The sequence below is a fragment of the Neoarius graeffei genome, chromosome 15 (genome assembly GCF_027579695.1).
Source record: "Neoarius graeffei isolate fNeoGra1 chromosome 15, fNeoGra1.pri, whole genome shotgun sequence".
NCBI classification, from domain to species: Eukaryota; Metazoa; Chordata; class Actinopteri; order Siluriformes; family Ariidae; genus Neoarius; species Neoarius graeffei.
The window spans coordinates 76156316-76228404 of record NC_083583.1 but is presented as its reverse complement, the minus strand read 5'-3'; the positions used below and the strand labels follow the sequence as shown (position 1 = coordinate 76228404).

Genomic DNA, 72089 nt, shown 5'->3' with positions numbered 1-72089 from the left:
AAACGCCTTGTCGATAAGAGAGGTCAGAAGAAAATTGCTAGATCAGTTCGAGCTGCCAGGAAGGATATATTAACTCATCTCATCTCATTACCTCAAGCCGCTTTATCCTGTTCTGCAGGGTCACAGGGAAGCTGGAGCCTATCCCAGCTGACTACGGGTGAAAGGCGGGGTACACCCTGAACAAGTCTCCAGGTCATCACACAGCTGACACATAGACACAGACAACCATTCACACTCACATTCACACCTATGGTCAATTTAGAGTCACCAGTTAACCTAACCTGCATGTCTTTGGACTGTGGGGGAAACTGGAGCACCTGGAGGAAACCCACGCGAACACAGGGAGAATATGCAAACTTCGCACAGAAAGGCCCTCGCCAGCCACGGGGCTCGAACCCAGATCTTCTTGCTGTGAGGTGACAGCGCTAACCACTATGCCACCATGCCGCCCATATTAACTCATATAATCATTCTTTTCAACCATGGTGAGCAGAAAAATATCTAACCATGCAACAGCAGAAGACAACTTTGGGTTCCACTCCTGCAGCCAAGAACAGGAATCTTAGAATCAAGAACAAGTCCCTATTAAAGTGGCCAATGAGTGTACAATGTGCCATGCATTTCTCTTGAAGGAAACACTAAACTATCATATTCTAATTTCTTGGACTGCATACTGTCTTGAAAATAGCTTTCACAGGCACCATATATGCTGAACTCCTCTGAAAAAGAAATAAAATTAGTGGGAGACATTTTTGATGTCCTGCCCACTTTGAGTGAAGCATCACTGCAAACCCAGTCAAAGTTATTCTCTCCTTTATCCCATGATGAAACATTTCAATACTGATTGGAGTGGTTTCATCCAAAATGGCAAAACCCCTATCCACAGGGTATGAGGGCATACTGAATTATTTGATGAGTAGAAAAATGATGTAAATTTTATGCTGTGGCTTTCACATGCACCAGAACTCAACACCACTGGACACTAATGAGAGATTTTTGAAAGATGTGTTCGACAGCACCACCATAATCAAAACATCAACTGAGGGAATGATAATTTGGAAAGAATGTTGTTCATCCATCCAGGAGAGTTCCAGACACTTGTATAATGTCTACAAAGGTGCATTGAAGCTTTTATAGTGATCCAACATCAGCTAAACACTTTCTGTTCGTCTTTCCCTTTGTCATTTGTCATTCCCTTGTCATTATTTTTGTAATGTAATATGGGCAGTGGTGATTCAGTGGCTCATTGTAAAGATTATGACCTTTCAATTTTTCGGGCCTTAAACCCTCAGCTGTACTATTCTGTGCTTGTGCTGGATCTTGGTTAAATCACTCTGGAATAATGAATCCTTGCAATTTATTTTAATGATTCTGTAAATCAACTTGTATTACAAATAAGTAAGTAAATAAATAAAAGGCAGATGTTGAATGTGATTTTTAAAAAAAAGCAGTATAATCACACCAAAGTAGAATGCATATCAGAAGTTTAACTGTAAGTGATGCTGCTAATGTCACTGACAGAACTCTTGTTGTTATCATTTGTTGGTGGAGTCGTCAAATTGAAAGCTTGTATATTATGCCAGTGACAGAATGCTGATAAGAAACATACTTTGTGACAGAGCAATGTTGCTTTTAGTTCACTTTCCATTTGTGTAGTTTTGCTTGTTATAGATAAGATAGATAAGGAACACAAAAGCGTGATTGGGAGGTGAAGGAGCATGATCGATATTTAATCTTTGGTACACTGGTCCACGCCTGCAGAGGCATGGGTGTGTGGCATATGAGTCAAGGTATATTAGTCAAATACAGCAAAATTGTCATGGAAACCAATGAATATGTGAATGTGAATATTTAAATATTCATAGAATTCAGTAGAAGAATATAAGAAATGCAAAATGATGTTGGGTGGCATGGTGGTGTAGTGGTTAGCGCTGTTGACTCACAGCAAGAAGGTCCGGGTTCGAGCCCCGTGGCCGACGAGGGCCTTTCTGTGCGGAGTTTGCATGTTCTCCCCGTGTCTGCGTGGGTTTCCTCCGGGTGCTCCGGTTTCCCCCACAGTCCAAAGACATGCAGGTTAGGTTAACTGGTGACTATAAATTGACAATAGGTGTGAGTGGTTGTCTGTGTCTATGTGTCAGCCCTGCGATGACCTGGCGACTTGTCCAGGGTGTACCTCGCCTTTCGCCCGTAGTCAGCTGGGATAGGCTCCAGCTTGCCTGCGACCCCGTAGAACAGGATAAAGCGGCTAGAGATAATGAGATGAGATGAAAATGATGATGATGATGTCAGAGACACAATCAAATCAAAAACATGTTGAAGGATTGACTTTTATGCATGCATGAATGCTTTAGAAAGGTGTTATATTAATTAAAGCATTGCTTCTTTTTTTTTTATAAGTAAATGAATATATGCATACTTGGGTAAAAAGCAACCATAAATCATAAGCCTGAATGCCACTGAAATTATTATTAAATAAAAGCCTGGCTAAACAGAATAATGTTGATAAAGGACCAGGCCTTGGCCCCTCCTTGGCTGACATACAGTAGCAGGTAGTATAAAAGCTAATGGTAAGGTAAAAACTTCTCTCACAAACATCTGTGGGCCATCACGGTTTCCACAGTACAGCCATGGGGAAGTACAAAGACAATCCAAAATACTGGACTCTCAGCTGGATCATCCTTATAATTGGAATAAGCTCCACTCAATCAGGTACAACACACACACACACACACACACACACACACACACACACACACAAAGGAATCCTTAAGCATCGGAATGAGGTTTGAGCATTGGAAACTTTTCATTGACGTGACATCATAAAGGTTTTCTGTGACTGTATTTAAAGTTAATAAATTGTGCATAACGACATCTATATTTAATTGTGCAACAAATATATTTAGGTTGTCAGACTCATATACTGTATTTCAATGCAAATTCAGGCACACTATGAATATATGGCATATACACACACACACCAGACAATTTAATAGGAACTTGTACTTGATTCTAAGATTCCTGTTCTTGGCTGCAGGAGTGGAACCCAATGTGGTCTACTGATGTTACAGGCTGAGATGCTTTTCTGCTCACCACGGTTGTAAAGAGTTGCTATATCTTGCTATATCCTTCCTGCAGCTTATCTGTGATGAATCTCAGTCATCCAGGTACATAGTAATCTGTGGTTGGTTGAAGAGAGCAACTGGACTTGCTTGAAGTTTCTTGAAAATGTTTCGCCTCTCATCCTAAAGGCATCCTCAGTTCTGTCATCCTCAGTTTTAGTCAGACAGAACTGAGGATGCCTTTAGGATGAGAGGCGAAACGTTTTCAAGAATCTTCAAGCAAGTCCAGTAGCTCTCTTCACCCAACCACAGATTTCCTGCAGCTTGAACCAGTGGCGGCTGGTAGTCTTTCAAACAGGGGAGGCTGGTCAGTTACGATATTTCCAGATTTTAAAAGAAAAAAGAAAAAACACATCAATTTTGCCCATACTCTTGCCTCTGATCTGGCTGATTGTTGGCAGGGTCACAAACTGTGAAATAACAGGTTATTTTGGCCCATTAGCCTACTGTCCAATATACATGATGGTGGTGTTGGGGGGGGGGGGTATATTTTAACATTTTATATTTTAAAATTGTGGCATGTTGTTTAAAAATTGATCATTATTGAAAGCAGCTCTTTGTCAGGAACCTCAGCAGTAACAGCAGTGTGTTCTGGAATAGGCACAAGCACTGACCTTGGGGAGCCAAACATTTCATTCAATGACACTTTCCCTATATTTTACTTATTTTGACTGAGAAATGTTTTATTGACAATTTTGATAACCCTTCACTTTTAATCCAGGTCTGTAGTGTGAAATGTTCTTGGCTGTGTTTTTGTTTAAAAATGTTTTCCAAATTGTAGCGGTGTTTAATTCATATCCAGAGAAATATATATTCCAATATAATATACTCAGCATAAATATTTTAAATAGATTCTATATTTTTGGTCCATCCATGACATATTACTAAAGTAGCCTATTTACTGTTGTTGATGTGGGTCACTTGCTGTTAGCCAATTCACTTTCTCGTACCAGGAGAGCTGAAAGGAACGAGTATTATTCCCTACCTTTTTCACCAAGTCAATTTGAGGCGTTGGTCTACCCTGCTCTTTAATTTTAATTTTTTCCTTGAAAGGAAGACTGGCAAATGGCTTCACCAAAATTAAATCAGCAATGCTTGGCATCCGTGCGCAGCTTTCTTGCTAGCTGACTAGCCCCCTCAAGTTCAAGTTCAGTCACTCAAATAAACGAAATTTCTGGAACTAAGATAGCAAACTTGACAACACTATATTTACACTTTATTTACAATGAAAATATATACAAACTAAAAAAGCTGGTAGAAACCGTATGTAATGAATGAAATCGAAATGTAAGCTGATCTCTTACAATACACCACAGCACTTGGGAATCCGCATGGGACTGAACTGAGATTCACCGCTGCCTGTCTATATTTGAAACGAGCTGTCAATCAAAGAAAATATCTGGCTGCTTTCACCAATCACCAGTCTCCTCGCGGAAACTGCCATGTCCCTCCCACTGTGAGGCTCGGAGTCCGTGGGCGGGCATTTTTGCAATATTTGTCCAATAACCGTCTTGCATTTTGAGATTGACAAGCGCATAACTCCCAAATGCCATTGAAGTCCACTGAGGCTGGGAGTCCGTGAGACTCCGTGGGCGGGCATTTTCGCAGTATTTGTCCAATAACCGTCTTGCATTTTGAGATTGACAAGCGCATAGCTCCCAAATGCCATTGAAGTCCACTGAGGCTGGGCTGCATCGCGCTGTCACGAGGGGGAAAAACTCACGCACACATTAGGCAAACTGGGGAAAGTTATAACAGAATGATTTCGCACTGTAGTTGGGTTGAGCACATATATTTCTATGATTCTGGATCTGAAATAGCAATGTTATATGGTCGGCTATAACATAAGCCTAGCGCAATTCATCCTATATGATGTTCGTCATTTTTAGAGGAGGCTGAGCCTCCCTCGTTGTCTTAGAGCAATCGCCCGTGGCTTGAACCAATCTGGCCATTTTCCTCTGACTTCTCTTATCAACAAGGCATTTGTTTCCAACCACAGAACTGTCGCTCACTCAATGTTTTTTGTTTTTCACACCATTCTGTGTAAATTCTAGAGACTGTCGTGTGTGAAAACCCCAGGAGATCAGCAGTTTCTGAAATACTCGAACCAGTCCATCTAGCACCAACACCCATGCCACAGTGAAAGTCACGCTTTGAGATCACAGTTTTTCTCATTTTGATGCTTGAAGTGAACATTAACTGAAGCTCTTGATTTGTATCTGCATGATTTTATGCATTGTGCTGCTGTCAAATGATTGGCTGATTGGACAACTGCATAAAACAGCAGGTGTATGGGTGTACCCAATAAAGTGGCCAAATGTAGTTTTAAATATTTTGATTTATTTGTCACTCGTGTTGTTTCAAATGTATGAATAAAAATTACAATTAGTGCAGAATTGTGCTTTTTTGGCTGGGGGAATTGGAGTGGATAGACACAATGTTTGTTTGTTGTGTGTGTGTGTGTGTGTGTGAAGAGGGTGCTGGGGCAGCACTGAAGGGAGGGGTTCACCCAGAATGCCTTACAAGCTAGAATGAACACTGTTTCCATCAACATTAATTATCATTCATGATTTTCATCAGATGAAGATATTTTACTTTATTTGGGATTTTTAAAAATAAAAGTTCATTAATGTTGTTCTAAAACCTGAAGCGGCATCCCTCACTGTGACACAATGTGGCTATGGAAAGCCATTTCTGCTGCTTTTATAGCAAACATCTGAAGCAGAATATAATTAAAACATATTTAGGGCCTGAGACCCCGTAAAGAATCCATAAGGTTTTTTTTTTTTTAATTCAAGGCTTGATAATTTTTAAGGTGGTTCCCATGGGCAAAAACTCATAAAATTTGTCACACATATCATTGCTTGTTGCAGTTACTAAGGGACAAATCTTTGGCCCTGAGAGTGGCCCAGTAACTCTATCGTGTTACCATTTGTAATTGAGTCTTGTGTCTGGCATATAGTTTCACATACAGTACACACACCAAATTTGGTACATATGCGAGTCTCCCTAAGACAAACACATTTGTAATATACATTGCTTTAGCCACGCCCAACAGGAAGTTAGTTGGATTTTGTGCATTTTGACACTTGTTACATTTTGAAAAAGTCCTCCTGGGTAGTTCACTGGATTCATGTCAGATTTGCTATACATGATGTCAAGAGCTTGCTGATGTTAAATTCTGAAGAGATTTCTGATATCTTGCAAGGTGTTGAAATGTCAACACAATGAATTTATATGTTTTACCAGGCAAACAGGAAGTGCCTTATAAATTTTCCATGATTCTCCATTTGAGCTTGATATGACTCAGACTTCACAGGTTATTGATTCTGATGGTTATGATGATATCCACACCCCAGAGTGACACCCTGGTATAGCGCCACCATTGTGACAACAGAAAGAGTGGCTTTTTCACCCAACTCTATAAGTGTACACCCCTAGACGGGTCTCCTGATTTTATATTGTGAAGGGACCTTTGATATGTTGAACAGCGTCGTGCATCTGTAACAGTTTATATATGAAATCAGCAATATTCTTAACAAGTAGGATAGTCGTGCATCACAAGTCAGCTCATGAAGTTTAAGCTGCCCAAAATATTTAGACAGGGAGCATTATGGCTTACATACCAAAACTGAGTTCTGCCTATATAACACTGTCCTCTAGACACAAAAACTGATACTTTTAATGTTTAAAAACTCATTACTTTTACCACACTCATCTAAAGTAACCATCCATGCAAAACTAAATAATTTATCACATGCATACAGAATTTAATCTGCATGATGGGAGTATGGTTGAGAATCTAAGTCTTTGTTAGGCAAAATAATGTAATTAATGTAATATTATGTTTCAGAAAGAGGGGTGTAAGTTCATTACACATTCATGAATGTTAAATTGCACAAAATGTTTAGAATTTGAACAACATGATTGACATTACTTTAATGACATTTAGCAGATGCTCTTATCCAGAGCGATGGGGAGCATACCCAACATACCCAGTGTGGGGAGCAGTTGGGGGTTAGTTGCCTTGCTCAAGGGCACTTCAGCCATTCTTGCTGGCCCAGGGAATTGAACCGGCAACCTTCAGGCCATGGCTTCCCACTTAACTTTCCACCTTTTTATACTTAAACTGTGTCCTTGTAGTTGATAAACAAAAGATGATACTTCCACTGTTTTAAACTCTTGACTTTTTTGCACACACACATAAAGGTCGCCATGTTGGGTTATGTGGGTAGAACACGTTAGCGGTGTTATTAATTCACTGATGTCAGGAGGCAACATCAGAACTCTTTTATTTAATCTGGTGAGAGCACTGGAGGTGAGAGGACCCTTAATTGTCACTTGTGGTTATATTTTAAATGAAGGTTAATTAAAAGTATGTACCTGAGACCAACACACTGACTCTCCCTTCTCATCAACAGCAGATGGACCAGTCAACATCCCACCACTGACCAAGACCATCTCTGGTGAGTTGCACGTCTACATCCAGTGGTAAATTATGGGATTTAAGCAGATGTGTAACTAACAAATGCATGTTCAGAGAAATAAAAATAAGTGTTAGCTGTAGATATTGTTTAAAATGGTATGTATTGTTGAAACATACCCTTAAGGATATGTGCTCAGCGCCTTTAGCATAGATCTTTTACTTGAGAAAATTAAGTAGTTTTCCTTTTAAAATGATCTGAAAATAAAGGTTCTGATCCAACTCAGGAAGAGAGAAAATGTGAAAAGTCTTCTAGCCAGTGCTTTCCCCAAATTCGAGCCAGGAAACCCATAATTTCAAGTAAAATAGGTTTCTAATCTGTAATTATGCACTTCTAATAGGTTTTATGGATACACTACATTTCCTTTCCTTGGGTAAAGGTGCATACACAGGATGAAAAATACAGGCCTCTTTACACATACAACCCCGATTCCAAAAAAGTTGGGACAAAGTACAAATTGTAAATAAAAACGGAATGCAATGATGTGGAAGTTTCAAAATTCCATATTTTATTCAGAATAGAACATAGATGACATATCAAATGTTTAAACTGAGAAAATGTATCATTTAAAGAGAAAAATTAGGTGATTTTAAATTTCATGACAACAACACATCTCAAAAAAGTTGGGACAAGGCCATGTTTCCCACTGTGAGACATCCCCTTTTCTCTTTACAACAGTCTGTAAACATCTGGGGACTGAGGAGACAAGTTGCTCAAGTTTAGGGATAGGAATGTTAACCCATTCTTGTCTAATGTAGGATTCTAGTTGCTCAACTGTCTTAGGTCTTTTTTGTCGTATCTTCCATTTTATGATGCGCCAAATGTTTTCTATGGGTGAAAGATCTGGACTGCAGGCTGGCCAGTTAAGTACCCAGACCCTTCTTCTACGCAGCCATGATGCTGTAATTGATGCAGTATGTGGTTTGGCATTGTCATGTTGGAAAATGCGAGGTCTTCCCTGAAAGAGACTGTAGGTATCATGCCGCCATCTTGTGTCAGAACTACAATTCCCAGTCCACTTCCGTGTGACCTACGTCACGCGTGGGCGGGATCATCTACGTCATCATACAAGGAAACATAAAACAATGGGACAACGCTTCCATCTTGGTCTCTCACGGCTGGCTTCCGATGGATCTGGACGTATAAAGAGGCGCGCTCTCCACCCCAAAAAGACGTCTTCTTTCTTGCAAGATCCATCACTCAGCGCGATTTTCCTTCTTACCCTTGGCAAAGGTAAACTCTAGAGTCGCGCGATCTTTAAACTCAACCTGAGTTACAACCGGTTTACGTGCATTAGAAGTGACGTCACGACTGCAGCCCAGGCAGTTAAAAGTTAAGAAGCGATTGAATCCTTTTTAACTCAAAAGCACTGTGCATCTGATTCTGATCAGAGACTTTTCCTCACGAACGCTGAGGTTCGGACCAAGAATCCTCTGCTTTCCACGGGAACCACCCAAGTGCTCCGCTGGACCCGAAAGTTTTCTACACCTCCATCCCGAGCAGCTCACGTGCTCCCACGGCGAGGCCTGAAACTACACCGGCGAATAGTTCTTCATATCTTGCTAAAGGCAGGATTAAGTAAGATTTTGGCATTTGGGCATAATTAGGATAGTCTTAGGAATTTGCTTTTATTTGAAATAGTGTGAATTTAAACCCAGGTTTATCTGTTACACTGTTAGACACGCAGCGTGTTGATTTATTTTGGTTCTATGTTCTCTCAATTGTTTAATAGATAGGCTGCGCATGCTTCTCTCTTTTATTCTTACTAACAATATAATTTCATTATTATACATCTTGATCTCATTAAGATTTCAGTGGATTCAGTATGGTTATGAGCTAGTGGGTTAGCTACAGCTTCCCTTTTGTCTGCTTAGCAACACAAAGCTAATCAAGGCCTACCATGTGCTCAGCAGGCCATCAGGCCTGATAAACCACACCTCAGCTAGAAATCCACAAGTTAGCTTTTAGTTAGCTACGGCTAACACCCTTGTCTTTAGCAACACGTGCTCAGTAGGCCTCACCAGGCCTAACAAACACACTTTAGCTAGGCCATAGGGCCTTTAGCAAACTCACACTAGCAACACAAGGCTAAACACAGAGCTAATCCTTTGTTCTGTTTAGATAACATTCTTTTGTTTAGCTACCAACAAGCTAGGCCTCCACCACGTGTAGTTAGCTACACGAGGCTAAACACATGGTCAAGTCCTACACACACACACACACACACACACACACCTCACTGCTTGTGTATATATTGATTTATTTTATCTTTTTATCTTTGTATAATAAATTCATTTATTAAACAAGCTGTGTTTATTTGTGTGAACAATATGAAGTCCCCAGTCTCCCTCGAATTCAAAAGGGTGCATATACAAGTTATGTAATATGGTAAGTGATCGTAATAATTTGGAAATATACCATAATTTAGCTGTTTGGTAATTTATTATTAAGCACCAGGGTTAATGGTATGATTCCCTAAATGATTCATTGAACGATTCCCTAAATGATTCACTGAACGATTCACTAAACGATTCATTGAATGATTCACTAAACGATTCATTGAACGATTCACTTCAAATGAGTGATTCTATGGTATGATTCAATTCAAATGAGTCAAAGTAAACGATTCAATGGGATTGATTCATTTTAATTATTAACCTTCAAAATTTAATGAGACTGATTTAACGAGATTGATCACTTAATATCAATAATTAACTGGATGGGAGCATATGTTGCTCTAGAACCTCGATATACCTTTCAGCATTGATGGTGTCTTTCCAGATGTGTAAGCTGCCCATGCCACACGCACTAATGCAACCCCATACCATCAGAGATGCAGGCTTCTGAACTGAGCACTGATAACAACTTGGGTCGTCCTTCTCCTCTTTAGTCCGAATGACACGGCGTCCCTGATTTCCATAAAGAACTTCAAATTTTGATTCGTCTGACCACAGAACAGTTTTCCACTTTGCCACCGTCCATTTTAAATGAGCCTTGGCCCAGAGAAGACATCTGCGCTTCTGGATCATGTTTAGATATGGCTTCTTCTTTGAACCATAGAGTTTTAGCTGGTAACGGCGGATGGCACGGTGAATTGTGTTCACAGATAATGTTCTCTGGAAATATTCCTGAGCCCATTTTGTGGTTTCCAATACAGAAGCATGCCTGTATGTGATGCAGTGCCGTCTAAGGGCCCGAAGATCACGGGCACCCAGTATGGTTTTCCGGTCTTGACCCTTACGCGCAGAGATTCTTCCAGATTCTCTGAATCTTTTGATGATATTATGTACTGTAGATGATGATATGTTCAAACTCTTTGCAATTTTACACTGTTGAACTCCTTTCTGATATTGCTCCACTATTTGTCGGTGCAGAATTAGGGGAATTGGTGATCCTCTTCCCATCTTTACTTCTGAGAGCCGCTGCCACTCCAAGATGCTCTTTTTATACCCAGTCATGTTAATGACCTATTGCCAATTGACCTAATGAGTTGCAATTTGGTCCTCCAGCTGTTCCTTTTTTGTACCTTTAACTTTTCCAGCCTCTTATTGCCCCTGTCCCAACTTTTTTGAGATGTGTTGCTGTCATGAAATTTCAAATGAGCCAATATTTGGCATGCAATTTCAAAATGTCTCACTTTCGACATTTGATATGTTGTCTATGTTCTATTGTGAATACAATAACAGTTTTTGAGATTTGTAAATTATTGCATTCTGTTTTTATTTACAATTTGTACTTTGTCCCAACTTTTTTGGAATTGGGGTTGTACAATTCAAACACATATGGGGCATGGCACTACAAAATTAGTCCAGTGTCGCAAAAGATCATTTTGAAAATGTAGTGATGTAAAACAAGAGTTCGTTTGGCATCCTTTCATCTCGAGAGACAATGGTGTAGCACTAGTGGGATGATGTGCATTTCCTAGCGTGGCTATAGAGTCCCACTCTGGAATGGCAGTCCTTTGCACACTTGTCACACACAAAATAGGTTGGCACAGTGTTTTCCTTTCTCCAAACATAACATTTAAACCAAAAAGTTCTATTTTGGTCTCATCTGTCCACAAAACATTTTTCCAATAGCTTTCTGGTTTGTCCATGCAATGTTTAGCAAACTTCAGACGAGCAGCAGTGTTCTTTTTGGAGAGCAGTGGCTTTCTCCATGCAACCCTGCCATGCACACCATTGTTGTTCAGTGTTCTCCTGATGGTGGACTCATGAACATTAACATTAGCCAATGTGAGAGAAGCCTTCAGTTGCATTGAAGTAGGTCCTTTGTGACCTCGCCGACTATTACACGCCTTGCTCTTGGAGTGATCTTTGTTGGTCGACCACTCCTGGGGAGGGTAACAATGGTCTTGAATTTCCTCCATTTGTACACAGTCTGTCTGACTGTGGATTGGTGGAGTCCACACTCTTTTGAGATGGTTTTGTAACCTTTTCCAGCCTGATGAGCATCAACAATGCTTTTTCTGAAGTTCCCAGAAATCTCCTTTGTTCGTGCCATTATACACTTCCACAAACATGTGTTGTGAAGGTCAGACTTTGATAGATCCCTGTTCTTTAAATACAACCCCGATTCCAAAAAAGTTGGGACAAAGTACACATTGTAAATAAAAATGCAATGCAATGATGTGGAAGTTTCAAAATTCCATATTTTATTCAGAACAGAACATAGATGACATATCACATGTTTAAACTGAGAAAATGTATCATTTAAAGAGAAAAATTAGGTGATTTTATATTTCATGACAACAACACATCTCAAAAAAGTTGGGACAAGGCCATGTTTACCACTGTGAGACATCCCCTTTTCTCTTTACAACAGTCTGTAAACGTCTGGGGACTGAGGAGACAAGTTGCTCAAGCTTAGGGATAGGAATGTTAACCCATTCTTGTCTAATGTAGGATTCTAGTTGCTCAACTGTCTTAGGTCTTTTTTGTCGTATCTTCTGTTTTATGATGCGCCAAATGTTTTCTATGGGTGAAAGATCTGGACTGCAGGCTGGCCAGTTCAGTACCCAGACCCTTCTTCTACGCAGCCATGATGCTGTAATTGATGCAGTATGTGGTTTGGCATTGTCATGTTGGAAAATGCAAGGACTTCCCTGAAAGAGACGTCGTCTGGATGGGAGCATATGTTGCTCTAGAACCTGGATATAGACCCTTTTCAGTCACGTGACCTTCGTAAACGCGACCGCCATTTTGGACATGTAATGGACTTCGGCTCGAATCAGTTTGAATGCGAGGAAGGCGACAAACGAAAAACATAAAAGAAAAAGGAGCGAGATGCAGAAAACACCTTCACTGTCCAGCGACGTAGGGCATTTACAGGGCGAGCAGAGGGAGAGATATTTGCAAAAATTGAGGTTAGCAGGCTTAGAGAACGACGTTTACCTGCTTCCACCAGGATTGTTCACTGACGTACGGAAGTACACGAAGCCCTCGTCTTTACCTGACTTCGGCCCACATGATCTGTATACCCTATGTTGTTAAAAACCCATCGCCATACACATACACGCCAACGTCCGAGGTTCCGGAGCGCGCTCCGGCTTGCTCCAGGAGTGCTCCGGCCGAGGTTATGGAGCGTGCTGCTTAATTTGAGGGCAACCTCGGCCGGAGCACTCCGGGAGCAAGCCGGCGCGCGCTGCTTAATTTGAGGGAGAGCAAGCCGGAGCGCGCTCCGGAACCTCGGACGTTGGCTCCGGCAGCTATTTATACTGGATCCGGTGTAAATAGCTGCCGGATCATAATTACAGTAAACTAGTAAATACAGTAAAGGAAAAACTTGAGACTGAAAGGTTTTAACAGTCATCCAAATGACTGAACGTAAACATTGCTACAGTAACATACCAGCTACTTGTTGACATTAGCTAGTCAACAATAGCTACTACAGAAGAACAAAGAGGTTACAATGGGTTATTTTAGCCTATTTGGTTACACACTCGCTGCCACAGAATGTTAACAGCAATGTAATGCCTTTTCTGGCTAATTTTATTCGTCTTACCTCCAACAAAGTGGTCACTACACAAGCGTTGGTATGCCGAGGGCTGCCAATCTGTTAATGGCCGCTATCCATCTTCTCCGTTAGGATACGATAAAATGATAAACCTTGCCTTGTTTGTTGATGGTTACTACATCCAGGTGCACAACAATATAGTGGCATGATGGAAGTCTTGCTGAAAGTAAAAACTTTCTTTGCTGCCGTTCCTCAATGTTGGCTGTGGTAAACTACTGGTAGTACATGTCCAAAATGGCGGCCGCGTTTGTCGTGACGTCACGTGAAAAGGGTCCATACCTTTCAGCATTGATGGTGTCTTTCCAGATGTGTAAGCTGCCCATGCCACACGCACTAATGCAACCCCATACCTGAATTGTGTTCACAAATAATGTTCTCTGGAAATATTCCGGAGCCCATTTTGTGATTTCCAATACAGAAGCATGCCTGTATGTGATGCAGTGCCGTCTAAGGGCCCGAAGATCACGGGCACCCAGTATGGTTTTCCGGCCTTGACCCTTACGCACAGAGATTCTTCCAGATTCTCTGAATCTTTTGATGATATTATGCACTGTAGATGATGATATGTTCAAACTCTTTGCAATTTTACACTGTCGAACTCCTTTCTGATATTGCTCCACTATTTGTCAGTGCAGAATTAGGGGGATTGGTGATCCTCTTCCCATCTTTACTTCTGAGAGCTGCTGCCACTCCAAGATGCTCTTTTTATACCCAGTCATGTTAATGACCTATTGCCAATTGACCTAATGAGTTGCAACTTGGTCATCCAGCTGTTCCTTTTTTTGTACTTTTAACTTTTCCAGCCTCTTATTGCCCCTGTCCCAACTTTTTTGAGATGTGTTGCTGTCATGAAATTTCAAATGAGCCAATATTTGGCATGAAATTTAAAAGTGTCTCACTTTCGACATTTGATATGTTGTCTATGTTCTATTGTGAATACAATATCAGTTTTTGAGATTTGTAAATTATTGCATTCAATTTTTATTTACAATTTGTACTTTGTCCCAACTTTTTGGGAATTGGGGTTGTAAAACAGGGTGCCCACTCACACCTGATTGTCATCCCATTGATTGAAAACACCTGACTCTAATTTCACCTTCAAATTAACTGCTAATCCTCGAGGGTCACATACTTTTGACACTCACAGATATATAATATTGGATCATTTTCCTCAATAAATAAATGACCAAGTATAATATTTTTGTCTCATTTGTTTAACTGTGCTCTCTTTATGTACTTTTAGGACTTGTGTGAAAATCTGATGATGTTTTAGGTCATATTTATGCAGAAATATAGAAAATTCTAAAGGGTTCACAAACTTTTAAGCACCACTGTAGCGTCAATGTCACTATCACTGGTGATAGAGGCCTCTATTTTTTCTCTGAAGGACTCTGCAAACACCTGAGATCTAACAGGGTCATTTGCACAGTAGGTGCTGATGCTTGGGAGGCCTTTGGTTTTGGCGTGATGGATCTTCTTTGGCATCAGCCTCACTTTGTTGCCAACAAGGGAGTGGTCTGTGTTGTTGTCGGCACTGTGGTAACTTTGAGTGTGGAGGACACTACTCAGGTCTGCAAGCCTGGTGATGACTAGGTCTAGTTGGTTCCCATGGTGAGACCAGGGGTTTCTCCAGGAGACTTTGTGGAGTTCCTTGCACTTGAAGTATGTGTTGGTGACATACAGACCATGATGGCGACACAGTTCTAGCAGCCTCTGTCCATTTTCATTCAACCTCTGATGCCATGGTTTCCTAGGCAGGAGGGCCAGGCTTTGAAATCAGCTCCAACTCTAGCATTGAAGTCTCCCAAAAGGTACAGACCTTCATTGCTGGGAACCTGTATATTACCTCATCCAGTGCCTCATAGAACTGATCTTTCACTTCTGGAGTGGAGCAAAGGGTTGGCACATAGACACTAAGAATGTTGATGATGCTAAATGATGTTGACATTCAGAGGGTGAGGATTCTCTCTGTCCCACCTCTTAGTGTTTTAATCGCTCCAATGACTGAGTTCTTCACAGCAAAGCCAACACCATACTGCCTTAGATCGTCCTGTGACAGACCCTGCCAAAAGAAGGTGTAGTCGGACTCTCTGATGGAGCTGCTATCAGCCAGGCAGGTCTTCTGTAGACAAGTGATGGCAATATTCAGTCTAGCCAGCTCCTTCTTGATAACTGCTGTCTTGGGTGCATCGTTGATATGGTGAAGATCGTCATTGAGTCCAGGGCACATGGTCCGGATGTTCCAGCTTGCTAACCGAAGAGCTGGAGTCTTCATATTCTTTTTGTTACTTCTGCCAGGTGCAGGATGTGCAGCTTCTTGTCAAGACCGGGATGACTTTTTAAGTCCCACACACCCAGTGGGGCAGGCAAGCCATGGCAGGACAGCACCTAACTGGCTGGGGGCTGCCCAGCTTGAGGCGGATGGTAGCTGTCCAGTGAGATGCAATGATCTCTCCTACCATCAGAAGTGACCCCAGGTGCTCCTTCCTATGCCAGCTGGATGGAGCTTTTCACTAGTAACCACCACTTCCCGTGTTGTGTTGATGTCTTACGACAACGCTGGAGTGACCTCTCCAGGGCACTATGAGCCTGGGCTGGGTATCTGGAGACCTTGAGCAGCCCAAACATCAGGATCCCCCTCTCAGCATAGCTGGTAGAATCCAGAGGAATGGTTAGACCAATACGGTTTGGTGCCAGCGCAGCTGCAGGAGTTGCCAGAAGGTGATGCTGTGCATCATCCTACCACCTATGGGGCTCCACTCCATATTTGTCCTCAGGTTTTACTCCTGAAGCCTTTCCCGTGACCAGGTATGCCGCAAGACAGCAGAGGTTTGAAATCGGAGTTTACCTTCTCCTAGGTGAACTGCCTTCCTGGGCTGATGAGTTCTACCTACCCAAAAAAACGAGACTACATCCAAAAAAATAGACCTATATATATCGTTTTTCTAATTTTGCTGTAAATACTTTCCTTAATCTAGGTGTCTGTCACCAAGATATTATATTGTAAAACAACTTATATGACTTTGTAGGCCAAAGAAATATGTGCTATGTCTTCATTTCAATTTACACATTGCAAAGTTTACAGCTGATTTTCTCCAAACTTGATTTTCTATTAAGATGATGAGACTGTCAACATTTTCACTAATTACTCTGGATTGACTGCACCAAATTTAACAAATGACCAACAACCTATAAAAGAACTATAACCCTTATTTTAATGATAATTAACTGTAGATTTAGAATATCCAATCAAACAACTTTTAGTCTTTGACCACCTGGACTCATTTTGTGGTGACACACCCCACATGGAAAAAACAGTAGTAATGAAAAATTGCTGAGACTAATTAAGTACCATAGCAACAGGTTAATGAGAACAGGAAATATTGACCATATAAGGAAAGGGGTAGGGGCCAAGCAAATGGAGCACAGAGTATAAAGGATCAAGGGGCTTACAATTTGGCCATATATGACAGAATATATAGAAGGGAATTGGTACAATGTAGGCTTTGATAAGAGCAGAATGCATGCAGTAATAACAGAAACACCATGGCACTGGCAAAGAACACTGCAAAAAAAATTACATCTTAGCAAGTGAAAATATATTGAACTGACTAATTTATCTAGCATTTCCTATTATATGATTACAATATACCAAATATAAGATTATTAGACCTATTTCGAGATTTTTTTTTTTTTTGCTAATTTCAGCTTCAAATTTCAATTATTCTATCAGCAGATAATTTTGCTTCTTTACAGAAATAAATACTTAAAATTAGCAAAATTATCTGCCAGCAGAAGACTATTACGTGTGCAGTTAGTAAACATGTCTAGATATATTATAGGTTTAATAATATGTGGTTATCTTTGATTTATTGTAATCTTATAATAAGAAATATTAAATAAATGGAACTATATTCAAGATATTTTCACTTGATAAGATGCTATTTTTTCACAGTGAATGAACAGAAGTCACTATAACCCATCAGAGCAAGCCTGTCTGTGTACGTTACTAAAGCTGAATTAGATTTTAACTACACTTTATTATAATTATATATACTATATATTTTCATTGTGTCCATTTTAAATAAAATTTGATGTTATTTCATTATGTTTATGTGAGATGAACGAACTTGATCATTCAAGACCAAACATTCAGTTAATTATCAAAGTGCTGAACTTAAACCTAACAAAGCTGAATGAATGTAATATATTTTCTCTCTGTCATGCCTTGTTTGTTTATTATTAATCAGATTTAGGTTGTCCTTATGTAATTTGGTTAAGTAAAACATTCATTTCTTTGGTAACTTCCACCTAACCAATAATAACTTAGTATTATGTATACCGTACATTAATAGAGTGTCTGATTGGATCAGTATTAAATACTTAAGTACATCAAGATCAGAATTCCTTTATTTGTCAAATGTAAAATACACAAGAATTTAACTAGACAAAGGAGATGGTTATATTTTATATAGGTCAGCTCATACAATGGTCATTTTGTATTATGTTTCTTTTGCCTCTAATCAACAGAACTGAGTCCAGCTCATAACGAACGAGTCTGCAGCACATGGGGCAATTTCAACTTCAAAACCTATGATGGAGACTTTTTCCAGCTCCTGTCTACATGTAACTACATCCTGACGTCACAGTGTTCAAACAGCTATGAGGACTTCAATATTCAGCTGAGGCGGCAGGTCGTCAGTGGCGAGCCCCTGATCAGCAAAATCACCATGAAGCTGGAAGGCACAGTGGTGGAACTTTCCAAAAGCTCCATCAGTGTGGATGGAAACAAGTGAGTGACCTTTAGCCCTGAAAGAAATAGACTGGGTGCTTTAAAAGGAATTTGACGATTGTATTGTTATGAAATCCAAGCAGATGGGATAAAATCCTGGGATAAAACATTGCTAAATAGTGAATTTTTGTTTCCCATAGCGTCACTCTGCCTTTCAGCCATTCTGGTGTCCTCATTGAGAAAAAACCCACTTACATCAAAGTCGTCGCTAAGCTGGGACTCGTGGCCATGTGGAATGGAAAGGATGCTTTCATGGTGAATCCATATTAAATATACAGTTCCTCAAAATTTAAAAGGGCTTATTAAGTTTGTTTCCCTTTTAATTTAGGTGAATGTACAGGTAACAGGTAAGACAAGCCTGATAACTTGTATGCCTATATTAATACATAATACCTCATATAGTACAGTATAGTATAGTAGTGCAAGCAGTAACAATTAAAAAAGCAAATGATGTTAATAGCTCACACACAGGAACCTCATATTAGTTGATCAAATAGGTAATGATCTTTAGTGTCAATTGTGAATCAGACGTGGATCTTTATCAAGTCTTAATTCTTTTAACTGAGTAATAGCTGTATTTGCTGACAAGAGGCAGCACAAAGCACTGACCCGTTCAAGGATGCCTTCAAATATTATCACATCCACCACAGTTTTATTCATTTTGCCTTAATTTCTGTTAGCATTTGATAAAAACAGGATCTGATTATTTGTTTGGGATTAAATATTGCCTCACCTCTATTTATAAATTAATGCTTAATTAAATCTGATTTCAATTAATGAAATTAATATTATAACAATTTGAGACCTATTTGGGGGGGAAGCCTGGCCATAAAAAGAGTTTGTGTAACTACATGCAGGAGACCGGAAAATGGTTTTCTCCCTGATTTTGACCTTAAACCGGAAAAGAAAAGCACACTTTCATAATAGTCTACATCAGCCTATATAACAATATTACCTTCAGTAAAAACAAACAATTGCAAAAGACAAACCATTCTTCTTCTCATTGTAATTGTATTAACAGTTGATGTTCATTTTATTTCAAGTTTTATTTGAGTTCCAAAAATATATATATTTTTTTATTTGCAAGCCTTGGACACAAGCATTGCTATCTCATCACCATTGAAATAATTTTTCCTCCAAATTACCCCTTTCCTCAGATCTTGGATAACCATAGTCCACTGAATTATTTTGTTTTATTGGCTCACTACCAAAGCACCTTCATAATTTAGGGCATGTTTCATGTTAGTTAGATGCATATGTATATATCTAGAAGTTCTCTACCAACCTGTTCCTCACGTTAAAACTAACAATATTGCACCAATCCTGGGGGACAATCAGGAGTTGGTCCATTGCACGTAATTTACTTATCTGGGTAGCATAATTAGCAGCAATGGGAGATTGGATGAGGAGCTCAGTCGAAGAGTGTTGAAAGCAAGTTCGGCATTCAGAAGACTTCGAGACAGGCTATAGAATAATTACCATGTATCAATATATGTCAAGTGTCAAGTATATCGGGCTGTTGTGCTCAGCACATTGCTGTATGGCTCAGAATACTGGACACTATATCGTAACCAAGTCAAGAAATGATCTGCCTTCATGATGCAACACCTCCGAATGATTATGAAGCTCTCTTGGAGGGACAAAATTACAAATGAGGAGGTCCTAGACAGAGCCGGCCTTCCCACTATGGAAAAAAAAAACCCTCATTCACAGAATCCTCCAATGGCTTGGTCATGTCCACCGCATGGACCAAGAGCGTCTGCCCAGACAACTCCTCTACTCCCAGCTCTTACTGGGAAGCCAAGGCAAGGGTAGACCAATACTATGGTATAAAGATGCTGTAAAACAGAACCTCAAGCATCTACAAATAAATCTTGACTCCTGGTCCTACTAAGCGGCTGACCGTTCATCATGGAGACATTGTACTTCAGACTTCTTCCACACAGATTAGGCAGTCTTCATTGGTCACCAATGGACAGCATTATTTAGATGTATAGGAGGGTAAATTAGGGTGTGTTGTATACATATGACATGTCAATAAGAGATGAGTGAGCAGAGGCTTGCATCCAAGCAGCTGAAGCTGCTTCATCATTGCATGTTTAGTTGTCATTCCAATGTTTCATGAATCAGATTCATATTTATTTATACAATATTTCAGGTGACCAAATCTGTCCATATTTCTATGTAATTTCCATGAAGGAGGTTCATTTTATGCTGCATTTTATATATGCAGGACATTTCATTCATGATCTTTTTTTCCAAAAATCATAACTCTTTTTTTCTGCTTGGTTCAATTTGGTCTACAGGTGGAATTGGACAACAAGTATAAAAATCAGACTTGTGGACTGTGTGGTGACTTTAATGGAGTCCAGCTTTACAATGAGTTCATCAAAAATGGTTTGTTTTTATGGCTTTATAATGGATCACTATGTTTTTACGTCTTTGGATGATAAGAAGCATCTATTTGTTTGTTTCTTTGTTTATTACAGAATGTGCATACATTATTTGACATTTAGCACACAAACCTATATTCCCCTATGCAACACTATGGGCACTTATCTCATCTCATTATCTCTAGCCGCTTTATCCTGTTCTACAGGGTCGCAGGCAAGCTGGAGCCTATCCCAGCTGACTACGGGCGAAAGGCGGGGTACACCCTGGACAAGTCACCAGGTCATCACAGGGCTGACACATAGACACAGACAACCATTCACACTCACATTCACACCTACGCTCAATTTAGAGTCACCAGTTAACCTAACCTGCATGTCTTTGGACTGTGGGGGAAACCGGAGCACCCGGAGGAAACCCACGCGGACACGGGGAGAACATGCAAACTCCGCACAGAAAGGCCCTCGTCGGCCACGGGGCTCGAACCCGGACCTTCTTGCTGTGAGACAACAGCGCTAACCACTACACCACCGTGCCGCCATGGGCACTTATATAACATCTAAAACATTATGAATACTTTCTGTAGGAACTTCAGTGCTAATAATCATCAATGATCAAATATTACAATGTACAAATACTGCCTGGACTATAACCATGAGCAGAATCAGGTTTACTGCCAAAAACTTATATGAAATTTGTCTTGGCATTTACTCACAACAGCACAAGCAAAAATGAAGAGGAGTATGATGTTAAATTATGCATGTATAACATATTAGGCAAGGAAAGAAACATGATGGAGCATGAAACATAATTACTAGTTGATTAATGATAAATTTTGGATGGAAGATTTCAAAGTTTTGCAGTCATTGATTTACAGTCAAATAACTGTGTTGTGTTTTTCCTCCATAAATAAAAGGGGCTGAGATTTCTCCATCAGACTACAGCCAGTTTGCAAAGATGGACGATCCAACTGAGAGCTGCAGTGAATCACCTCCTCCAACAGATGACACCTGCATGAAACTGGTTAGACCTGTAATAATAATAATAATAATAATAATAATAATAATATTATTGCCTGTAGCCCTGTGATGACCTGACGGCTTATCCAGGGTGTACCCCGCCTTTCGCCCGTAGTCAGCTGGGATAGGCTCCAGCTTGCCTGCGACCCTGTAGAAGGATAAAGCGGCTAGAGATAATGAGATGAGATGAGATAATATTATTATTATTATTATTATTATTGCCTGTAGCCCTGTGATGACCTGACGGCTTATCCAGGGTGTACCCTGCCTTTCGCCCGTAGTCATCTGGGATAGGCTCCAGCTTGCCTGCGACCCTGTAGAACAGGATAAAGCGGCTAGAGATAATGAGATGAGATTATTGCCTGTCTAATTATGAGCACATATTTTGTTTCCTCCACAGACGTCAGTGTGTGAGCAATTGCTCTCAGGTCCAGCTTTCAGTGACTGTAAAAACCTCGTCTCTCTCAACTACTTTGTCAAAGCCTGTGAGTTGGACATGTGCCAGTGCAACAGCAACTCCACCAACCTCTGCCTGTGTAGCACCATCTCTGAGTATTCCCGCCAGTGCGTGCACGCTGGAGGAAAGCCGAGCCAGTGGAGGACAGAGCAGTTTTGCCGTACGTCAAAACAATTAAATTAAACAATTGTGCTACATGCAGAATACCCCCAAATAATATATTGCTCGAGAATTTAAAGTGGAACCGAGGGGACACAATTTTAAAGTTAATGATAATGATTTATCATGTCATTTTTATGCTTTTGTTTTACAGCCAAAACATGCCCTTATCCAAACATGGTGTATCAGGAGTGTGGGAACCCGTGCATTAATACCTGCTCGAATCCTGACCGAGAACAAGTGTGTGAGCAACACTGCATCGATGGCTGTTTCTGCCCTCCAGGTCTCAAATTATGTCAGCTTCTCAATTTCAACTAGAATGAAAATTTTCCACATAAACTAACAAACAAATGTGCTGCAGGTTTGGTCCTGGATGATTTGACAGACCGAGGATGCATTGCTCAGGATCAGTGCTCCTGCGTTTACAACGGCAAAATCTATCACGCTGGTCAGAATTTCACCAGCAACTGTAAACAATGGTGAGGAAAACTCAGAGTCTTTGACTGTGGAATCTTATGAAATCGTGTGTTTTTACATGAAACATGAATCCTATTTCTTTTCTCGAGTGGTGCAAGTGTTTGCACGATTATCAGGATATCATGAGTTAACATCTCGATGATTCCAAGGAAGCAAACTTGGTCATGTTGTCTGGGTTGAAAGAGTGGCATAGTGTTAGGAAGCTAGATACCCACCTAAGCCCCCTAACCTAAATGTGTGCGATAACGTGATAGTCAGCGTGTACGATACTAAGTGGATTGTCCAAAAGGGGCACAGACTTACCGGTACCTGCGCCAGGCCGCCAGCCCAAACATTGCCTCACGTGGATGGAGAGTTCGCGCTTGGAGTCACTCCTCTCCAACTCCCCTCCACGTTCATTTGGGGAAAAACCCTGAAAAATAAAATAAACAAAAGAAAACGTGCAGTCCAAAAATAATACGAAATTCCAGAGGCAGGGCGTTAATCCACAATTCATGCAAAGACAACAGGTAGCTGCTTCAGTAGCCTCTCACCGAGAGGCCTACCCAGTCCAAACAAAATCCTTCTCTCTTAACACCTGTTCACAGGCTTATCTAGGCCTAGCCAGCCGAAACCCGCAGTCACGACAAGCCAGTGCCCCCTAGTGGATAGGATGTATTCATGAAAGTGTAGTGTCTAAAGTGCAACTACTACTAACATCCTAACATCCCTCCCCCCTTAAACAAAAAAAAACATTTTTTTTTCTTTTCATCTTTTATATATTTTCTCTTTTTTCTTCTTTCTTCACACACATCTTAAAAATCAGCATTATGCTGACAACCTAGGCCTAATAGCCCAACCCTTGTAACCAAAACTGCAACTCTGCTTTACCCTTCAGGTCTCATCCATTGGTTGCAATTGCAATAGTGCATCAGCAACTACATTATTTCTGCCAGCAATATGCTTGACCACCAAGTTATACGGTTGGAGCACCAGGCCCCACCTGAACACCCTCTGATTTGAAGTCCTGAACTTGGCCAAGAAAGTGAGAGGGTTGTGGTCAGTGAAAACCTCAACGTCACCATTGGACCCAGACAAATAGATTTCAAAATGTTGGACAGCTAACACCAGAGCCAGTGCTTCTTTCTCAATGGTAGAATATGTTTTTTGGTGCCTACTTAACTTCTTTGAATAATAAGCTACCGGCTTATCCAGGCCTGCTGCGTCTGCCTGTATCAGCACTGCCCCTATGCCAACATCACATGCATCCACTGCTAGCTTGAATGGTTTACCGAAATCTGGGGCTACCAACACGGGTTCACAAGAGAGGATGGCCTTAATCTGATTAAACGCCCTGTCACACCCACTGTTCCAAAGAAACTTCACCCCTTTCCTCAGGAGATTGGTCAGAGGTTCAGCCACTGTCGCAAAATTGGGAACGAAACGCCTATAAAAGCCACACATTCCCAAAACCTGCATGACCTCACGTCGTGTCTTAGGTACGGGCAGATCTAGGATGACCTGAATCTTAGCCTGCCTTGGCAGAACCTTCCCCCGTCCCACCAAATGGCCCAGATAGGTCGCCTGACCCTTCCCAATCTCACATTTCACAAGGTTGGCTACCAGCCCTGCCTGTTGTAAGTGTTGCAATAGCTGTCGTAAATGCTTCAGATGTTTGGCCCATGTATTGCTATGTACCACCGCATCATCTATGTACACAACTACATTACTCAGGCCAGCTGTCACCTTACCCATCAACCTTTGGAAGGTTGCGGGCATGTTCTTCATCCCAAAAGGGAGGACATTACAGACATACAACCCATCAGGCGTGGCAAAGGCAGAGATCTCTTTTGCTCGGGCAGACAATGGGACCTGCCAGTATCCCTTAAGTAAATCTAGTTTAGATACAAACTGTGCTTGGCCTATACGGTCAATGCAATCCTCAAGTCGAGGGATTGGAAAGGCATCAGTTCTTGTCACCTGATTCACTTTCCGATAGTCTATACACAGTCGCCATGACTTATCCGGTTTTGGCACTAACACCACTGGCGAACTCCAATCGCTCTGCCCTGGTTCCACTGCCCCAATCTCTTCCATATAAGCCAGTTCTTCCTTAACATGAGACAGTTTCAAAGGAGACAACCTATAAGGATGTTGCTTTATTGGGTCTGCCTCACTGACCTCAACATCATGCACAGCCAATGTGGTAAGACCAGGATGATCCCTAAAAACTGCACCAAATTCACTAAACAGTTTACACACATCTGCCCTCTGCTCAGAAGACAAATGACCAAGATTTTCTTCTAACTCACTCAATGCCGCCACATTACATAGGTGAGCAGTCACAGGCTCCACACCTGCCATATCATCCTCCCCCTCCCCCTCAAGACTAGAGACACGTTATCATAACCGGAGCTGCCCGGCCATGATACGGCTTCAAGAGGTTAACATGACAGAGCCTCGTCTTCCTCCTACCCTCAGGAGTGTTACTCACATAGTTGTGATCTCCTACCTTCTTTGCAACCCTGTATGGCCCAGCAAATGCTGCACTCAAGCTGCCTCGCATTGGCTTCAATACCAAGACCATATCTCCCACTGAAAAAGATCGAGCCGCTGCTTTCTTGTCATATTGACGCTTCATCTGATCACGAGCAACCTCTAAATTGTCCCGTGATGCCTCACACGCAGCCACTAAGCGCTCCTTGAAATGAGAAACATACTGCAATAAACTGCCCTCCTCCTGGCTGTTTAGAAACTGTTCCTTCACCATCTTCAAGGGACCCCGGACCTCATGGCCATAGACCAATTCAAAGGGAGTAAACCCTGTTGAGTCATTTACAGAATCTCGAATGGCAAAGAGTAAAAATGGCATTGCACAATCCCAATCACTGGGGAACTGAACACAGTAAGCACGCATCATAGATTTTAAGGTCTGATGATGTCGTTCAATAGCACCCTGTGACTGAGGGTGGTAGACAGAAGACAACACCTGTTTTATCCCCAACTCAACCATTGCTTGCTGAAAAACACCAGATGTAAAATTGGTGCCACGATCTGACTGAACCTCTCTGGGCAACCCAAAGTGAGAAAAGAACTGAAGTAAAGCGTCCACTGCAGGCCGAGTTTTAATATCACGCAGAGGCACTGCCTCTGGAAAGCGAGTGGTCACATCCATAATGGTAAACAAATACTCATGGCCCTTCTTGGTCTTAGGTAATGGACCTACACAATCAATTAGGACACGAGAAAAAGGTTCAGTTACAATAGGTGGAAGACTCAAAGGCGCCAACGGAATTTTCTGGTTCGGTTTCCCAGAAACCTGACATGCATGACATGAGCGAACAAAATTAACCACATCTTTATGCAAGCATGGCCAATAAAAATGCCTCATTACTTTAGCTTGCGTTTTCCGAATTCCTAGGTGTCCAGCCATTGCTGCTTCATGAGCTAAACGCAACACTTCCTGCCGAAAACAGGGGGGAAGCACCACCTGCTCTACCACTGCCCAGTCCTCAGTGGCTGGTCGCTCTGGTGGCCTCCATTTGCGCATCAAGACATCATTTTGGAGATAAAATCCCTCAGCAATCATTTGGCTTTCCTCAAACTCAGCTGCAGATTCTCTAAGCTTTACAAGTTCACAATCCTGTTTCTGTGCATCAATAAGGGCAGCGGGACTGAATTCACCACTACAGGGCACCATTCCCAATGCTTCCAAAGATGGCATTGTTGACTTAACAGTGCGCCCACCAGAGGCCATGTCAGAGGATGTTTGCTTTGACATAGAGCGAGTAACCACACAAGCCGGAAAAGCTGCAGGAAACTGTGCCTCTAATGCCTCCAATTCAGGACTCACACAAGGAATGGTACTAACCACAGGTGATATGTGCACCTGATTTCCTGCCAGGTCATTACCCAATAAAAGGCTAACACCCTTAATAGGCAGCGATGACATCACCCCAATAGGAACATAGCCATTAACCACATTAGACTTCAAACACACATTGTAGAGTGGAACAGACCCATACTCCCCACCTACACCTTCAACCAGCACAGATCTCTTCAAAGAACAACTCTCTGGGAACTCTAACACCCCAGCTAACAGCAATGACTGAGCTGCCCCAGTGTCTCTCAAAATGGTAACAGTGACTTCAGGCCCACCTTCAGAAACTGACACAGAACCCTCAGAGACAAAACCCTTAAAAAGTGGGTCAGTTGTAGTTGGCGTCACTATGCTACTCCCACCCTGTTGCAACCCCTGCGTTGCACCAGGCAGGACAAATGCCACTTCTCTGACATCATCCTTCCCGTTACCAGACCATCCCTTCTTTTGCAGAACGGGACAACATGATTTAATATGTCCAAGTTTTTTGCAATAATGACACCTAATGTCATCAGAGGGCCTCCTAACAGTACTTACAGTAGATCGGCCAGCAATGGGCTGCCCAGCACTAGGCAGACCTCTAGCAGGTGCCTGGAAATCAAGTCTGCTGCGACTATCACTTCTCTTTTCCTCACCCTCATGACGTGAAGAAACAACCTGCCTTGTTTGGCCACACACTTCGATGTATCAACACATAGTTATCTGACAATTCAGCAGCTTTAGCTGCAGACTGCACCAGCTGCTCATTAAGGTGTACTTCAAGCTGGCGAGGAACACTGGACTTAAACTGTTCGAGAAGCATCAATTGTCTAAGCTCCTGAAAGGTGTAAACTTCACTAGCTCTGAGCCACTTATCAAAAAGCAACTCCTGTTGCCTAAACAAATCTCCGTAACTTTAAAGTCTCCGCCCAGACTTTAATTTCTCAGTTCGAAATTGCTGACGATATGCTTCTGGAACAAGCTCAAACGCTCTGAGTACAGACTTCTTCACAGCCTCATAATCTGTATCATACTCAGAACTGAGCGCGGCATAGGCATCCTGGGCCTTCCCAGTGAACTCCCTACGTACCAACGTCACCCATTCTTCTCTAGGCCACTGCCGTTCTCGCGCAATGTGCTCAAATGTATCAAAATATACATCCACTTGATCTGCAGAGAATTTCGGCATTAAAGCAAAACACTTACTCAGATCAAATCTAGCCTCGTGTGTACACTGACGCTGATTATCTTGCTGTCTGACTTTAACCCGTTCAAGCTCAAGTTGCGCTAACTCCTTAGCCTCCTCTCTGTTCTTTTTAAACAGTTCCATTTCCTTAACTTTCATTTCCAACTCCTTTTCACTAAGCCGTTCTTTTCTGGCGGATTCAGCCTCCACATCAGCGACACCCAAACATAACAACAACGCATTTATGATTTCATTTTTCTTAGCGTCATGAGAAACCTCTACTTCACAGAACTCAACCAACTTAAAAAGATTTGGCTTTGTAAGCCGAACTAAACGCACACGAGGTACCTCCTCTCCCATGAATTCCTCTGCATTAAAGTCAGACATCTTCGCAAATAACAAATCCAGTCAAACTGCGCCAACAAAACAACCAGACGCGATAATCGCGTTACAAAATGTTCCAAACAAATCAGGTGCTACACACCAGCAAACACTGCACAAAAGTTACCCAGCCTTGCTCACCGCCACAAAGTGCCAGCCTACCCACTGCAGCTTCCAAAACGCAACGGATTCGTTTCCACAAACGCTACCTTACTTTTCACGTTACGCTACACAAAACGAATGCAGCTAATGTTACAACACCACACAAAAGCTACCGAGTTCAACATCAACTAACCACAACACATTCAGCTCCCAGACAAGCCCCCACACTGTTAGGAAGCTAGATACCCACCTAAGCCCCCTAACCTAAATGTGTGCGATAACGTGATAGTCAGCGTGTACGATACTAAGTGGATTGTCCAAAAGGGGCACAGACTTACCGGTACCTGCGCCAGGCCGCCAGCCCAAACATTGCCTCACGTGGACGGAGAGTTCGCGCTCGGAGTCACTCCTCTCCAACTCCCCTCCACGTTCATTTGGGGAAAAACCCTGAAAAATAAAATAAACAAAAGAAAACGTGCAGTCCAAAAATAATACGAAATTCCAGAGGCAGGGCGTTAATCCACAATTCATGCAAAAATGACAGGTAGCTGCTTCAGTAGCCTCTCACCGAGAGGCCTACCCAGTCCAAACAAAATCCTTCTCTCTTAACACCTGTTCACAGGCTTATCTAGGCCTAGCCAGCCGAAACCCGCAGTCACGACAAGCCAGTGCCCCCTAGTGGATAGGATGTATTCATGAAAGTGTAGTGTCTAAAGTGCAACTACTACTAACATCCTAACACATAGTCTCTATCGATGAGTGACAATTACGCCAATTATGAGGCTCTGTATGTGAAAGAGGGCAGATAGAACTTTCCTCCAAGTGTGTTACACTGCCCTAGGGCAAAGCATGAACAGCAGTTCAAAAAGATGTGTTTGGCTGGCTTCACGTGTCTTGGAGGAAGCAAAACATGTGTTAGCCTTCATCCTTCCTATTTCTAAAAAAAATCCTAATTCTACTATGAGTTCAAAATAATAAATAACAGTGGAATAAGACCCCCAGTTATACTGATAAAATTGAGGATTTGAGAGGATTTGAAAATCACTGTTACTATTGCATATCTAGAAAATCTACATATGACCTTGAGTAATGGAACAGCATAAGTGTTTCCACATTTTGCTTGTTTCACACATTTTGATCATTTTACCTCATATTTTCTCTGTGTTTAGCACATGTACCGCTAACCAGTGGAGCTGCATAGAGAAAGATTGCCCTGGTACATGCTCTGTAGAGGGTGGATCTCACATCACCACATTTGATGGAACAACTTACAACTTCCATGGTGACTGTACATACATTCTGGCTGAGGTCAGTATGACAGCAAGATATTTATTATTTTAGATTATTTATTCCTTCCTAACTCTCAGGAAAGACTTTTGCTTTAAAGGGCTGATGACACGTTTTTGACATCTTTGGCGATGTTTTATAACATAAAAAGTAATTCCCGATGATCCATATATTAATTCACGAAGGCACCTATTTTACAAGTTATGATAAAAACACGGCTATTTGGGCAAATTTGACGGGGCTGCAGCACCCAGGAGACGAATGAGGAGGAGGGGCTATATGACGTCAGCGAAAGAATCCTCCTCCTAACTTACCAGTTTGTTGTTGATGCGGCAGGTGTTCAGTTTATCATTATTAGTATTATTATTATACATTATATATATATATATATATATATATATATATATATATATATATATATATATATATAGTTATTATGCCTTCGCGTTGTGTTGCCGGCTTTTGCTCCAAAACCCACAAGGATTGGGGCAAGTTTATTCAAGTTTCCCAGAGATCCCGAGCTGCATGCGAAGTGGGTGAAGCAAGTCAGGCGCACTCGTGACAAGTGGGAGCCCTCACCAACATCCGTCCTGTGCTCTGAACACTTCGATTTGGATTGTTTTGACACCCTTCCCAGCTTAAAAGAATCTTTTCGGTGTTCAGCACAAACGTGTGTTGCTACCATCAGCAGTGCCTACAGTATTCCGGAGGGGGTCTACTAGTAGCTATGCCGGATCCAGCAGTCACCTGGGACAAGGCGACTCCTCCAAAGACAGTCCTCCTGTCAGAACATGTGTTGAGAAACGACATAAGATAGAGGTACGTAGAGCTATAGAGTGCTCCGACATGATGCTAAAAATAGTAACCATGTGGTCTGCGCGGCCATCTTGGAAGCCACTCGCTCCAGAGTGCTCATAGAGTACACATCATAGAGTACACATTCATGATAATCATAAATGTAATCATAAAGTCGGCGTGATATCAGTCATGTATTTGCTTGTGAAAGCTTGCAGCTTTCATGTAACTGCCGCCTAGCAACGCGAGGCAAAGGGTAAAGAGGGTAGGCTATCATAGATTCTATTCAGAAGAGATCAACACATGATTGCTTAAAAAATTAGGTATTTTAACAATTTGCATCCGTTTTGTGATTATCGTGACACTTGTGTGTTATATAGAACTGTATGTCTTATTATGTTAGCCGTTTGCATGCTCCATTAGGAACTATGTATTCTGTGTAGCATACGGCTTACATGATATAAGCAGTGTTTACACATGCAAGACAACAATACACAATATTAAAATATTGATTCCGTAACATTTTGAACAAATATGGGTTGACCTACCAATCCTTGTTATCCAACCTTGTGGTGTTCGTCAATGCTGGGCTGTCTGCCTGTCCGCTGTCCATCTCGGGGTTGGAGTCGCTCTCAGATTGGTGCACAGTAACAGGTTCAAACCTGTACAGTTGGATGCACCTGTGTTCGTCATCACTTGATTCTTCCGATCTATCCCACTCACAACACAATTCTAGACTCCCAGAAGAGGAAGAGCTAGCACTAGAGAGTTCACCGGCATTTTCATGCTCCATTTCCATTGAGTAGAACCAGAGTAGAACAGCCAGTGAACCGCAGCGTGTTCTTCCGCTGACGTCACAGCATGGCCGCGAGCCACGGACCCAGTTTTCTTGCACTGTGCAATTAAAAGTTGGATATTCGCGTAACAACAGCTTCTTTTTACGTAATTATAACAGAAATCTAACATGTTTGCCATGTTGTATAGTTTATTTAAGAAATTGCATAGAGTCATGTTCGTGTCATCAGCCCTACCTTCCTGGTTGAAAATTTTCAAAATAATTTACACTGCTCTTTCTTTGATCCTAGAAACAGGACTGTTTCAAGATGATCAAAAATTAAGTTCATGTCAAAACCATGAAATTTTGACATGTAACACTGAATGTAATGTCACAGTGGTCGGCTGCATGAGTGGGCAAGTAATTGCCAACGCCTTCTGTCTCATGTAGTATGTAGTAGACTAGTTCCTGGCAATCCAGTCCATGCTGCAATGTTTTCAAACCAGCATATTGTTGGTCTACCACACCTTGTGTCTCCTTCCACAAGACCTGTCATCAAACTGCATTCAGTGGTGTTTTGTGGTTGTCTTACTACTTGACCAAAGTATCGTAACTTGCAGGATTGGATATGACTGAGCAGTTTGTCATCCAGCTTGTAGACTCACTCATTGGTCATAAGCTTTGTCCACGGTATTCTCATCAACTTTCCGAAGGACTTGCTTTCAAAAGTCTGGATGTGCTTACCTTCGTCTTTTTTCAATGTCCAGGCAATGTCTCCGTATTGCGCTATGGATTTTCGTCAGCCACAGTTTGGTGATGGTGGTAATTGACTTATTTTTTTCCACATATTGTTTAGCTTAATCCTTGACACCATGCTCATGGCCAGTCTCTATCCCATGCTTCTTTCTTCATTACACAAAAGTACTGTACATTCATATTTTCTTTCTCATAAAGCAATGACTAAATACTTTCTCCTGTTTTTTTCTTTAACTCAATTTTATCCTAATTGAGTCATTGCATTATTCAGGTCTTCTCACTTGCACATCAGCTACCAATTTGGAATGGTAATAAATTCAGAGCCAATTATTCTCCTTGGACTTTCCACAATCTCACAATCACAATCAATCTTCTCACAATCTTCTACGACATGACAGGGCAAAACCTTAAATAACTACACCACCGCTTTTCTTTTCTGAAATGGTCCTTCTTTTTCTCATCCATAATGTATTTTATATCAAAGATTTTTTTCAGTTTCTTTGACCTCTTGCAAATTCATTCTCACCTTCTTTTAACTGTTATGACTGTTTGCAAATTCTCCCAGATCATATCTAAAATGCTTTTAGCTCAGCAATACATAAATTGTTGTTCTTAATGAGCTTTGCCAGCATTGAAGACCCTTTTTGTGTTTTTTGGTGTTGGACCTATAAAAGAATTTCATCATCTTTTACTATTTCATGTACCATTTCCTGTTTCCTTAATTGCCTTTATTAAGTCTTTTTTTAAACCATTTGTAGTAAGTTGATTGGACGCTTACCTTCCTCTCTGTTTTGGATTCAGTTCGACACCATCCTTGTCATCCAGATTTTTTTTCTCGTCATTGACTTTTTGCTGTTCTTGGAAATTTGCATTAATGTCATTCACTTCCGTTTTCTTTACATATTTTACAATATCCTAAAAAGACCATTTACACCACAAACTCTTTCTTTAAGCTCTTGCTGTGAACTCATCCTCAGTTCTACCATCCTTATGAAAGTCGATAGTGTGTACAATTTTCACATTTTTTTAAACATAGAACAAGACCTTTTGCTTTTTTTTAATAGATATGTTCAGTGTCATATCTTGTGTTTTAAAAGTATCATATCTACATACACTCACTGGACACTTTAATAGGAACTGATTCTTCATTCTAAGATTCCTGTTCTTGGCTGCAGGAGTGGAACCCAATGTGTTCTTCTGCTGTTGCAGGCTGAGATGCTTTTCTGCTCACCACAGTTGTAAAGAGTTGCTATGAGGTGTTATAGCCTTCCTGGCAGCTTGAACCACTCTGGCCATTTTCCTCTGACCCTCTCTTATCAACAAGGCATTTGTTTCCACCCACAGAACTGTTGCTAACTCAATGGGTTTTTTTTTCTTTCGCACCATTCTGTGTAAACTCTAGAGACTGTTGTGTGTGAAAACCCCAGGAGATCATCAGTTTCTGAAATACTCAAACCAGTCCATTTGGCTCAAACCAAGACCCATACCACAGTGAAAGTCACACTTTGAGATCATAATTTCTCCCATTCTGATGTTTGAAATGAACATGAATCAACTGAAGTTCTTGATTTGTATCTGCATGATTTTATGCATTGTGCTGCTGTCAAGGGATTGGCTGATTAGATAACTGCATAAAACAGCAGGTGGATGGGTGTTCTTAATAAAGTGGCTGGTGAGTGTAGACGCGTTCATATCTCTGTTCCATCTTTTCTTTGACAATCCTGATGGTGTCTAGTGCTGTTGATGTACCAAACACCAGTATGCAGAATCCCACATCTCTCATAACATCCTCTAATTTGTGTTGACTTGGACTTCCACTAATCCATAACAACAATTTGTCTGAATTTGTGTAATGCTTGAGCTTTATACTGTCTGACATTCTTCATGCTAAAGGCTAAAAAATTGTGAGTATAATTTAAGGAATGCCACTACTGGGCCCTTCAGACATTATTATTGTTGTTGTTGTTGTTGTTAATGATGATGTTAAGGCCTTATTTAATTAAAAATTAACCAAAATTAAGCTTAATTACAATTTGCAATTAAAATAAGGAAATCAGTTACATCATCATTATGATTTTTTTTTTGTTTGTTTGTTTTTTCCTCAGCAAACCAACGGTGCTGAGTTTGTGGTTGTAGGCGATCTGGTGCTTTGTGGTTTGACGACCACTGAAACATGTCTGAAGGCCGTGACCCTGGCTCTGTTTGGCGGAAGCACCGTGAGCAACATTTACACATTTTAATTATTTACTTTTTAATGATCTTTGGTCCACTTCTACTGTGAGTAGCATGTTCACATTGGACAAAGTTGTGACTAGTGGTCTGCTATTAGTTCCTGAGTACTACCAAAATCCAAAGTGTATAATGTAAGAGTGTGGTGCATTTTGAGACTTTGGATTTAGCCACCAATGTACTTGTAATCCAGTTGCTTTGATTACTCACGAGCATACAAAAGATGCACAAACATATGCTAATGCATATTGTGTATATTTCCCTTCAGGTGTTTAACATCCAGCCTGATGGAAAGGTCTTCCTCAACCGAATCTATTCTCAGCTTCCTCTTTCTACAGGTGAGTAAATATGCATGAACTGTATAATTATTTGAGAAAAAGATGGATGCCTCCCATTTACAGTTAATACATGTTATGTCATGTTAATATTATGTTCAATCGCTTTACTCAATTGCAGCTGGTGTGAATATTTTTCGTCCCACCACATTTTACATCATTGTCCAGACATCTTTTGGGCTTCAGATGGAGATCCAGCTTGTACCCATCATGCAGGTTTATATCACCGTGGATGTGACTCACAAGCAAAATTTACTTGGTGTGTTAAACCCTTACTGTGCACACAACTGTTTATTAAACTGTTCTATGAACGTTTTATGACAGTAGTATTGTATGATGGTATACCATACATTATAAAAGTATTAGGCAGATGGTGAATACTTTAAACTGATTCATATTATTTTTTATATATAATTAAATACATTGATGTTAATCTACTAGTACGTGTGGAATGGAAAGTGGATAAAACCTGATTTTTTTTGGTCTCTCATGGTTAGGTCTGTGTGGAAACTTTAATGACATACAAAAAGATGATTTCATGACCATGAGTGGAGCTTGCGAAGGAACTGGTGTTGGTTTTGCAAACAGCTGGAAGACAAGAGCTAACTGTCCTGAAGTAAAGAACACTTTTGAGAACCCCTGCAGTCTCAGTGTGGAAAATGGTACTTCTTCATTTTAAACACAATCTGATTTAAAACTAAATTTAAAAAAGGAAAGGTGGGACTCTAAACTTAATTATTCAGAAGTTCATGCACCAACTTGAGAATGAGCTTTTCTACAATATACAATCAGAAGAGGGATTAGTGCTGGTTTTATATTAGAGGTGTGGGTTTATTTTTCTGCACACGTTAGTATTGTGTAATCAAACACACCTCGGAAAAAACACTTCCTTCATGAGATTAAACCGGATTTGTTAAAGTGTGTTCAACCCAATAGTATGCAAATACATTACTAGGGAAAAGTAATACTTTTCCTCAGTGTTATAAATGTACTCAATTACATTGCCATGAACAAACTCTTTTTTTTACTTCCACCATTTTCATTCCCACTTTCCAAGTACTCCTCACAAATCTGCATTTAATATCCAAAAAAATCCATACTAACTCAACTCAGGACAAGAAGAATTTATTTATCACACGTACACTTAAGCACAGTGAAATTCCTCCTCTGCATTTAACCAATCTGAAGCAGTGAACACACACACACACATGAGCAATGAGCACACACATATTCAGATCAGTGGGCAGCTATACTACAACATCCAGGGAGCAGTTGGGGGGCTGCCCCATGTTAACTTAACCTGCATGTCTTTGGACTGTGGGGGAAACCAGAGCACCTAGAGGAAACCCACACAGACACGGGGAAAACATTCAAACTCCACACAGAAAGGCCCCTATCGGCCACTGGGCTCGAACCCACAACCTTCCTGCTGTGTGGAGACAGTGCTAACCACTATACCACCGTGCCACCTATTAAGCACTGCCTATTAGTACTCTTTATAACTACAGTTACTTTATTGAAACAGAACCTGAAATGGACACAATCATTAATATTTAGTATACAGCATTGTGAACGGTTTTGCAGTTACAAATCTTTGACTGCTTTTTGTGACTGCTAACTAAGAGCCAGATTAAATGCATTTACCTTCCATAATTAACTGACAAAAGAAGGATCCTTTGTCTGAGCTTTTGATGCATAATCCATATTTGTTCTCACTTTGCTTTTTCTTGTTATTCCAGAAAAATATGCTCAGAAATGGTGCTCCCTGCTGTCAGACCCTAATGGCGTCTTTGCTCCATGTCACTCTGAGATCAACCCAGATATCTACCAAAAGGTACCAGTGGTTCATTGGTTAATTAACCACAACATTTTAATATTTAAACATTTAACTGTGTTGCTTTTCCCCCCTAAAGAACTGCATGTATGACACCTGCAACTGTGAGAACAGTGAGAACTGCATGTGTGCGGCTCTGTCATCGTACGTACACATGTGTGCTGCAAAAGGAATCCTTCTCACTGGCTGGAGGAGCGAAGTGTGCAGTGAGTAGGAATGACCAATGTTTCAATATTTTCCCACTTAATATAATAATGTGTTATAATGTCCCATAAATATGCTGTTGTGACCTGTTCACAGTGAAATACGCCACCAGCTGCCCCAGAACCATGGTTTATACCTATGGCATCCGCACAAGCATGCAGTCATGCCGCTGTCACAGTGACCCAGATTTCACCTGTGCTGTGACCTTTGACCCAGTGGATGGGTGCGTTTGTGCTGAAGGAACGTATCTCAATGATAACGGCGAATGTGTTCTGCTGGATAAATGTTCCTGCTACTACAAAGGGTCTGTGATTCCTCCTGCAGAAGTCATCAGCAAGGATGGTGCCATGTGGTACGCCTTATTCACAGAGACTCAAAACAACATGCTTTTATGTTCATCGTGTCTGAATGTCAATAGAAAGTAGATTTTAAATAATAAACATCTGTTTCAGCACCTGTAAGAACGGCAAACTCAGCTGCATTGGCTCTATCACCAGTAAGCCATGTAAGTGCTGTTCATATTATCATTTAGTTATAGACACATCTTAATTTCTTACTCATTCTAATATAAATAAACATTTCAGCTAGATTATCCAAACTTGGTTTGGAACAAATACTGATATATGTCACGCAAATGAGGATGGGTTCCCTTTTGAGTCTGGTTCCTCTCGAGGTTTCTTCCTCATGTCGTATGAGGGAGTTTTTCCTTGCCACTGTCGCCACACGCTTGTTCATTGGGGATAGATTAGGGATAAAATTAGCTCATGTTTCAAGTCATTAAAATTCTGTAAAGCTGCTTTGTGACAATGTCTATTGTTAAAAGTGCTATACAAATAAACTTGACTTGAGATATATGCATCATATATACACACAGTATAAACGTCTGTGAGAGATTCATTAACGCTTACAAACCGGTATGTGAAATTCCTCTACGATGTTCATCTGAAAAAACAAAACAACAAAAATAATGTATGAAGGATTCTCTTTCAAATGAGCAAAATGGTACATTTTTGCACATTTGCCCCAAAGAATATGGAGTTTGGGACACATCTGTTTAAAAGTGAAGCCTCAAATGAATATAATGTGTTCACAATCAAAAGGCACATATTACATTTGCAGAAGGCAGTGTTTAGTTTTTTCATATTAGATATTCACCACACATTTGCACAACATTTAAAATAGAGACATGAAAATGTTTTCATTCACTCATACACTGCCAGTCAAATTCTGAACACAGTTTTGTTTTTTTACAATTTATTGCAATTTTCCTGGAATTAAATAAAGAAAATAGCCAATTAAATAAATGTTCTGTCAAATACACTACACTAGTGTTAGGTTTATATAAGTATTATTCTTGACCAAGAAGGCAGTAATATATTTGTGACAAAATTAAGGATTAATTTCTGTCAGTTAAAATGACCTTATGTCTCGGCTGGACATTGTTTGGGAACATTTTGTTTATTTTGATATGAAATGTGTATTTTTGATATGAGATGTGTCTGAATGGCGACAGGGTCTGCGATGATATCACACACACTCACAATGGCCTTTGATATCACACACAACCATAGCCAACGTGTATTGGGAATTAAAAGTTAGATCTAAGATGCATTCAATGATTTAAGTTAGTTTTATAGTTTTAAGTTAGTTTTATAATTACAGAATATAATTTAGGGTTGTTAAGACCTTATGATTCTAATGTTAAGACTTCATGAGTTTAATCCTGAATCCTGTTTGACCTTTCTCTGGTGAAGTAGCATTTCTTTGTTTTGCCAGACATATTCTTTGTTTATGTTTCATATGACTTTCTTTGTTTAGGTTTGTTCTTATTTACTTATAACATATCTTTGTTGAAAAATTCCATATGTACGTAAGCAATGACCTTTAAAATCTATTTGATCTGCCCCAAGATCAAGCTGCTCACTTGCTCGCAAGTCAACCACACACACATACATCTGAACATTCCATCAGAACAGTGATGTAATTAAAATGTGACCTGCTCACACACACATAGACACAGATATCAAAATTATGTCACTTACTCACACCCTCCCATAGAGACACACACACACACACACCCCTCTCTGAGGTCACATACACACACACACACACACACACACACACACACACACACACACATTCGACAGACACAATAGCCGTTTAGAGAGATTATAATTTGTTATAAAAGGTGTTTGTAATCTTTCATCTTTGGCGAGAATACTGCGATTAAACAGCAGTGAAACCGATCTCTGGTTCTCTGTTTTTTTGCGGTGTTCCGTCCCAGACGTCTGGGTGGTACGAGGGCGGGGGTCCCGAGAAGTAAGTTGACCGATTGACCGTTTCCGACTGGGTGAACCCTAACAACTAGATACTAGACAGTGTGATGTATTCTTTTTCACCACTGCAGGCACCAGTTAGTACTCATTACTTGGGATCTTAGTAAATAAAAAAAAAAAGTGTTTCAGCTAATGAACAGTGAGGCAGTATCGTTACTAGCGATGTTACTGGCTAATTACTTTAACTTCATTTACAAGTATTGTGGTAATAGTTTTTTCTTCTTTCTCATGTCCTTTCAGCTTGTTCCTCACCGATGGTGTTCTTCAATTGCTCTGATAATGCTGCAGGATCTACAGGCTCAGAGTGTCAAAAAAGCTGTAGCACACTAGACTTGGCCTGTGTGAGTTTATGAAGATATTATAAGTATTAAATATTGGCAAAGTATTAAATCTCACCACGTATACACATAAGCACTTGTTTACATAAAGGCATATCCTTATTTCTCATGAAATCACATCAAGCTACATATTATAGAAATTTCCACAGGTCACAATTATTGAATAGTTAATATTTGTATTCAATATTTGATCCAACAGATCAGCACAGAGTGTGTGTCAGGCTGTGTGTGTCCTGCGGGACTTGTGTCTGATGGGAAAGGAGGCTGCACTGAAGAGGCTTTTTGTCCTTGCGTTCATAACAGTAAAACTTACCAACCTGGAGAATCCATCAAAGTTGATTGTAATACCTGGTAAGTAAACAAACAAACTTAGTTGTCATTGTAGGTTTTTTTTTTTAACATGAAATGATGTGGAGAATATTGATTTTTTTTTCTCTTTTGCCTGCAGTGTTATAGCCATGTACTTGGTAGTAGTCTGTAGTACTGTTTAAGGTTTTTAGTGACTTCACATGAATGTAAAAATGGACCAGCTACTGTGGGAAAGTGGATAAAATTCTGTATTTCTTATCTTCTTTGAACACAGCACATGCAAGGACAGGAAATGGCAGTGCAGCACAGATTTATGCCATGGGACCTGTACAGTGTATGGCGATGGACATTATAACACATTTGATGGAAAAAGATACACTTTTGATGGAGACTGTGAATACACTCTTGTCAGAGTAAGTACATCTCCCTGATATGATTATAAGAATTCATGTATGATAAGTAAGGAATAACAGAACAACAGACCCTGCTGTTAAACAAAAGTATTACATGATATATGGCCTGACACCTAGCAGAGTCTCATCACACAAAATGGATCATTTCTGTATGATTCCATGGTCCAAAGTGTCTTATTATTCCACAGCTGTTCTTTGGAACCTCTAAGTTAATGAGACCTAAAAATAAAAATGCACCTTGAAGTCCTCTCACCTCTGTTACAAGGTGCTGACACTGAAGACTCCATCCATAAATGTTATATAAACATCTCAAACAGAAGATGTGTTTCATCACATAAAAGATAGAGTACATTTTTCTTTGTTAAACAGCAATAGTTTTGAACATGATTATAATTAGCCATAGGTAATGTAGCGCATCATCTATACACATCACTGTATATGAGCTGTGCACAAAAAGAATGATAAAGTAGTATTAGTGTATTTATTGATTTATTTATTTTAGTCAGAACTGTTGTCAGTCATGCTGTAAGAATATTTATGCACAGCATCTGTTTCAGTCTTATAGTATGAGGTAAGCTTAACTGACTCACAATGTTAATGAAAATGTACAATTTTTACAACAAAGGTTGAATTTCAGCTCGTGAGATTTTCTTAATATTTTGTCCTCATATTTCAGTGTAATATACAGTTATCTGTTCTCTATGTCTATATCGAGTTATTCTGAGTGAGCTTTGTCTTCCACCATCTTCTTTTGAATTAATACATTGTAAAAAGCTTACTGTAAATAATTTTGGATTGTAAATAAAAAGACAACCTAATATTATATTAGCTAATAATACACAATGTGACTGAATAAGTTAACTTAAATAATTGCAAAGAATAACAACTGAAAGCTTTAAAATGTCTAATTGGCTTATTTAAGCCTATCAATTCATGTACTAAAATCCCACAGTTAACTTGTGTATATTATCACAGGTCAACACAATGACTTCTTCGAGGCCATGCTCATTGTTAGAACAAGATTTCAAAGTCTGACTACATTTCCCTGCTGATATATTAAAGGCCATGTTAATGCCTGGTAAAATATATTATACTTTTGTTTATAGTGTCTTCTACTTTCACCAAGCAACACAAAAGAGAATATTTAAGACAAATGGAAAACCAAAAGCTGAAGTGGAAATGTAAATGTGTTTGGACCCAAATTGATTGAAGGCAGAAAGTGTGCCAGAGAAATTCATGAACAAACACTGACATTTAGATATTTTTGTGATTGCTTTAGGATCACTGTGGCCACAGTAATACCAGTGGCACTTTCAGAGTCATCACGGAAAACATTCCCTGTGGAACAACTGGCACCACCTGCTCCAAAGCCATTAAACTCTTTCTGGGGGTGAGGGTTTCTCTTATCTCTTTTTGATGTTGTATTTTTTGTCCTTTTTAAATGGCTGATAATAGTGTCTCAGGAGAATTGTTGTAATCTTACAACACAATCAACAATTCTCCAGCTTCACCAATAACTTAAGGGTTTTTTTTTAATTAACCACCACACCTTGCATTACTTCTATAAAACTCTAGTTCTACCCCATATAGAGCTATAGAATCAACAGCTATCCATAATGCAAACTCATTTTCTTTTTCAGAGTAATGAGCTCTTACTAACAGATGGAAGATATGAAGTTATTCAACAAGGTACAGGAGATGAAATTCCCTACCAGTTCAGTATTATGGGCATTTACATGGTCATTGAAGCTAATAATGGGCTAATTCTGATGTGGGACCAGAAGACAAGTATATTCATTAAGCTTAGTCCTAATTTCAAGGTAAGTATAAATGCATATAAATTAGTGAATAATTCAGTCATGAATAATTAAACAGAATGAAGTTACAGAATGAACACAACTATGTTGCACTCTCATGACAGGGTGAGGTCTGTGGTCTGTGCGGAAATTATGACGGCAACACAAACACTGACTTTACCTTGAGAAATCAAGGTGTGGTAAACAATGCACTGGATTTTGGAAACAGTTGGAAAGAGTCTTCCAGCTGCCCTGATGCTAGTCAGATCAAAAATCCATGTACCCTTAATCCCTATCGGCAAGCCTGGGCTCAGAAACAGTGCAGCATCATCATGAATGAAGTCTTTGCGGCCTGTCACACTCATGTATGTTTTCTTGCCAATGAGTCCAATAACATTGGTACTTCTTAATTTTGAGAGAGCACTGCTATTGTTAACTGGATGTATTTTTCCTGTGAAGGTTGACCCTACACCATACTATTCTGCATGCGTGAGTGATGCATGTGCTTGTGATACTGGAGGAGATTGTGAGTGTTTCTGTACAGCTGTAGCTGCTTACGCTGAGGCCTGTAACGAGGATGGAGTGTGTGTTGCTTGGAGGACACCAAAAATCTGCCGTGAGTTGCTCTAAATTTCACGATCTAAAAGCTTTCCAAACTTTAATCAAGAAATTGATTATTACAGAACTGAATTGCTGAACCCTTGGGTTTAAATTTATGCTCATGCAGCACTGTTCTGTGATTACTACAACCCTCCTGATGAGTGTGAGTGGCACTACAAACCTTGTGGAGCGCCGTGTATGAAGACTTGCAGGAATCCTGATGGAGAGTGTTCCAGTCAGATCCCACCACTGGAAGGTATAGAAAAAAGTTTTAGATGAAATGTCCCTTTGAGTTTGAACTGTTCTTTTTCTGGAGAAGAATGATTGTGCAACATTTTTAATAGAAAAAAATGCAAGAATCTTATGCACAAGTTTTAATTGAATATGGGTAATTTTGGGAAGCTACGTATCAGCTGTACCATGAGTTGGCCTAGTGGTTAGTATGTCCGCCTCTCGATCAGGAGATCGTGAGTTCTACTCACGGTCGGGTCATACCAAAGACCATCATAAAAATGATACCTACTGCTGTCTGGCAAGGCACACTACAATGCAGATGTGAGTGGGGAGTCAAACTCTCACAGTTACCAGAGGACTAGCTCCCCACTGTAACCCTAGCTATGTAATAGGTGAGACGCTGAGGGCTACAGAAACGGAGATTGGCGCTGCCCTATGCACCACATGGCATGGGAAGGACTTTGATTTGATGTATTAGCTGTAGTCAATCATGATCACTAACAGGAAGTTAGGAGGCCTTGGGGTTGGCAGGTTAAAAGACCTTTTGAAACTTTCAGGACCACTAAATTAATCATCCAATTGGGCTGTACATAATATATATTTTTTTACTCTATAATTTTGACCCTGTGCCAATTTCAGAAAACCCAAATTAATAAAAAAAAAATCATTGTCAAAAAGAACAGTTAAAAGAAATCTTTTCCAATATTTATCTGAAATTCTGTGTGCAATGGCCATTGGCAGTTTAATATTTCAGGAATACACCATATACCTACAGGCCTATAAAGTTAACTTTGTTGACTTGAGTCTAACACATGCTTCTTCAGGTTGTTACCCAGAATGTCCTGATGATCAGCCATATTTTGATGAGGACACAATGAAATGCGTGGAGAAGGAAAGTTGTGGCTGCTATTACAAAGCAAAACATTACAGCAATGGAGATGAGGTCCCAAGCACAGAAAACTGTCAGAAATGGTAAATTTAACTTTATAAATGCAAATTTTTTCACCAATTCACTTTAATTAAAAATAATATGCCTTTTTTTAAAGCTATTGCAGTTCATCAGAAATCAACTGTGAAACAGATGATGATGGTAAGAGTTAATGCTTACAATTTAGCATACTCCAAATATCTATTACCGCGACCCTGCACAGGATAAGCGGTTATGGATAATGGATGGATGGAAATATCTATTATCAAATGAAACTAAAGGTTGAGTGAAATGAATAACTTTACAAATTCGAACTCTGCAGCTTGTACCTGCCTATATGATGGAAAAATATATCATTATGGTGACACAATCTATAATACTACTGATGGATATGGCTACTGCATCACAGCTAAGTGTGGAAAGGATGGAAAAATAGAAAGGACATCATATGGTTGCTCTACAACCCTACCACCAACAATAAGTGTCTTTGACTTCAGCTCAACAACAGGTTAGTATTGGTTCAACCTGTGAAATACCTAATTCTGTAGTCAGTATACAGAAATTTGTCTTGTAGTTCAGAGCTACTTACATTCTAACTAAATACTGTACAAATTACAGTTAATCACCATATTTAATTCCCAAGACATTTTCAGCCTGGTCAGAGATGAGATTCTGAAACAGAGTATTCAGTGACTCATCTGAAAGACAGTAATTAAATACTGGTAAAAGTGATTGGAAAGGGATTTACTTTTAATTCACAGAAAGTGGATAATTTTCACTTTTCACTTAAATGGTATGTGATCGGTATGTATGTTACAGAAAAACACATTTAAAACAAATCAAGCCAAAACAAAGAAGGAAAGAATTCAAAATAAATGTGCGAAACAGTACAGAGCAAAATTAAAATATAAAACGGCTATGTTTATGGCTAAATCATGAAACATAAACAAGAAATTGGGATGAAATCAGGAACCGAAAACAAAATTTCTTGTTGATGTGTGAAACAATATCCTTAATATACATTTTGAAGTCATGAAAATTGTTCTTTGAATTTATGAACTTTATTTGTATTTCATTGTCAACTATGCAATCTATTACTCCAGTGTCATCACAACCAACAACTACAAACGGACCAACATCAACTACATGCCAGCAATCATGTGAATGGTCAGAATGGTTTGACACAACATTCCCAACCCCTGGTCCCAGCGGAGGTGACTCTGAAACATACAAAAATATTAGAGCTGCTGGTTACAGGATCTGTGAGCATCCATCCCAAATTCAGTGCCGTGCAGAAAAGTATCCAAATAAAAGCATAAGTGAACTTGGACAGAATGTGGAATGTAACATTAAGATAGGTTTGCTATGCAAAAATGAAGAACAATCGGGTGCATTTCGATTATGTTTGAACTACCAAATCCGGGTTTATTGTTGTGAATTACCAAAAGGGTGTACAACAGCCAGCATACCAGTGACTAAAACAACAATTACAACACCATCAACAACTAGAACAACAAATACAACACCACCAACAACTACCAAACCAAATACAACACCACCAACAACTATCACACCAACTACAACACCAACAACAACTACCACACCAACGACAACACCAACAACAACACAACCAAAAACAACAACGCCAGCTACAACACCAACCATACCTTGCATGGCTGAATGCTCTTGGTCTGACTGGATGGACTTTGGCCCTCCTACAACTGGTCCTAATGGTGGTGAAATTGTACCAATGAAGAGGATAAGTGAAACTTATCCTAAGATCTGTTCCACCCCAACAAAAGCAGAATGCAGAGCAAAGCTCTACCCTGATATTTTGCTTTCACAGTTGGGTCAGGTAGTGACATGTAATGCCCAAGATGGACTAATTTGTCTCAACCAAAATCAGGGTCTTCAACAGCAGTGCTTTGACTATGAAATTAGAGTGTATTGTTGTGAATTACCAATATGGTGTACAACACGACCACCAATGACCACGCCAACGGAATCTACACCACCAATGACAACTGCTACAACACCATCAACACCACAAACAACTCCAAAAACTACAACACCAACAACAACTACAACACCAAAGACAAGTACAAAACCACCAACTACAACTACATCTACATCATCATCAGTACCAAAAACAACAAAGGAAACCACTCAAACAAGACCACATTGTGAAGTCTGTTCCTGGACACCATGGATGAATGTTGATTATCCTGAATATGGACCCAAGGGAGGAGACAATGAAACTATCAAAAATATTATTGCATCAGGGCGCTATAAAGTATGTGATAAACCAACTGAAGTAGAGTGTCAAGCTGTGCGTTATCCAGGTGTGCCATTAGCAGAGTTACACCAAAATGTTACATGCACTAACTCAGGTCTACTTTGTGAAAACAAATATCAAATCCTAATATGTCTTGATTATGAGATAAAGGCAAAATGTTGCCAGCCAACAGAATGTACAATGCCATCAACAGCTACAACGGCAACCCCCACTGCAACATCACCAACTACAACACCAACAACAACTACCACACCAACTACAACAACAACAGTTACAAAACCAAGCACAACAACTACGACTACAACTACAACACCCCAAACAACTACCACACCAAGTACAACACCAATAACAACTAACACACCAACTATAACAACAACAACTACCACACTTCCAACAACTACCACACCAACTACAACAACACCAACACCAACTACAACACAACCAACAACAACACCAACTACAACACCAACTACAAAACCAAGCACAACAACTACTACTGCAACTACAACACCCCAAACAACTACCACACCAACTTCAACAACAACTACCACACCAACTACAACACCAACAACAACGAACACACCAACTATAACAACAACACCAAAAACAACTACAACACAACCAACAACAACAATGCCCATACCTTGCACGTTTGAGTGCTCTTGGTCTGACTGGATGGACTTTGGCCCTCCTACAACTGGTCCTAATGGTGGTGAAATTGTTCCAGTGAAGAGGATAAGTGAAAATTATCCTAATGTCTGTTCCACCCCAACAAAATTTGAATGCAGAGCAAAGCTCTACCCTGGTCTTTCGCTTTCACAGTTGGGTCAGGTAGTGACATGTAATGCCCAAGATGGACTAATTTGCCTCAACCAAAATCAGGGTCCTCAACAGCAGTGCTTTGACTATGAAATTAGAGTGTATTGTTGTGGATTTCCAAAATGGTGTCCAACACCACCACCACCAACAACAACAACCACACCAACTACAATATCAACAGCAACACCAACAACAATCAAACATTGCACGGTTGAGTGCTCTTGGTCTGACTGGATGGACTTTGGCCCTCCTACAACTGGTCCTAATGGTGGTGAAATTGTTCCAGTGAAGAGGATAAGTGAAAATTATCCTAATGTCTGTTCCACCCCAACAAAATTTGAATGCAGAGCAAAGCTCTACCCTGGTCTTTCGCTTTCACAGTTGGGTCAGGTAGTGACATGTAATGCCCAAGATGGACTAATTTGCCTCAACCAAAATCAGGGTCCTCAACAGCAGTGCTTTGACTATGAAATTAGAGTGTATTGTTGTGGATTTCCAAAAGGGTGTCCAACATCACCACCACCAACAACCACACCAACTACAACACCACCAATGACAACTACTACAACAACTACAACACCACCAACAACAACACCAACTACAATATTACCAGCAACACCAACAACAATCAAACATTGCACGTTTGAGTGCTCTTGGTCTGACTGGATGGACTTTGGCCCTCCTACAACTGGTCCTAATGGTGGTGAAATTGTTCCAGTGAAGAGGATAAGTGAAAATTATCCTAATGTCTGTTCCACCCCAACAAAAGCTGAATGCAGAGCAAAGCTCTACCCTGGTCTTTTGCTTTCACAATTGGGTCAGGTAGTGACATGTAATGCCCAAGATGGACTAATTTGCCTCAACCAAAATCAGGGTCCTCAACAGCAGTGCTTTGACTATGAAATTAGAGTGTATTGTTGTGGATTTCCAAAAGGGTGTCCAACATCACCACCACCAACAACCACACCAACTACAACACCAACTACCCCAACAACAACGCTGACGACAACATCAACAACAATAATAACTAAAAAAACAATACCAACTACAACACCACCAATGACAACTACTACAACAACTACAACACCACCAACAACAACAACAACAACTACAATATCACCAGCAACACCAACAACAATCAAACATTGCACGTTTGAGTGCTCTTGGTCTGACTGGATGGACTTTGGCCCTCCTACAACTGGTCCTAATGGTGGTGAAATTGTTCCAGTGAAGAGGATAAGTGAAAATTATCCTAATGTCTGTTCCACCCCAACAAAAGTTGAATGCAGAGCAAAGCTCTACCCTGGTCTTTCCCTTTCACAGTTGGGTCAGGTAGTGACATGTAATCGCCAAGATGGACTAATTTGTCTCAACCAAAATCAGGGTCTTCAACAGCAGTGCTTTGACTATGAAATTAGAGTGTATTGTTGTGGATTTCCAAAAGGGTGTCCAACATCACCACCACCAACAACCACACCAACTACAACACTAACTACACCAACAACAACGCTGACGACAACATCAACAACAATAATGACTAAAACTACAATACCAACTACAACACCACCAATGACAACTACTACAACAACTACAACACCACCAACAACAACAACACCAACTACAATATCACCAGCAACACCAACAACAATCAAACATTGCACGTTTGAGTGCTCTTGGTCTGACTGGATGGACTTTGGCCCTCCTACAACTGGTCCTAATGGTGGTGAAATTGTTCCAGTGAAGAGGATAAGTGAAAATTATCCTAATGTCTGTTACACCCCAACAAAAGCTGAATGCAGAGCAAAGCTCTACCCTGGTCTTTTGCTGTCACAATTGGGACAGGTAGTGACATGTAATGCCCATGATGGACTAATTTGCCTCAACCAAAATCAGGGTCCTCAACAGCAGTGCTTTGACTATGAAATTAGAGTGTATTGTTGTGGGTTTCCAAAAGGGTGTCCAACATCACCACCACCAACAACCACACCAACTACAACACCAACTACAACAACAACAACGCTGACGACAACATCAACAACAATAATGACTAAAACTACAATACCAACTACAACACCACCAATGACAACTACTACAACAACTACAACACCACCAACAACAACAACAACTACAATATCACCAGCAACACCAACAACAATCAAACATTGCACGTTTGAGTGCTCTTGGTCTGACTGGATGGACTTTGGCCCTCCTACAACTGGTCCTAATGGTGGTGAAATTGTTCCAGTGAAGAGGATAAGTGAAAATTATCCTAATGTCTGTTCCACCCCAACAAAAGTTGAATGCAGAGCAAAGCTCTACCCTGGTCTTTCCCTTTCACAGTTGGGTCAGGTAGTGACATGTAATCGCCAAGATGGACTAATTTGTCTCAACCAAAATCAGGGTCTTCAACAGCAGTGCTTTGACTATGAAATTAGAGTGTATTGTTGTGGATTTCCAAAAGGGTGTCCAACATCACCACCACCAACAACCACACCAACTACAACACTAACTACACCAACAACAACGCTAACGACAACATCAACAACAATAATGACTAAAACTACAATACCAACTACAAGACCACCAATGACAACTACTACAACAACTACAACACCACCAACAACAACAACACCAACTATAATATCACCAGCAACACCAACAACAATCAAACATTGCACGTTTGAGTGCTCTTGGTCTGACTGGATGGACTTTGGCCCTCCTACAACTGGTCCTAATGGTGGTGAAATTGTTCCAGTGAAGAGGATAAGTGAAAATTATCCTAATGTCTGTTCCACCCCAACAAAAGTTGAATGCAGAGCAAAGCTCTACCCTGGTCTTTCCCTTTCACAGTTGGGTCAGGTAGTGACATGTAATGCCCATGATGGACTAATTTGCCTCAACCAAAATCAGGGTCCTCAACAGCAGTGCTTTGACTATGAAATTAGAGTGTATTGTTGTGGGTTTCCAAAAGGGTGTCCAACATCACCACCACCAACAACCACACCAACTACAACACCAACTACACCAACAACAACGCTGACGACAACATCAACAACAATAATGACTAAAACTACAATACCAACTACAACACCACCAATGACAACTACTACAACAACTACAACACCAACAACAACAACAACAACTACAATATCACCAGCAACACCAACAACAATCAAACATTGCACGTTTGAGTGCTCTTGGTCTGACTGGATGGACTTTGGCCCTCCTACAACTGGTCCTAATGGTGGTGAAATTGTTCCAGTGAAGAGGATAAGTGAAAATTATCCTAACGTCTGTTCCACCCCAACAAAAGCTGAATGCAGAGCAAAGCTCTACCCTGGTCTGTTGCTTTCACAGTTGGGTCAGGTAGTGACATGTAATGCCCAAGATGGACTAATTTGCCTCAACCAAAATCAGGGTCCTCAACAGCAGTGCTTTGACTATGAAATTAGAGTGTATTGTTGTGGATTTCCAAAAGGGTGTCCAACATCACCACCACCAACAACCACACCAACTACAACACCAACTACACCAACAACAACGCTGACGACAACATCAACAACAATAATGACTAAAACTACAATACCAACTACAACACCACCAATGACAACTACTACAACAACTACAACACCACCAAGAACAACACCAACTACAATATTACCAGCAACACCAACAACAATCAAACATTGCACGTTTGAGTGCTCTTGGTCTGACTGGATGGACTTTGGCCCTCCTACAACTGGTCCTAATGGTGGTGAAATTGTTCCAGTGAAGAGGATAAGTGAAAATTATCCTAATGTGTGTTCCACCCCAACAAAAGCTGAATGCAGAGCAAAGCTCTACCCTGGTCTTCTGCTTTCACAGTTGGGTCAGGTAGTGACATGTAATGCCCAAGATGGACTAATTTGCCTCAACCAAAATCAGGGTCCTCAACAGCAGTGCTTTGACTATGAAATTAGAGTGTATTGTTGTGGATTTCCAAAAGGGTGTCCAACATCACCACCACCAACAACCACACCAACTACAACACCAACTACACCAACAACAACGCTGACGACAACATCAACAACAATAATAACTAAAACTACAATACCAACTTCAACACGACCAATGACAACTACTACAACAACTACAACACCACCACCAACAACAACAACAACTACAATATCACCAGCAACACCAACAACGATCAAACATTGCACGTTTGAGTGCTCTTGGTCTGACTGGATGGACTTTGGCCCTCCTACAACTGGTCCTAATGGTGGTGAAATTGTTCCAGTGAAGAGGATAAGTGAAAATTATCCTAATGTCTGTTCCACCCCAACAAAAGTTGAATGCAGAGCAAAGCTCTACCCTGGTCTTTCCCTTTCACAGTTGGGTCAGGTAGTGACATGTAATCGCCAAGATGGACTAATTTGTCTCAACCAAAATCAGGGTCTTCAACAGCAGTGCTTTGACTATGAAATTAGAGTGTATTGTTGTGGATTTCCAAAAGGGTGTCCAACATCACCACCACCAACAACCACACCAACTACAACACTAACTACACCAACAACAACGCTGACGACAACATCAACAACAATAAAGACTAAAACTACAATACCAACTACAACACCACCAATGACAACTACTACAACAACTACAACACCACCAACAACAACAACACCAACTACAATATCACCAGCAACACCAACAACAATCAAACATTGCACGTTTGAGTGCTCTTGGTCTGACTGGATGGACTTTGGCCCTCCTACAACTGGTCCTAATGGTGGTGAAATTGTTCCAGTGAAGAGGATAAGTGAAAATTATCCTAATGTCTGTTCCACCCCAACAAAAGCTGAATGCAGAGCAAAGCTCTACCCTGGTCTTTTGCTGTCACAATTGGGTCAGGTAGTGACATGTAATGCCCATGATGGACTAATTTGCCTCAACCAAAATCAGGGTACTCAACAGCAGTGCTTTGACTATGAAATTAGAGTGTATTGTTGTGGATTTCCAAAAGGGTGTCCAACATCACCACCACCAACAACCACACCAACTACAACACCAACTACACCAACAACAACGCTGACGACAACATCAACAACAATAATGACTAAAACTACAATACCAACTACAACACCACCAATGACAACTACTACAACAACTACAACACCACCAACAACAACAACAACTACAATATCACCAGCAACACCAACAACAATCAAACATTGCACGTTTGAGTGCTCTTGGTCTGACTGGATGGACTTTGGCCCTCCTACAACTGGTCCTAATGGTGGTGAAATTGTTCCAGTGAAGAGGATAAGTGAAAATTATCCTAATGTCTGTTCCACCCCAACAAAAGCTGAATGCAGAGCAAAGCTCTACCCTGGTCTTTTGCTTTCACAGTTGGGTCAGGTAGTGACATGTAATGCCCAAGATGGACTAATTTGCCTCAACCAAAATCAGGGTCCTCAACAGCAGTGCTTTGACTATGAAATTAGAGTGTATTGTTGTGGATTTCCAAAAGGGTGTCCAACATCACCACCACCAACAACCACACCAACTACAACACCACCAATGACAACTACTACAACAACTACAACACCACCAACAACAACACCAACTACAATATTACCAGCAACACCAACAACAATCAAACATTGCACGTTTGAGTGCTCTTGGTCTGACTGGATGGACTTTGGCCCTCCTACAACTGGTCCTAATGGTGGTGAAATTGTTCCAGTGAAGAGGATAAGTGAAAATTATCCTAATGTCTGTTCCACCCCAACAAAAGCTGAATGCAGAGCAAAGCTCTACCCTGGTCTTTTGCTTTCACAGTTGGGTCAGGTAGTGACATGTAATGCCCATGATGGACTAATTTGCCTCAACCAAAATCAGGGTCCTCAACAGCAGTGCTTTGACTATGAAATTAGAGTGTATTGTTGTGGATTTCCAAAAGGGTGTCCAACATCACCACCACCAACAACCACACCAACTACAACACCAACTACCCCAACAACAACGCTGACGACAACATCAACAACAATAATAACTAAAACTACAATACCAACTACAACACCACCAATGACAACTACTACAACAACTACAACACCACCAACAACAACACCAACTACAATATCACCAGCAACACCAACAACAATCAAACATTGCACGTTTGAGTGCTCTTGGTCTGACTGGATGGACTTTGGCCCTCCTACAACTGGTCCTAATGGTGGTGAAATTGTTCCAGTGAAGAGGATTAGTGAAAATTATCCTAATGTCTGTTCCACCCCAACAAAAGCTGAATGCAGAGCAAAGCTCTACCCTGGTCTTTTGCTTTCACAGTTGGGTCAGGTAGTGACATGTAATGCCCAAGATGGACTAATTTGCCTCAACCAAAATCAGGGTCCTCAACAGCAGTGCTTTGACTATGAAATTAGAGTGTATTGTTGTGGATTTCCAAAAGGGTGTCCAACATCACCACCACCAACAACCACACCAACTACAACACCAACTACACCAACAACAACGCTGACGACAACATCAACAACAATAATGACTAAAACTACAATACCAACTACAACACCACCAATGACAACTACTACAACAACTACAACACCACCAACAACAACAACAACTACAATATCACCAGCAACACCAACAACAATCAAACATTGCACGTTTGAGTGCTCTTGGTCTGACTGGATGGACTTTGGCCCTCCTACAACTGGTCCTAATGGTGGTGAAATTGTTCCAGTGAAGAGGATAAGTGAAAATTATCCTAATGTCTGTTCCACCCCAACAAAAGTTGAATGCAGAGCAAAGCTCTACCCTGGTCTTTTGCTTTCACAGTTGGGTCAGGTAGTGACATGTAATGCCCATGATGGACTAATTTGCCTCAACCAAAATCAGGGTCTTCAACAGCAGTGCTTTGACTATGAAATTAGAGTGTATTGTTGTGGAGTTCCAAAAGGGTGTCCAACATCACCACCAACAACAACCACACCAACTACAACACCAACTACACCAACAACAACGCTGACGACAACATCAACAACAATAATGACTAAAACTACAATACCAACTACAACACCACCAATGACAACTACTACAACAACTACAACACCACCAACAACAACAACAACTACAATATCACCAGCAACACCAACAACAATCAAACATTGCACGTTTGAGTGCTCTTGGTCTGACTGGATGGACTTTGGCCCTCCTACAACTGGTCCTAATGGTGGTGAAATTGTTCCAGTGAAGAGGATTAGTGAAAATTATCCTAATGTCTGTTCCACCCCAACAAAAGCTGAATGCAGAGCAAAGCTCTACCCTGGTCTTTTGCTTTCACAGTTGGGTCAGGTAGTGACATGTAATGCCCAAGATGGACTAATTTGCCTCAACCAAAATCAGGGTCCTCAACAGCAGTGCTTTGACTATGAAATTAGAGTGTATTGTTGTGGATTTCCAAAAGGGTGTCCAACATCACCACCACCAACAACCACACCAACTACAACACCAACTACACCAACAACAACGCTGACGACAACATCAACAACAATAATGACTAAAACTACAATACCAACTACAACACCACCAATGACAACTACTACAACAACTACAACACCACCAACAACAACACCAACTACAATATCACCAGCAACACCAACAACAATCAAACATTGCACGTTTGAGTGCTCTTGGTCTGACTGGATGGACTTTGGCCCTCCTACAACTGGTCCTAATGGTGGTGAAATTGTTCCAGTGAAGAGGATAAGTGAAAATTATCCTAATGTCTGTTCCACCCCAACAAAAGCTGAATGCAGAGCAAAGCTCTACCCTGGTCTTTTGCTTTCACAGTTGGGTCAGGTAGTGACATGTAATCACCAAGATGGACTAATTTGTCTCAACCAAAATCAGGGTCTTCAACAGCAGTGCTTTGACTATGAAATTAGGCTGTATTGTTGTGGATTTCCAAAAGGGTGTCCAACACCTACAACACCACCTGCAACATCACCAACTACAACACCAACTACACCAACAACAACGCTGACGACAACATCAACAACAATAATGACTAAAACTACAATACCAACTACAACACCACCAATGACAACTACTACAACAACTACAACACCACCAACAACAACACCAACTACAATATCACCAGCAACACCAACAACAATCAAACATTGCACGTTTGAGTGCTCTTGGTCTGACTGGATGGACTTTGGCCCTCCTACAACTGGTCCTAATGGTGGTGAAATTGTTCCAGTGAAGAGGATTAGTGAAAATTATCCTAATGTCTGTTCCACCCCAACAAAAGCTGAATGCAGAGCAAAGCTCTACCCTGGTCTTTTGCTTTCACAGTTGGGTCAGGTAGTGACATGTAATGCCCAAGATGGACTAATTTGCCTCAACCAAAATCAGGGTCCTCAACAGCAGTGCTTTGACTATGAAATTAGAGTGTATTGTTGTGGATTTCCAAAAGGGTGTCCAACATCACCACCACCAACAACCACACCAACTACAACACCAACTACACCAACAACAACGCTGACGACAACATCAACAACAATAATGACTAAAACTACAATACCAACTACAACACCACCAATGACAACTACTACAACAACTACAACACCACCAACAACAACACCAACTACAATATCACCAGCAACACCGACAACAATCAAACATTGCACGTTTGAGTGCTCTTGGTCTGACTGGATGGACTTTGGCCCTCCTACAACTGGTCCTAATGGTGGTGAAATTGTTCCAGTGAAGAGGATAAGTGAAAATTATCCTAATGTCTGTTCCACCCCAACAAAAGCTGAATGCAGAGCAAAGCTCTACCCTGGTCTTTTGCTTTCACAGTTGGGTCAGGTAGTGACATGTAATCACCAAGATGGACTAATTTGTCTCAACCAAAATCAGGGTCTTCAACAGCAGTGCTTTGACTATGAAATTAGGCTGTATTGTTGTGGATTTCCAAAAGGGTGTCCAACACCTTCAACACCACCTGCAACATCACCAATAACGACTCCAAAATCAACTACACCACTAACTACAGCAACAACGCCTAAAACTGCAACAACAGCATCTCCAACATTTCCTGTCATAACTGCCTCCACATCAAAACCTGTTACAGCCCATCAGTGTCATTGCATTCTTAATGGAACTCCAATCCCACCAGGTATCTCATTAAACCTTTAATTTTATTTTTCACCTACATTATAAAAAAAAGTCTGTTTCAATTTCCTCATTTGTATTTTGCCATAAACCTTTTTCATATACCTGCTACATCCAGGTGTGCAGATTTACAATGTCAGTGACCTTGATGGATGGTGCTTTGTTGCAACTTGCAATCAGACAGAGAACAATAAATGTGAAGTTCATAAACATAATTATTCCTGTCATTCAACTACACAAGCACCAACCACAAACCACATACGACCCTGTGACAAGCCACCTCTCAAGGTAATTCAGAGAAATTATCCTCCTTCCCTCCCTTTCCATTTTTATTTCAACTAATCATTTAATTACTTTTTACAATGTTCTAATAGAGCTTTAACTTTGCTTCTAATGCCTTATTTCTCCAATATTTATTTTTAGATTATATTAAACATTAAATCATTATTATATTAAATATTTGACTCACAATTTTCACTATGTAAAACATATGTTTCATATTGTTAATGGTTCAAGTCATATTAACACTATGTAATCCACAAAAGCGTTTAAGACTAACTTGTAATAATCTACTCTCATGATGCACTTTAAACACATTTTATAATGAAACATTCTTATTTACTGCTCTTAATTTTCCTTATAAATTATCCAAATAGGTTTTGTATTATTATTATTATTATTATTGGTGCAAATTTAGTATTTAAAATGTGAAATTGGTCAAGCATCACCTGCTATTTCTGCTCAAATTTATTTCTTCTCTTTGGATAGACAATGAATTCAGAACATTATGATTTATGTCTTCTTATTGTCTCCAAGCTTTAACATATTTGCAAGTCTAATCATCATTTATTTTCAGCATGGAGAGACCATACCAGATGGAAAATGCTCCAATATTACATGCAACAATGGAATAATCATACATGAGCATATGAAATGTGAGGATACACCTGTGCCTGTTTGTGTAAACAAACTCCCACCACGGAAAGTCACTGATGAGTCTGGGTGTTGTTCCAAATATGAATGCCAGTGTGAGTAAACTGTGCTGTTTACCTTTTTCATTTACTGCACGTCATTTTATATCATAACTCTTCTCAACAGCATTAATAATATATTAGTTATGTTGTACCTTCTTCAGGTATATGCAGTGGCTTTGGAGACCCACATTACATCACTTTTGATGGAACATACTACCCATTTCAAGGAAATTGCTCCTATGTCCTTGTCAAAGAGATAAATCCAAAATACAACTTCAGTGTCATTATTGACAATGTCTACTGTGACTCTGAAGATGGTCTCTCCTGTCCTAAATCACTAACAGTGTACTACAAATCCTTTGAAATTTTCATGACACAGAAGATTGCTAATGGAACTGTCATAAATCTGGTAACTAATATAATAATTTCTTTAGTTCTATAGCATTGATTTACTAAATAAATCAACTCTAAACATGCATCTAAATAAAACATACAGTGGGGCAATAAAGTATTTAGTCAGTCACCAATTGTGCAAGTTCTCCCACTTAAAAAGATGAGAGAGGCCTGTAATTTTCATCATAGGTATACCTCAACTATGAGAGACAAAATGAGAAAAAAAAATCCAGAAAATCACATTGTCTGATTTTTAAAGAATTTATTTGCAAATTATGGTGGAAAATAAGTATTTGGTCAATAACAAAAGTTCATCTCAGTACTTTGTTATATACCCTTTGTTGGCAATGACAGAGGTCAAACGTTTTCTGTAAGTCTTCACAAGGTTTTCACACACTGTTGCTGGTATTTTGGCCCATTCCTCCATGCAGATCTCCTCTAGAGCAGTGATGTTTTGGGGCTGTCGCTGGGCAACACGGACTTTCAACTCCCTCCAAAGATTTTCTATGGGGTTGAGATCTGGAGACTGGCTAGGCCACTCCAGGGCCTTGAAATGCTTCTTACGAAGCCACTCCTTCGTTACCTGGGCAGTGTGTTTGGTAGTCTGGCTAACGCGACTGCAAAGCTCTACGAGCTATTGGTCTGGCCAAGATATTAAGCCCAACCGTTTCCTAAAGCGCGTGGTTGACCCGCCTCCCTGAAATGCCTCAGTTTGCTACTGGTCGAAGCCAGAAAAGGCTGTGACGAAGCTTAAACCAATCACATCACTCTTTCCTCTGATGTATGCGACGCGACGGGGCTAACTGGTAGATTAAACCATAGACATCCTATTATTAAACTCTTACTGAAGCCGGTCGGGAGCAAGGCGAAAACGTCCTTCCTCTCAATAAATACCTCCAGGGCTGCTCTTTGCTCCGTTTTCAATGAGAACTTCCCGTTGAATGCTTTCAATACAGCATTCGTGAATGAAGCGCTTCCGGCATAGATTCTGTAAACAATCTATGGCTTCCGGTTGCAGTTCTACTATGTCAGTGCCTTGAACACGCCTCTACCCAGGGCCGTTGGAGATGCTCAAAGTTGATTGGTTCCCGATTTTTCGGGAGCTTGGAAGAGCTGTAGATAGCTTGCCTGGCCAGACTAAGCTCGCAATAGGCCCTCGTGTTGCGTCACGCTTAGGATGGGTGGGCCCAGGCTATGTGTTTGGGATCATTGTCATGCTGAAAGACCCAGCCACGTTTTATCTTCAATGCCCTTGCTAATGGAAGGAGGTTTTCACTCAAAATCTCATGATACATGGCCCCGTTCATTCTTTCCTTTACACAGATCAGTTGTCCTGGTCCCTTTGCAGAAAAACAGCCCCAAAGCATGATGTTTCCACCCCCATGCTTCACAGTAGGTATGGTGTTCTTTGGATGCAACTCAGCATTCTTTCTCCTCCAAACACGACAAGTTGAGTTTTTACCCAAAAGTTCTATTTTGGTTTCATCTGACCATATGACATTCTCCCAATCCTCTTCTGGATCATCCAAATGCTCTCTAGCAAACTTCAGACGGGCCTGGACATGTACTGGCTTAAGCAGGGGGACACGTCTGGCACTGCAGGATTTGAGTCCCTGGCAGCGTAGTGTGTTACTGATGGTAGCCTTTGTTACTTTGGTCCCAGTTCTCTGCAGGTCATTCACTAGGTCCCCCCATGTGGTTCTGGGATTTTTGCTCACCGTTCTTGTTATCATTTTGACCCCACGGGGTGAGCTCTTGCATGGAGCCCCAGATCGAGGGAGATTATCAGTGGTCTTGTATGTCTTCCATTTTCTAATAATTGCTCCCACAGTTGATTTCTTCACACCAAGCTGCTTACCTATTGCGGATTCAGTCTTCCCAGCCTGGTGCAGGTCTACAATTTTGTTTCTGGTGTCCTCTGACAGCTCTTTGGTCTTGGCCATAGTGGAGTTTGGAGTGTGACTGTTTGAGGTTGTGGACAGGTGTCTTTTATACTGATAACGAGTTCAAACAGGTGCCATTAATACAGGTAACAAGTGGAGGACAGAGGAGCCTCTTAAAGAAGTTGTTACAGGTCTGTGAGAGCCAGAAATCTTGCTTGTTTGTAGGTGACCAAATACTTAATTTACAGAGGAATTTACCAATTACTTCATTAAAAATCCTACAATGTGATTTCCTGGATTCTTCCCCCCATTCTGTCTCTCATAGTTGAAGTGTACCTATGATGAAAATTACAGGCCTCTCTCATCTTTTTAAGTAGAACTTGCACAATTGGTGGCTGACTAAATAATTTTTTTTGCCCCACTGTAGATTTAGGATTAAAAGCATTGTAGCGAAAATCGCGTGTGGGTGGAGCACAGAGGACGGCAGGACAGAGTAAAATTCAATGACTTTATTTGCTCTTTTCAGACGCATGCACCACTCTCTCAGCCACGCGCGCGCACACACACACACACACACACACACACACACACACACAAGTCGTCTGGCTGGGGAGAGAGCTCCCTTCCGCTCTCCCTCTCCCTCCTTAAGTAGAGGGCGGTTTACTGGGGAAAACACACACAAACACAGGTTAATTACCCTCAGGTGAAGCGATTCTGCCACTTACCTTCCCTGACTCCGCCCTCCTGTCACAGACCGGCGCTTGACCACGCCCCCGCTGCCACATACCCCCACCGCCCGACTCAGGCCGGGCGCCCGTCCGGCCCGTAGCCGACTCCCCCCCCCCCTTGACGGGAGAGGAAGTCCGCCACGACCATCTGCGCCCCCGGCCTGTGGACCACCTTGAAGTTGAAGGGTTGGAGTGCCAGATACCAACGGGTGATCCGCGCGTTGGCATCCTTCATGCGGTGGAGCCACTGGAGGGGCGCGTGGTCCGAACAGAGGGTGAAAGAGCGCCCCAGCAGGTAGTAACGGAGGGCGAGGACCGCCCACTTGATCGCCAGGCACTCTTTCTCGATGGTGCTGTAGCGCCCCTCACGCACTGACAGCTTCCGACTAATGTACAGGATGGGGCGATCCTCCCCCTCCACCTGCTGGGACAAAACGGCCCCCAGCCCTCTGTCCGACGCATCCGTCTGCAACATAAAAGGGAGAGAGAAGTCAGGGGAGTGTAAAAGTGGCCCCCCACACAGTGCAGCCTTTACCTCAGAGAAAGCCCGCTGGCACTGCTCCGTCCACTGGACCGGATCTGGCGCCCCCTTTTTAGTGAGGTCAGTCAGCGGGCTGGTGACATCCGAATAATTAGGTATAAACCTACGATAGTAGCCAGCCAGCCCCAGGAACTGTCTCACCCCCTTTTTGGTCTTGGGCCTCGGGCAGGCCGCAATCGCTGCTGTCTTATTAATTTGGGGACGCACCTGCCCGTTACCCAAGTGGAAGCCCAGATACCGTACTTCCACCCGCCCAATCGCACACTTCTTCGGGTTGGCAGTGAGCCCCGCCCGCCTCAGCGACCTAAGGACGGCCCTCAGGTGTTGCAGGTGCCGCTGCCAGTCATTACTATAAATAATGATGTCGTCAAGGTAAGCGGCCGCGTAGGTGGCGTGGGGCCGGAGGACCCGGTCCATCAGCCGCTGAAACGTAGCGGGCGCCCCAAACAGCCCAAACGGAAGTGTGACGAACTGGTGTAAACCGAACGGTGTGGAAAAGGCCGTTTTTTCCCGGGATAATGGAGTCAAGGGGATCTGCCAATATCCCTTCGTCAAATCCAGTGTCGAGTAAAAGCGAGCCGTGCCTAGTCGATCGAGCAGCTCATCAATACGAGGCATTGGGTACGCATCGAATTTAGACACCGCGTTGACTTTTCTATAGTCCACACAGAACCGGACCGAGCCGTCGGCCTTAGGAACCAAGACCACCGGGCTGCTCCAGTCACTGTGGGACTCCTCGACGATGCCCATTTCGAGCATGGCCTGAAGTTCTTCCCGAACCACCTTTTTTTTGTGTTCGGGTAATCTATAAGGACGGCTACGCACTACCACCCCCGGGGGCGTCTCTATGTGGTGTTCTATGAGGTTAGTGCGACCGGGCAGGGGCGAGAACACATCCGAAAACTCGGCCTGCAACTGGGCGACCTCCGTGAGTTGGGTCGGGGAGAGGTGGTCTCCACAGGGGACCGGAGAGGTACGAGATGCCAATGTCCCTTTTTGGACCTCCGGCCCCAGCTCCGCCTTCTCCGGAACTACCGACACCAACGCCACGGGGACCTCCTCGTTCCAGAGTATTAGCAGATTGAGGTGGTAGATCTGTAGCGCCCCCTCCCTGTCCGTTCGCCTAACCTCATAGTCGACGTCCCCGACTCGCCGTGTGACCTCAAAGGGTCCTTGCCACTTGGCGATTAATTTGGAGCTCGACGTGGGCAACAGGACGAGTACCTTATCTCCCGGAGTGAACTCTCTAAGGCGCGTGCCCTTGTTGTACAGGCGGGTTTGCCGTTCCTGGGCCTGCCGCAAATTCTCCTGAGTTAGGTGGGTGAGTGTGTGGAGTTTTGCGCGCAGATCCATAACGTACTGAATCTCGTTTTTGCTCTGTGAAGGTCCCTCCTCCCAATTTTCCCGCAGTACATCTAAGATGCCGCGCGGCTTACGCCCATATAATAATTCAAACGGGGAGAACCCCATGGAGGCTTGGGGGACCTCTCGCACTGCAAACAGCAAGGGTTCGAGCCATTTATCCCAGTTACGTGCGTCCTCACTTACGAATTTTTTGATAATATTCTTGAGGGTGCGATTGAACCATTCAACTAAACCGTCCGTTTGTGGGTGATAAACGCTGGTGCGGATCGGCTTAATACCCAGTAGCCCATACAGTTCGCTCAGTGTTCGTGACATAAACGAGGTGCCTTGGTCAGTCAGAATCTCTTTCGGGATTCCAACCCGGGAGATGACGTGGAAGAGGGCCTCTGCAATACTGCGTGCTGAGATATTGCGAAGAGGCACCGCTTCCGGGTATCGCGTTGCATAGTCCACCAGAACCAATATAAAGCGGTACCCTCGTGTTGACCGATCTAATGGCCCGACGAGATCCATCCCAATTCTTTCGAACGGGGTCTCGATTAATGGTAGGGGGCGCAAGGGCGCTTTTGGAATGGCCGCTGGATTTACTAACTGGCATTCGCGGCACGCCGTACACCACTTACGGACGTCGCCGCGAATCCCCGGCCAATAGAATCGGGCCATTATCCGGGCTAGTGTCTTATCCTGCCCGAGGTGTCCAGCCATGGGATTAAAGTGAGCCGCCTGGAATACCAATTCCCGGCGGCTCTTTGGAATTAACAACTGGGTGACTCGCTCTTTCGTCTGAGTGTCCTGCGTCACTCGGTATAACCTATCCTTCAAAATGGAAAAATAGGGGAAGGACGGGGTGGCGTTCGGCTGGAGCGTTTGACCATCGATTACTCTCACTTGGTCAAACGCGTGTCGCAGAGTCTCGTCTCGCGATTGTTCCAGTGGGAAATCCGCGAGGGATTCCCCAATAGAAAGAGGAGGGGGCCGGGGGCTCCTCACTCTGTCGCGGAGGTGACGTAGACGGCTCTGCGACCGCAGCTCCAGCCAAAGCGACACCGGGACCCTCCCCTATCAACCGGCAGGACCCACTCTTCACTAGGCGTGCCATCAAACCCCGAAATCCCGGCCAATCAGTCCCCAAGATCAAAGAGTGGGTAAGGCGAGGATTAACCGCCGCCTTCACTATTGATTTTTCCCCTCTGAAATGTATGTGGACCGACACCAACGGGTAGCTGTGAATATCCCCGTGCACACACAACACCTTCACCCCTTGTGCTCCCCCCAATGCCTCGTCTTGCACCAGGCTTTGGCGGATCGAGGTCTGATTGCAGCCTGAATCCACCAACGCCTGATATGTAGCCCCTTGTACACTTACCGGTATGCGATACGCTCCGGCCCGATCGAGGGCAGCCTCTGGCACGTCGGGGATCCGCACCACCGCCCCCACCTCCATCGCTGCACACTGTTGCTGCAGGTAGCCCGGTTCCCCGCAGCGCCAGCAAACCGGCCCGGGCCTTCCCTCTGCAGCTGTGTTCTGAGGCTCACTCACCTGAGGGGGGGGAGAGACAGACACAGAAGGGAGAAACGGGAGGGCACCACGGGTGCGGCGGGCCGGCTGGGGTGGAGCCGGCTCCCGCCTCCGTGGTGGGGGAATGGGGCGAGGACGGGACACGGGAGGAGGGGGAGGAGAAAGAGAGAGAGAAGAGGAGAGAGAAGACGATGTCGTTGGTTGTCCTGCCGCCGGAACAGCCGCCAGATGATCCTCCGCCAGTCCTACGGCCTGATCCAGCGACGCCGGGCGGTGGCACTGGACCCACTCCGCGGTTCCGGCTGGCAAGCGGGCGATGAACTGTTCCAGCGCCACCTGGTCGATGATTCCCTCGGCGTCGCGATCTTCAGCCCTCAGCCACCGCCAGCAGGCGTCCCGGAGCTGCTGGCCAAACGCGAACGGGCTGCTGACTTCCTCCATCCGCAGCGCGCGGAAGCGCTGGCGCTGGCGCTGCTGCTCCGGCGTGCGCCCCACGCGCTGGAGGACCGCCCGGCGAAGGTCGGCGTAGGCCAGCCGGCGATCGGCGGGGAGCTGTAGTGCGGCTAGCTGCGCCTCTCCCGTCAGGAGGGGGAGGAGGCGCGCCGCGCGCTGCTCCATCGGCCACCCCGAGGCTTCGGCGACCTGCTCAAACAACGTGATGAAAGCCTCGGGGTCGTCCTGCGGGCCCATCTTGGTTAAGATGAGGGGAGACGGGCCCGCGGCCGGGGCGCTGGTGGACCCCGCCGACGCGAGGAGACGCCGGAACGCCTCTCGATCTTCCTTCTGAGCCAGCACCAGGGCTTCGAAGTGGCGCTCCTGCTCCTTCCGGAGCGTGACGAGTGCCTGGTGCTGGCTCTGCTGAGCCGTGGCGAGGGCGTGGACCAAGTCCGCGAACGGGGAGGATTCCATGGGGCTGCAGGACTGATGCTCCACCTTATCCCGGGTTTCAGCACCACTGTAGCGAAAATCGCGTGTGGGTGGAGCACAGAGGACGGCAGGACAGAGTAAAATTCAATGACTTTATTTGCTCTTTTCAGACGCATGCACCACTCTCTCAGCCACGCGCGCGCACACACACACACACACACAAGTCGTCTGGCTGGGGAGAGAGCTCCCTTCCGCTCTCCCTCTCCCTCCTTAAGTAGAGGGCGGTTTACTGGGGAAAACACACACAAACACAGGTTAATTACCCTCAGGTGAAGCGATTCTGCCACTTACCTTCCCTGACTCCGCCCTCCTGTCACAGACCGGCGCTTGACCACGCCCCCGCTGCCACAAGCATATTCAGAAATTGCACAATGAAACAACCAATATGACCATTTTGGAGAGACCGTCTTAATGCTGTGTAATCAAACACTAGGCAAAGCTCAGTTCAGACAGTATTTTCCTAACTTTAGTTCCATCAGTACCTGTGTTTGTCAAATATGTCACGCTTTGCACCTCAACAGTACTGGGGGGTGGCGTGGGGGACCAGCATGCCAAACTAATGATTATAGCTATGCTTAGAGGTCTTTAGTAATGGAAATGTGCTATGGCTAAACCTGGGAAAAACAGATCTTATTTTTGAACAGATTGACATCAACCACAAACGAGTCTCTCTACCATATGAGAACGAGTACTTCCGAGTTACAGACAATGGTATTGAATCGCTTGTGGTTATACCAGCAATTGATGCACAGGTCACCTTCACTGGCATGATGTTTTTCATCAACCTCCCATGGCAAAAGTTCCATGGAAACACTGAAGGACAGTGTGGTAAGTTCATATTCTAATTGCTAAATATAATGCTTAAAGGTGAAATATGCAGATTAATTGTGCCTGATCTTTTGTTTCCATACAGTCCGACATGGAAACTTTTCTGAGCAAACATTCTGCACACATTGTGACCATTCATAAATGACAATTATGATTTTATTTGAGAATAAACCATTTTAAAGTCTTTAACTACAGTATATTCTATATTTTAAAATTCATTTAAGTAATGGAAAACCTCTAGTACTAGTAGACAAGTCAAACTAATGTATTAGTGAACGTAATGATAGATAGATACAGTGGTGCTTGAAAGTTTGTGAACCCTTTAGAATTTTCTATATTTCTGCATAAATATGACCTAAAACATCATCAGATTTTCACACAAGTCCTAAAAGTACATAAAGAGAACCCAGTTAAACAAATGAGACAAAAATATTATACTTGCTCATTTATTTATTGAGGAAAATGATCCAATATTACATATCTGTGAGTGGCAAAAGTATGTGAGCCTCTAGGATTAGCAGTTAATTTGAAGGTGAAATTAGAGTCAGGTATTTTCAATCAATGGGATGACAATCAGGTGTGAGTGGGCACCCTGTTTTATTTAATGAACAGGGATCTATCAAAGTCTGGTCTTCACAACACATGTTTGTGGAAGTGTATCATGGCATGAACAAAGGAGATTTCTGAGGACCTCAGAAAAAGCATTTTTGATGCTCCTCAGGCTGGAAAAGGTTACAAAACCATCTCTAAAGAGTTTGGATTCCACCAATCCACAGTCAGACAGATTGTGTACAAATGGAGGAAATTCAAGACCATTGTTACCCTCCCCAGGAGTGGTTGACCAACAAAGATCATTCCAAAAGTAAGGCGTGTAATAGTCAGCGAGGTCACAAAGGACCCCAGGGTAACTTCTAAGCAACTGAAGGCCTCTCTCACATTGGCTAATGTTAATGTTCATGAGTCCACCATCAGGAGAACACTGAACAACAATGGTGTGCATGGCAGGGTTGCAAGGAGAAAGCCTCTGCTCTCCAAAAAGAACACTGCTGCTCATCTGCAGTTTGCTAAAGATCACGTGGACAAGCCAGAAGGCTATTGGAAAAATGTTTTGTGGACGGATGAGACCAAAATAGAATTTTTTGGTTTAAATGAGAAGCATTATGTTTGGAGAAAGGAAAACACTGCATTCCAGCATAAGAACCTTATTTCATCTGTGAAACATGGTGGTGGTAGTTTCATGGTTTGGGCCTGTTTTGCTGCATCTGGGCCAGTATGGCTTGCCATCATTGATTCTGAATTATACCAGCGAATTCTAAAGGAAAATGTCAGGACATCTGTCCATGAACTGCATCTCAAGAGAAGGTGGGTCATGCAGCAAGACAATGACCCTAAGCACACAAGTCGTTCTACCAAAGAATGGTTAAAGAAGAATAAAGTTAATGTTTTGGAATGGCCGAGTCAAAGTCCTGACCTTAATCCAATGGAAATGTTGTGGAAGGACCTGAAGCGAGCAGTTCATGTGAGGAAACCCACCAACATCCCAGAGTTGAAGCTGTTCTGTAAGGAGTAATGGGCTAAAATTCCTCCAAGCCGGTGTGCAGGACTGATCAACAGTTTTCGGTCATATTTATGCAGAAAAATAGAAAATTCTAAAGGGTTCACAAACTTTCAAGCACCACTGTAGATGACTATTATTCCACAAAATTGAGTCATACATGAGCTGATATGCGACGAGGCGCATAGCACTGAGTTGTCTCTAAGCCATGTACGACAAGATTGAGTGGAATAACTGTTTGATTCTATCCACATTCACTGGATTTTGAGAAGCAGAGCATTTTTAATTTTTGCAAATTCAATAAATAAAATCTTTATACAAAATGTCTGACAAAATCATTTCCACTTAGAATGTAAACAAACCGGTGAAACAACAATAGTAATTTGTGAAAAAATGTTATCATAATAATTCTTGAAAAATAAAAAAAGATAGTATTCGATGGTAAGAACATTTAATTCCATATTTTGTTGCTTTTTTTGTATTTTTTGGGGTTTTCTTCTTCTTTAGGGTTTTTTTAGTGGTTGGCAAACCAACTTAAAGGTGTATTACCGCCACCGACTGGGCTGGAGAGTGGAACAGGAGATATTGGGGGGGACAGGACTATATTCTTTTAGCTATTTCTGTTTCTTTAAAATACTTGACAACAATTTTTGCAGTTTTGTTTTCATGTAGAGTTTTTATTTCATCCTCAGTTGGTTCAGCAACATGCTCCACCATTTTGTTTTTCTCTACTCATGGTGAGCTGATTGGCTACTCTACTACTAGCCTATCAGAGTGCACAATTGCTCATATCCAGTGAATGTGGATAGACTAAATTGATATATATGTTGGTATATACAGTAGATGTACTGTATAATCATATATATAAAATGCAACAAGCAAATATGTAGGGATAAATAGGTGTTTAAAAATAAAATCCCCACAAAGGGCATTCAAATTAAGAATTAAGAATTCAAGCTGCAGAGGAATACTACTGAGATCAAGAGAAGAACAGGTTAAAATAGTAAGTCAGTAAGTAACAACTAAAACTAATGATAACTTTGTTATGAAATTGATATCAAATAAAGTGAGAGTGTTAAGCGCTGTTGTGAATTATTCATGTAATTTTTTCTAATAAAGCTGCTTTTTATCCATCTTTAGGAACATGCAGTAATAACCAGACAGAGGATTGTCGCCTACCAAATGGCACCATTATTTCCTCCTGTGAAGCAATGGCTCCATATTGGAATGTCAGTAGTAATGACAGTGTCTGTCCACACACTGTACCACCACCAGTTCCATGCACCCATGCTCCAATCTGTCAAAATATTAGCAAGTAAGTACATTTTGCCTCTTTTCAACATTATCTAACTACCCTAAGTGTTTAATAACAAAAAGACATGATTGCCTGAATTTACATGCTTTATTCTAACCTGGATCTTTTTAAAAGGCTCTTTAAGGAATGCCATGAGCTTGTCCCATACAAGTATTATGAGGAAGCCTGCAACTATGATGTGTGCCACATGAACAACCAGACCATCGGTTGTTCCAGTTTGCAGGCGTATGCTGAACAGTGTGCTCTGGCAGGAAGCTGCATCGACTGGAGGCCAGCCACGAATGGCGTGTGTGGTAAGTGGAATTAAAGTGACATAACAATTAATGACATATGGTATCTGCTAATAGCAGTTACAAATATTTGTATCCTCTGTGTGTAGATTTCAAGTGTAATAAGCCCAAAGTGTACAAAGCTTGTGGACCTCAGATTCCACCAACTTGTGATTTAAGGTAAAGTGCCATCTAACACACAGGAACAAAACAATGCTTTATTATTGTTTTTTTTTAATTATTACAAAAATTATATGACAGTGATATTTTATTGTTTGCCTTTACAGATTTAATACCAAATTTATCAGTACACCCAGTGCATTTAGTGCTTTGGAAAGTATGCTGTGGGAAGGCTGCTACTGTCCAGAAGGCATGATAGAGTTGAGTCCAGATTCAAATGTGTGTGTTAACAAATGTCATATCGGTAAGTCTTCAATTTTATGACTAAAGTTGAAGCTCCAGACAGGTGATACATTAAAGTTAAAATTGGTTCTATTGTATTGTTTTCTCTGTTATATGACTGTAATTTCTATCCTGATGGGAGTGGTCTCTTCTGGGATAACCCCGCCCCATCCACATAAAATAAAGGCTCACTGAATAATTTGATGAATATGAAAATAACACAATTCAGATACTGTGGCCATCACGGTCACCAGATCTGAATGTTAGACAGCACTCTTCACTAGCATCAACAAAACACCAATAGAGGGAAACATTTTTGAAAGCGTGGGGTTCATCCACTCAGCACAGTTCCTGAATTGTACAATCTATGCCAAGGTGCATTGAAGCTGTTCTGGTGGTTCATGGCATAGGGGCTCAACAATTTATGAAGATACATTATGTTGGCTTTTCCTTTAATTTGTCATCTGTCTGTAGATCTACTGTGTATCTAGTTAAATAGAGAGTATTGGCTTAGATAGTAATTGTATTTATTTTATCTTCAAATAAGGATGCAAGTACCATGGACAAGTGAAAAAGGTAAAAGACAACAAATTCAAATGTTATATTTTAGCCAATTGACAAATAATTGAATTTGTTCCTTGAAAGTCTTACCATAATTACGTGCAACACCTAATTCCCTTAAGGTCAAAGAGTGATTAAAAAAAAATAACAAGCACTTTACTAATTCCTTTAAGGTCAATGAGACTTGGGTCTCAGATTGTTTGAGCTGCACGTGTGAAGAGAGTCTGACAGTGAGCTGTATGCATTTGCCATGTCCTACACATGAGCCTGTTAACTGTGATGAAAATTTAGGACAGATGAAGGTCCAAAAGACTGTGGATTGCTGTCAGTATGACATCTGTGGTGAGTTTGCATATTTTAATCACTTATATTTTAACGTATTTCATACCAAAACTCACCTGAAAGAAACACATGCAAAATCTAAAATACAGACTAAAAGACAGTGTGACATTTACATTACAAAGACTGTGTAATGCAGAAATATGCAACATCTTGTATCACACAAGTGCTTTTCTAGTTGCAGCTCATCAATGATATTATAATCTTCAAAGGCTGTTATTATACACATCATTTACATGCTTGAATTATATTATATTTTTCCATAGTGTGTAATGTCAGTCTTTGTCCTGAGAAGATAACTTGCCCTCTTGGATTCAGTCTAAATTATGAACCAAAAGGCTGCTGTTTAAATTACACCTGTGGTGAGTGCAAATAAAAAAAAAAAAAGTATTTTCCCCCATAGAAATGTTTCATACAGTTAGAAATAATGCAACAAAAATCTGTTCTTTCTCTTTTCACAGTGCCTGAACATGTCTGTGTATTTAATGGCACAGTATATAAGGTAAGAAAACTGAGAACATGATCAATGTATGAAATAAATTATGTAAAATTTAGAAGAACATGACACGTACAGATTCATTATACACAAAATTGTACAAAAGGAACAGATTCCCAGTGAAGGTAAATACATATTGAGACGCCAATGTATTTGTTATTTAATATAAGTCCAACGCATGTATCCACTTCAAATTTATAGACGTTATGTGTTTTGATTTTGTACATAGAAATATGAACAAAGTGCTGCAAAAAAAGTTCTCTTGCTAACTGCATCTGGTGCAATAATAAAAGATGCGGCCACTGGATGGGATGATTTCACACAAGTAGCAATCATGGTGAATGTGAAGGGGCTTCTGAAAGTTCTTAGAACAACATTGTAAATAACACTCGAATGTAAATGTTAGAGTCATACTGATGATCTTAAACATCCCTGTCAGAACAACAGGTTCAATAATAAGTTGAAAGTTCATGGAACCATAAATAAATGTTCCCTAGGTCAGGTGAACCACACAGATTTCACACCGCACTCTCAGACTAATGATAAGAAAGGGAACAGAGAAACCAACAATCACTTGAAAAATGTTGCAGGATGACCTGAAAACAGCAAGATCAACATTTACACAGAGAACAATATAAAATCTACTGCACCACAATCATCTCCATTCCTACACCACATGCAAAACTCCTCTGCTAAAGAAAAAAAAGCATGGAGATCTGTATCTAAAAGCATTTGGACAAACCACAACTCCTTTAGAGCAATATACCCTGGTCAGACGAAACAAACATAGAGCCCTTTGTTGATGATTCAGCTTGTCATTTTTGAAGAAAGAAGGGTTGTGGGTATGATCCCAAAAACACTATATCCACAGTGAAACACAGAGTGGAGAGCGTCATGATATGGGGGGATTACATTTCATTGAAGGAAATATGAATGGAGTGATGTACCAGGACAGTTTAGAGAAGAATTTAATCTCATTGGTCAAGAAACTGAATCTGTATGGAAGATGAACATTTCAACAAGACATTATCCCCAATAATACAGCCACGATAACTCAAGAAGGCCTTGCATGGTCCTGCCAATCTCCTGACTTAAACCCTGTGTCAGATATGCAACAGTAGATGGATGTAAATGCAAGAAGAGTTTTATTTTACAGGTGTGCAATACTGATTACAAAAAAAAAACATGAAAACAGTTCAGCGTAACAAAAACAAACTAAACCAAAAGTAAACAGAGAACAGTGATTTAACCAGAGACTTAAACATGGCTAGAAACAAATGTGACAATTGTGATAAGAATAATACTTCACAAAGTCACTGCATAAACAGTGTCCTTATATCAGTGTGCTGATTGTGCTCCAAATCAGAAACAGGTGTGTCCACTGATCAAACATCCCAAAGCATGCACAATGCACTTCATCTATGTGGACATGCATGACTGCTTGAGCTGCGCCAGGCTCGAGTGTGTGAAGGCATGACAGAACCCCTCCCCAAAGAGCTCCCTCTGGGAGCTGAAATCCTATGAGAGCATGAGTAGGAGGATGGTTGGGGGTTCAGGCATAGACATGGGTTTGGGTGTGGACTCAGACACGGATTCAGTCCTAGATGTGAGATCAGACATAGGCCTGGATATGGGCTCAGGCATGGACGTGAGTGCCAGACTAGACATGGACATGTGCTCAGAAATAGACATGGAGCTGGACTCTGACTCTGGACTAGACATGGACTTGTGTTCCAGAGTAGACATGGGTTTGGGATTGGACCCTGCACTGTATATGGATTCAGGCATAGATATGGTTTCAGGCATGACTCTACACTTGAGCATGGGCATGGATCCTGGCCTCAGCATGGGCATGAATTTGAACATGGGCATTGAAACAGGTATGGGCATGGACTCAGGCATGACGCTGGGCTTGAGCATGGGCATGGACCCTGGTGTCAGCATGGGCATGAAGTCGAACATGGGCATGGATTCAGGCATGGACAAGGACTCAGGCATGACGCTGGGCTTGAGCATGGGCATGGACCCTGGCGTGGGCATGGACTCGGGCATGGACTCATGTCTTAGACTCTGACCTTGGCATGGGTACCAGCATTAACATGGGCAT

The 72089-nt window shown here is 41.6% G+C and overlaps 1 protein-coding gene across 1 annotated transcript; it reads left to right on the top strand.

Moving 5' to 3' along the window:
- Window positions 1-16201: 16201 nt before the first annotated feature.
- Window positions 16202-49854, top strand: LOC132899072 (mucin-5AC-like; the record flags this gene model as incomplete). The annotated part of the gene is made up of 31 exons (XM_060940710.1): window positions 16202-16289; window positions 18149-18410; window positions 18551-18665; window positions 20717-20807; window positions 21718-21824; window positions 22221-22437; window positions 22591-22719; window positions 22798-22915; window positions 29590-29728; window positions 34139-34249; window positions 34531-34600; window positions 34719-34856; window positions 35095-35259; window positions 36337-36431; window positions 36511-36637; window positions 36732-36987; window positions 37088-37140; window positions 39212-39312; window positions 39509-39660; window positions 39893-40031; window positions 41311-41421; window positions 41672-41851; window positions 41953-42192; window positions 42287-42443; window positions 42555-42683; window positions 43486-43633; window positions 43708-43751; window positions 43912-44097; window positions 46030-46219; window positions 49045-49048; window positions 49393-49854. Coding segments are annotated over exons 1-31 (4524 nt in total), but the record flags the coding sequence as incomplete, so codon positions are not given.
- Window positions 49855-72089: the final 22235 nt, after the last annotated feature.